Below are 66,424 nucleotides of genomic sequence, written 5' to 3'. Positions count from 1 at the left end.
CATTAAGTGGTACAAGTAGAATAAATCTGTTGTCCTGGGGTCTATAAAGCCGCTGTGCTTGGTGTGTTCTTGCTGTTGGCTACGAGGAGCTGGGTTTCTTTGGGGTGGTTCTCACCCACAGGGGGTGGGACTGCTGAGCACCCTTGGATCAGTTCTCTTCCACCACAGCTGCCCTGCTGCAAGTCCATGCAGAGCAGCTGGCACCTGCTCAGTGCCCAGCACATCCTGGAGTGCATGGAGGGGCAGAAAGTGATGGTGGAGGGTGCCTGAGGGCAGGGAGGAGCAGCTCCTGGGCCGTGCTCCCCCTCCTCTGATGTGTATGTGCTGCGTGCTCCGTGTGCCTCACAAATCTACAAACCTCCCCTGGCATGAAGGAAGACCCTGTGCTGCTGAAACCCGGCTCTTTCCTGGGTAAAATGTGGATCTTTCAGAGCAGAGAGTTGCCCTGAGCACAAGCACCATACCAGGAAATGTAAAACATTGCATTTAAGTTAAAATTCTCCTGTGAGGTGCCAGAGGACAGGTTTGGGTGTCCAACACAAAACCAGCACTGCAGGATCTCACCTGCTGAGCAGAGGGCCCGGGCTCTGGCTGTCCTGCACTCAAACCAGAGCGGGTTTGGGCTGTCACTGAGTGTCCCTGTGGGAACTTGCCCAGCTCCTGGGACTTACCCTTCCTCCTGCACAGCCCCATGTGACTGGTGAGTAAGTGCAAGGCTTCCTGTAGAAAGCACAGCCCTGGCTGTGCAAAACCCCGGTGACTCTTTCCTCTAGCATCTGGCCACCTCCTCCAGGCATCCAGCATGCAGGCACAGAGCAGGGAGGGCTGGATCTGGGATTTCTCTGCCAGAATGTCACATTCCAGGCAGCAGTGACCCTGCCAGCAGGTGCTGCTGGCCCTGAGCTCGGGTGGCATCCCTGTGTCCTCAGGGGCAGGGCATTCTGTGCGAGTTCCTACACAGAGCCCACCTCGTTCCCTGCTGGGAGAGGAGCAGCTCGTCTCGGTCACAGCTCCCCTCGCTGGGAAAATGTGTTTTTGCAGAGGAGAAGGTCAGCGTGACCGGTGTGCTAAATGAGAGCTCCCTGCCGGCAGGGAAGGAGCTGCTGTGTCTCTGGCTGGTGAATCTGTGCATGAGGGGTGGCTGCTGAGCCCCAGGCCATGGGCCCCCTCCTCTTACCCAGCACAGAGCTCTGCTGAGCTTTGCCCTGCACAAGGGCTGTCTGCAAGCACAGAATGCAGGGGCTGGGTTCAGCTTTGCTGATGGTTTTATTGCTCCAGGGTGGGAGGGTGTGGAGCTGTTGGCGCTTGGTTGTGAGTGCCACACACCAAACTCAGCTCTGTGCCAGCGACGTGATGCTGCCAATGTCACAGGCCCTGCAAACGAGAGGTGGGATGGGGGCTTGCAGTGATTCCTTTAGGTTTTGCGTCTCTCAGTGGGCTCTGCTGATGTGGGACAGCACAGAGCCACCCAGCAGCTGGGTCAGGGTGCCACTCACTCTGCTTCTTCTTTGGAGATTTGTTTCCCCACGTACAGCACTTCTGCAATCAGGGACACCATGGGGTCGCAGTCGAGGCTGGCAGCTGCAGTCACATGGCCATCCCTGGCATGGAAAGAGGAAGAGTGTGGATCTCCTCGGGGCACACAGCTCAGCAGCCCCGTGGCACAGGGAGCAGCTGTGCCCCACAGGGCCCAGGGCAGGGTGGCTGCTGCTGCAGGATGCACAGGCACTGGTGGCACACAGCCTGGCACTGCTGGGAGCTGGGCACTGAGCCTGGCAGCACTGGGGCACAGGCAGACATGTGTCCCAGGCTCTCTGCCCAGCTGGTGCCATCGTTTGAGCTCATTCTCTTCTCCTTCCCTGCCCTGCTTTAGTTTTTCTCTGGTTCAGCACCCAGCAGCTGCACAGGGGGGATGTGGAGCCTCTGTGGGATCCCCGCAGCTGTAAGAGAAAGGGCTGTGCCTGTCTCCAGGACATGGGCTGGCCGTGAGTTCACTCACCTGATGTAAAAGATGAGGAATTTCTGTTGCTCCAGGCTGCCCTTCACCACAGTGTCCGTGTATCCCTTCCCACAGCCTGGGGGAGAGAGCCTGCTCAGGAGCCCTGGCACAGCAGATTGCACCCAAACCACCTCAGAAACAGCGTGGTGGGGACAGAGGGGACAGTACTGGGGCTGGGACAGGGCTGGAGCAGACATGAGGACCCTGGACAGGCAGAACTGACTTTGAGCCTCTCCTTGGTTTGGAGAGAGATGTTCTTCCTCTGTGACCTCCAAACCCGCCGTGGATCAGCAAAGAACAAGAGCTGTGGGTGAACTCCAGGGCTCAAACTCACCATGGCAGCCACTCCAGAGCTTGAGCTGCTCCAGGTGACCTCTGCACCCACCCCCAGACCCAGCTGGTGGAAGGAATTCCTCTGTTCCCCTCTGTGCCCCTCCCTACCTGCATAGCGGATGCTCTTCCCAAGCAAGGTGCTCCAGAAGTAAGGAACAGTGTGCAGCTCCTCCCCTCTGCCCAGCATGTTCAGGGCAGCACAGCGACCTGGGAGCAACCAACACACTCAACATTGCTCTTAAAATAAAATAAAATAAAATAAAAAACTGCTCCCTGTGTGCCCTGCTGTCCCTCCTCTGTGCCATTCCCATCTCTGAGGGAGCTGGAAGGTGACAAGTCCTGTGGGGGGACAGAATGTAAGAGAATAGTCTCACCCTGAGGAATTGCAGCTGTACAAATCATCAAAAATAAGAAACAAGCCTGCCCTTAACAGGCCACAGCTGTGTCCAGTGAGGATGAGTGCTAAAAAAGAGTGGGTTAGCTGGGTGAGGAGAGAGATGGAGTTTGAGAAGAAGGAGGAGGAGGAGGAAGAGAAGGAGAAGAAGAAGAGGAGGAGGAGAAGAAGATGACAACAAGGGAGGAGAAGAAGAAGAAGAAGAAGGAAGAAGAGGAGGAGAAGAAGAAGATGATGATGATGATGACAACAATGGAGGAAGAGGAGGAGAAGAAGAAGATGATGACGGAGGAAGAGGAGGAGGAAGAGAAGAAGGAGGAGGAGGAATAGGAGGAATCAGTGCTGTGAGGAGTTGACCATGAGAAATCACCAAGAAAGCATGGAAATTTTGCAATAAGATGACAGCGATGTCCCTCACTCACCATGGGCCTCAGCCACCTGCTGGTGGTGGATGCTGGACCTGTCCCCACCCAGCAGTGCCACTGGGAAGGTCACCACGTCCCCTGCAGCAAAGACCTTGGGGATGTTGGTTTGCATGTGCTAATTGGGCAGAAGGCAATTAATTAGTGCACTGATGGGAGGGGAGGGATGGGGAGTGAGCTGGGTGCTCAGCTGGCACTCACCAGATCCACCAGGATGGCGCCTTTGGCATCTCTGGCAATGGAGGTGCCCTTCAGGAAGGCTGAGCTGGGGATTGAGCCTGCAGGGAGAGGAGCAGGGGTGAGATTCAGAGAAATTCTGCAGCGACAGGGAGGAAATTTGGGAATGGGGAGAGCATCCAGCGAGCCCAGGGCTCTCACCTATCCCCACCACCACCACATCTGCAGGGAGCTTCTCTCCGTTGGCAAGGACAGCCTCTGTGACCTGGGGAAGAAGGAAAGGTCCTTAATGAAGAGTTAAAACCTCTGTCCTGATTCCCACAGCCTCCCTGCTGCTTGGCTCTTTGCTGTCTTTTTTTCTCTCCCCCAGGTTGGGATCACCTTGTCCAGCTGATGTGTATTGCTGGGAATGTAAAAGAAAATCATGCTGTTGTCCCTGGGATAGGAACATTTTACTGGTGCCCTTTGAGCCCAGAGCTGTGCTCAGTGAAAAGGAATGGAGGGTCTAGACATGGGAGAGGAAAGCCTGATGTAGGCACTGGGTTATATCTCAGCTTGGGCTTTTTTTCCCCCTAAAATTAGCAGTTCAGGGATCACAAAGGCAGGACTGACCTTTCCATCCTTTCCTTTCAGCTCACACAGCTCTGTTTTCATGTGGAACTTCACCCCTTTATTTTGCAGCATCTGAAAAGGACTGGTTTGAGTATTCATTAGGAAATTCCAGGCTATAAAAACAGCTGTAGCCAGCCAAAAGCCAGGCAGGCAGCTCTGCTGCTGCTGCTCCAGCCTGCAGAGAGACTCCATTTGTGTCCCTGCCTGCTGCAGGCACACACAGCCTGGCTTTTCTCTGTCAGAGGTGGGTTTGGGGCGAGGAATTGATGAGGGGAAGGTTGGGAGCAGCCCTGTGTGGGTGAGCACAGAGGCTGGGCATGCAGGGTTGTGACTCAGCACAGGGGCGAGGTTTCCTGGGCTGATGTGGATCCTGGGGCTGCCTGGCTCTCTCTCCCTCCCCTGTGTGTTCTCCATGCCAGAAATCAGCCCCAGGCTCTGCTCACCTTCATGGCAACGCCTCCAACCTGAGGACCCAGGGCGTGCTGGAAGGGGAACTGCTCTCTCTCCACCACGGAGATGGTTCCAGCCCTGTCTGAGAGGAAGGCAGCCACCTCCATCCCTGCAGGGAAGAGGCATGCCCGAGGTAAGCCTGCTGCAAGCACCAACCTGCACCCCTGGAACCCTTCTCCCCTTCCAGACAGCAAATGTGATGTGCTGCCAGTGCTGAGCTGCTTTGCTGTGCATTTCTGAGGTGTTCAGCTCCCCCCTTTCTTTGTTCTCCTGGGTTTTGGGAGATGCAAAGAGCAGCTCCTGGTTTTGTCCATAAAACTCCCTTTCTGTGCCTTAGCCCCTTGCTTTCCCAATGCTTCTGGGGAATCCAGCTCCTCTGGAGGACAGTGACCTTTCCACAAGGCACATTTCCCTCTGTCCATGTGTAGCAATTGTTTATAGCTCTCCAAGTTTCTGGCTATCAGAGGAAAAGATGAGTGTGTGCTGTGTAACTCACACCCCCAGCAGCTCCAGGGAGGATCCCAGCTGGGTAGAAAAGGAACATCCCTCCCCTGAGGGCCTCCAGTTAATGTGCACATGAACCAGAAGGGGGTTTGGGGGCTCTCACTGAGGGTCTGACACCCACTCCAGCCTGGTACCTATGAATGAGGCTCCCACAATCACCAGATTCTTCCCGGTTGCCAGCTCCAGGATCTTGCTGGACTCCTCTGGGGTTTGGAGCGTGCAGATGTTCTGCAGGTCTGCACCTGGCACTTTGAGGAAACCAGAGCTGGAAGAGAGAGAACCCAGATGCATTCCATGGTGTGAATTAAACAAAGAATGAGAAGGGAGCACAAGCCCACGGCTGTGTCACTCCATTCTGCCCTCCCACCTCATCTCCTACCTCCACCTCTACATCCCTGCCCAAAATCCAGCACTTTGTGCACTCACTGGCTGCCTGTTGCAATGAGCAGCTGGTGGTACTTCTGAGAGGAGCCATCCATGAAACGAACCTTCTGCTTCTGGAAATCCACAGACACTGCCTGCAGGAGAGAGGGGGCACGGATCTCACAGGTTCCCCTGTCCTGCTTGTGTTTTTGGGCACTCAGGGGAGATATGAGGGGTGCTGGCGTTCTCTCTCCCATTTCCCACAGCTCCATCCATGGATGTTTCACCCTCCCCATGGGGATTGAGCCCAGCTGCTCTGGTACCTCTTTCTCTGTCCAGAACTCAATGCCCCGAGCCTGGAGGAATTCAGGTTTCCTCAGGTAGATATCCTCAGCTTTCAAGTCCATTTCCTGGAAACACAACAAAATTATGAAATGAAGCATTTCTTAGAGGCTGCAATTCTCCTGAAGTGTTCCTTGTGGAGTCAGTTTGGAAAAGAGGTGAATTTTACATCAGTGAATCACAGCTCCCCACACTGCCCCATCCCCATCACCTTGTGACCTCAGAAAAACCATCAAACTTTAAGGGAAGAGCTCAACAAAAGGAGATAAAAACATCAGCTCCTGTTGACTCTGCTCAGAGATTTTCTGGGAGGAAAAAGAAGTTTTCCTGGAAATAACACCCCTATTTGTGGGGGGATAGAATATAAGAAAATAAAGACTGTGTAGAAAGTAATCTCACCCCTAAGGAGCTGCAGCTGGGCCAATTATCAAAGATTAGGAACAGGCCTGACTTGAAGAGGTCACAGGTGTAAGCAATGAGAAGAAGACGCTATAAAAGAGTGGGGTGGGTGGTTGGGAAGGGAACTGGAGTCAGTTGGGTGCTTTGTGAAGAAGAAAGAGTCAGTGCTTGCAGGAGAAACACCAAGAAAGTGTGAAACTTTTGTGATAAGGAGACAACAGCGTGGACCCCCTGCGATAAGATGACAACACCTATTCCTTCTGGATGCCTCAGCACTCCTGATTTGCACGGTGCTGCCCTTGTCACATTGCTGAGCATCGTCACCTTGCTCAGCTTGGATTTGTCATAGGGAACGTGCTTCTCCTTGGTGGCCATGATGATCCTGCCAGTGAACCCCTCCTGGCGAAGAGTCTCTGCACACACCAGGGCAGCCACACCTGCAGGAGAGGCTCATCTCAGCCCTCTGACTGAGGAGGAAGAGGAGGAGGAGGTTGGTGCTCCCTGGAGAGGAGAGCGGCAGCTCCCAGCGTGTGTGGAGGGGGCAGAGCTCAGATCTCAGATGCCTCCACTGACCTCCCCCCAGCAGCAGCATCGTGTTCTTGTTGAGGAGGCACCTCCTGCTTGTGTCCTTCACCCTCTGGCTGCTTTCCAGATCCTGCAAAAAAAAAAAAAAAAAAAAAAAACATAAAAAAAGAAAAATGCTCAAGTCACACGCAGCCCAAGGCACTGCCTGTGCTCAGTGACTGCAGGTAAGGTCAGTACCTTCTTTTTTGCTGTAATGAACACCTTTCCATCTTCCACTGTCACCTAAAGGAGAGGTTTGTTAAGTGCTGCATCCATGAGGTGGTGGCAGGAGCTCTCCTGGGAGATCCTGGTCCAAGGTGCCATCTGCCTCTGCTCTGATCTTGGGTGTCACATGAGGAGCTGAGGAGCTCATGAGCTTTTCTCCTCATCCTAAGAGCACTGAGGAAGAGCTGTAAATCCTCTTTTTCTTTCCAAAAGCACTTGTGCTGGCTCTGAGGACTACTGGGATCTGTGGCATCCCCTTGGACTGAAAGGAGCTTTAGGGCAGGGAGTTGCCTAATCCCACAATCATCCCTTGTGTGGAAGCTCTCAGTGACAGAGCTGTGCTCAGGGGGGCTTGGGAAAGAGAATGAATGCGAGCCCACCCAGCTGGGAGGCCAAGAATTCACCTTAAAGCAGGGGATGCAGTCCAGAGCAGGGTATTCCTCAATGTCTCCAGTCCTGATGTTAAAGCAGGCCCCGTGCCAGGGGCAGCGCAGCCTCTCCCCTCTCAAAACCCCTGCAAGAGACCCCCCCCCGCCAAGCTGGGCAATGAGAACCAACCTCCCCAAGGTGGTTTTATTCCCCCCTGCCCCGAGCTGGGGTTACCTTTGCTCAGAGGGGCACCGTAGTGGGGACATTTGCTGCCCAGAGCGCGGAATTCCCTCCTGTTCCTCACCAGCAGCACTGGGTACCCGGCCACCGTCACCTCCAGGAGCCTGGGGCAGAGGAGCAGAGGTGGGCACAGAACCCCCCAGGTCCCCAGCGCCCCCCCAGGCACTCACTGTCCGTCCCCAACGTCGTCCTCCCTGCAGACCTCCTCAGTGATGGTGTCACTGCTCTCCATGCTGGGCTCAGGCAGGCGCTCAGAGGGTCCCAAATTTCTGATGGAGCACCAAAATTACCTCCAAACGCCCCTTTTGTAACTCTCTGTCCAAACCCAACACCCTTTTCTCCTCTGAATTAACCCATTTCTCATTTCCAGCCCCATTGAACTCAGCTGCAGCACAGGGTGAGTGAGCAGATGTGGTAATGGCTCTTGTAAACAAATATAATTATTTATGGGGAGCTGCTGCTGCTGCCACAGCCCGTGTCTCCCTCAAATTTGGTCTAAAGAGATGCTTCAGCCTCTCCAAAGCCTCTCCAACATTTGTGCAGAGATGTTACTCATGGGAATTGCCCTGAAAGCACTAATCCCATCCCAAAATGCTTCCTAGGCTAGAAAACAGCCAACCCCCTTGGTCCTTAGTGCTCTCCCTGCCTTAGCGGTCATTGAGAGGCTGATTAGGAATCTCCCTTTTTGTTTTACAGAGAAAAAAGGCAAGAAATGGAGCAGGGTAAGATCATTTAAGGCAGATTTTGATGCAGGATGGTGATTTGCTCCTGCAAACCCCACTACATCACTCCCCTCATGCCAGGTTTTTTGGGAGAAGCATCTCTGGGTACTCACCTGCTCCTGCCAGGGGGGTTCAGGCACCTGTCCCCGAGGTCAGAGAGCCACCACTGCTGCTGCCTGCGACTTTCTCCTGCGAGGTGACACCCTGGTGTCTCACAGAGCTGCCAGCCCACGGCTGGTGATGCTCTCCCCTCCTTGCACAACGCTCCCACCCATCAGGAGATGCAGCTCCTGGCAGAGGCTGCCTGCCAGGCAGCGTTATCTGATTTCTGCAACTGGCCCGGGCCTCATTAAAGGTATTTTGCTGGGGTTTAGAGTTGCAAAAGAATCGAGGGCACACAGGAATTATGGCACAGGTGTGGTGTGAAGATGGGGTGCGTCATGGGCAGCGTGACCAGAATCTCAAGGGGGTTCAGTGATATCCCAGGGTTCCTTCCCACTGCCCCTTTTCCTGGTGGAAAGTGCTCCAGCTCAACACAAGGTATTTTTGCAGCACTTTGGAATGATATTGCTACATTTTATTTTATGTATATTTTAACAGCACTTAAAATTATTTAATTTTATTTTTTTTTTGGTAGGGTTTTTCTCCGTTGATTTTAAGAAACATGAAGTTTCTAGTAGCTCTGCATGTGCCTTGCATCCCAGCTCTGCTCCTGGTTCAGCCACCGATTTCCAGGCACACAATTCCATCATCCCCTGGCCCGTGAAGGATGCCTTGGAGCAGGGTGCTGCTTGCTGGGCTATTTTTACAACAAAGTGGGAGTTGCAAAAAACTGGGAGTAACACCTACACTGTTTGTGTCTCCTCTTGTGTTCTTATCACTATTTCACAGTCAGTATGTTTCACAACTTAAAATATGCCTCAAAAAATTAAAGGGGGGGGGGAAAGTTACCAACAGCGCGCTTCCATCATCTCGCTTGCAGAACAGGAGATCTGCAGCAGGGGGGATAAAAATCCTCTGGTGGGTATCACCTGCAGAAGAAGGCATGTGCAGGATGCTGGGTAAGTGCAGGATGGATTATTTGGGAAGCAGTAAAATTCATGGGATCCTCCAAGCCATGAGCAGGGTACCAGGACCCCGCTGTGCCCGGCCCACGGGCTCTGCACACCCACGACGGCCACAGGAATGAGGGATTTTCTCACAGCAGCAATGAGCAGCTTCTGGGCTCTGCCCTCCTGGCCAGGAGCCGGAATGTGAAGCAATTTGGCTGCCAAATGTCCGTATTTAAACTCTGTGTAATTATTCCCCAGAAGCGCGTTCCCACGTGGAGGAGCAGCAGCCCTCGCCGGGCGTTCTCTGACTCAGCAGAAAAGGCTGGAAAAGCGTTTGCTCATGGATGGAAATGTGCAGAGAGCAGGCAAAGAGGTGTGCAGCCTCGGGGATGAGGCAGGTGGAGCTTGATCCTGTGCAGGGATGTTTGCACTGCAGGGCTGAGCAGCAGATTTGGCTGATGGATGCAGCCGAGCGCCCGGGAAAGGATTTTGGAAAGGGCAAACCAAAATGCTTTGACAGAGGCAAAGATGATAGAATGGATATTAGAAAGGTGATAGACAGAGGATACAAAGTGGAAAAGGGCTTTGGATGTCAGGGGGAAGCTGGGGGCTGGCTGTGGGGATGTGAGTGTGTGTCAGGAATACACAACGTGCCCTCGAGGGACTGGGATGGGATTGAAGGCAGATTTTCAGGAAGATGCTCTGTAAACACCTTTTGGCCTTTTTTAGGTTAACCAGAGGTGGTTACTCAGAGGGTTTTAGACCTTTTCTTGCAGCACAAGTCAGGATTAAACATAGGAAGGAAGAGAGGAAAGGGAAGTGGTGCCCTCAACCACAAAGAGAGCCCAGGTGGGCACCAGACATCTCTGAGCAGATCTGCCACCCACATTGTGCTGACTCACACGAGCTGCTGAGCTGACCTTGGGTTTTATTAGACACCTTCCCTTCTGCTGTGCCTCCCCAGTGCTGAAAACCCAAGTTTAGAGGCAAAGATTTAAGGGGTGTAACTTTCCTGCCTTCAAGTTCCCACCACCATCAGCTGGAGTAGCACATTTTCATGCCATGGCTGTGTGGATTCATCTTTTTCCCACCTTTTCCCCAGCTCAGGGCCCTTCCCTGCTCTGCCACTGATTTTAACAAGCGGAGTGAAACTGCTCAGCTGCAGGAAGAGGAAGCGAGGTGAAACCTGCAGCAGAGCTGGAGTGATTAATGGGGCACTGCTCTCAGAACAGCTTGGTTTGTGATATTAATAACGAGAGAATTCAGGAGGGAACCCAACCTGTTCCAAGCTGTGGAGCCAGCAGCAGCAGGAGATGCAGGGGGGAAGCTCCTGTGCTGGTGTTTGTAAAGCAGGAGGAATTGAGTGGGCTCAGAGGGTGTGTGGGGGTTTGGGATGTGCTTCCACCTTGGAGGATTCATTCTTAACCTGCCTGAAATGCAAAAAAAAAAAAAAAAACCCACGTAGTGGTAAATGCATCATGATGTAATCATGAAGCACATACATATTCATCAAAAATTACTTAAGCTTGAGACTGGTGAATTAAACAGGAGAAAAAATGTTTATCCCACAAGGGAAGAAGACGGGGAAAAGGAAAATTTAGTGAGAATGAATTTGCTTACAGGGTAAGAATAATTATATGTGATGTTTCACGTTTTCTTCCTGAGCATTCATGTCTGGTGATGGTGGGAGATGGGACACAGGCCTGGCAGACACCTGGCACCACTTCACAGTGAGCACTGGGGAAGGAAAGAAGGAACCTGAAACCTTACCAATAACAGCACATTGACAGTTCAGAAAGTCAAAACATTTGGAGCACAACAGCTGCAGAAAGCAGAGGGGAGCTGCCCATGCTGCTGAGCATGAAGGGGATTTGCCACCAATGGAATTCTGCCCATCCCATGGCATATCTGTGCAGCTGGAGTGAGGAGGGAGCACATCCTCTGTGCCACTGGTCCAGCACAGCCCTGGAGGAGCAGCTGAGCCTGCAGCATCCTTGGGGACACTGCTGTCAACACAGGTTTCTCCAACGAATCCCTTGTGCCAAGTCCTGAGGGGAAAAAAAATCCTTTCAGTGCAGGGAAAAAGGAAGGGCAGAAGAAGAGCATCCAGATCAAGCTGCCCTGGGGTCATTTATCAAAGCAGGCTGTGCCTGGGTGGTTTGGGAGCATTCCCACATGCCAGGCTGCAGCTGGTGTCTGGCACCAGAACCTGCTGGCTCTGGGAAGCTCCCAGGGGACATTCCAGGTATTCCAGGAATGGTCTCAGGAAGGTGGAGCAGCCTGGGCAGCAGAACACCTGCAGTGCTGGTCAAACCCTCCGGGGGGAAGGAAAATGCTTCCCTCAGGAGTGAGAGCTTGCAGACCTGGGCACGGTCACTGTGGTGCAAGCACAGGTGATTTCCTCTGCCAGGTGAGCTCAGGTCCTGAGGTCAGGGCTCAAGTGCTGACTTTTGGCATTTCTTGCCATAAACTCTGTGGCTGAGAGACTGAAATCCCTTTTTCCAGTGTCCACAGCAAGTTCTACCTGGAGAATATCCAGCTTCTCCACACCACGAAGGTGTACCTGGCTGGAAGGGGCGGATGCTGAAGTTTGAATTGATTTCATCTCTCTCCACAGCTGTCTCTGCAATGCATGGGCATGCTTTGCCATGCAGAACCTGCATTTTGCACAGCAGATCCTTTCAGGAGTGTGGAGTTCCAGACTTCCTGGATATACAAAGCATTCCTGCATCATCTGACCTCTTATGGCCTCAGCAGACGGAGTGGTGGCACAGTTTAGAGAGGCATGGAGACAACAGCTAATTAAAGTTTGGAAGCCAAACTGGATTTGTTTTGAGCTCTTGGACTCCTCAGATTACTTCAGGTGTGAGCCAGGTCTGGCATTAGGTGAGCAGATGGGTTTTGTGACTCCCTGGATGCAGAGAGGCAGATTAAGGGAGGGAAGCTTTGCAAAAACAGGAGCAAGACTTGTGCCTGGCTCCAGTGAATCCTCTGTGGAATCTGGGAGCAGAGTGGGCTCCTCCTGAAGTAAGCGATGGTGGAAGTGCAAAAACACACCCAAAACCCTACTCAGGAGTAGTTGGAGAGTATCTGGGGGGGGGACAGAGGTCAGCTGGCAGAATTCCTGTGGTGGATTATCACTAAATTTTCAGTTCAGTGCCAGCTTTTAATTGTGGAAAATGGGTTGTATCTCTCCGATACACTGCAGAGAAACTCCAGCCTGGGAAAGGGAAACAAAAACGATTGTCTAGCTATTTAATTAAATTCTGTACCCTCGATTTACACCCCGATTGCTGCTGGGGAGCCCCCATTGTGGGATTATGGGATGGACCTGGGCACGTCCTTGCTGGGATCTGCAAGGATTCCCCCTGCCCTGCTGGGAGCAGGCACCGGCACCAGCCTGAGCCGCATCCCCGCAGCAAAACGAGGTCGTTTGGGGACAGCCGGAAAACTTCTGGAAATCTGGGTGAAAAAGGCAGCGTCTCCAAATAAGGTGGGGATGGATGAGGAATCCCATCGGAGCGGGCTCCCGGCTCTCCAGCGGGCGTGCAGGGACCTCTGGTGGCAGCCGAGCCCGAGAGTTCCCGTCCCTGCTCTTCTTCCCTCCGGGTTCTTCTGGGACAAGCCTGGCCCCCGAGCCTGTGGCGTGTGGTTTGGATTTTTTGGCCCGATCTGGTGTCAGGGGACTTGTTTGTAGCTGGGTTTGGACGTCTGCAGCTCCAAAACCGCCCCCGGTTAATGCCATTGCTGCAGAGGAAGGAAAAAGGCTGGAATCGGGGTTGTAAGAAACTCAATGGGAAATAAATTAAATAAAATCTGGGCTAAAACGACCCAAAAAGTAGTTTATATGTAACTCTTGGTAGTGCTCTAGCAATTGGGATCAAAGTCCTTGAACCAGAGGCTCCATTAATCTCGGCTTAAATTCCTGCCATGCAGAAGTGGAAGGTAAAAGCTCTCCAGCCTCCAGAAACATTTTAACTATTCCTGTGCACGAACCCTGAATGTTCATCTTTAGGACAAACACAAATGGAGGAGCTCCTGAGGAAACAGGGCTGGGGCTGCAGGCGTTGCACAGCCTGGGATTTTCCCTGCAGGAAGGTGAAGGCAGGAGTTGTCACCAAGGAAAAGGGCAGGCAAGATTTTTTTGGTTTTTTTGAGGCTGAACCACCGCAGATGACTTCTCATTCGGAAACTGGCTCTGTGCAATTTTATCCTCAATTAATTGTTAAATGATTTTTCTCCTCAGTGCCCCGAGCAGCCCAGCATGTCTCCAAGGCATGTCTCTCTTTTCCTCAGCACATCTTCTGCTGAACAAAAATGTCTTTGTATTTGGTCTTCTCAGTAACAGATTAGCCTGTGTGATCCTTCCACTGCTAATACACGAGATTATTTAAAATCCCCTGAGCACTCAGGGCTGCCTATTACTTCAGGCACTGTCTCCCTGCCACGTAACTGTTATGAAAGTGCAGTGTCTTGCCTGGCTTTTAAGCAAATTTGTGCAGCATGAATAGATGCTTTTTTTACCAGTTGGGACTATCATAGAAACACAGAATTGTTTAGGTTGGAAAAGAACCTCACCCATCCCCTAATTTGATTTAATCACTCAGCCTCTCTTCCATCAGTGTGTATTTGATGTTTTTGTGTGTCCATCACCCCAAAGCCAGGACAGCAACTAAGAGCTGTCTCCACGCTCTTGTGTTTCAGCGAAGAGGAAGTGGAAGATTTCATCCAAAATTAATACCTCAAAGCAGAGGTGGAGTTTGACATTAATCGGTGTGTACACGGTGACTCAGCCCGGCGGCAGGAGGGGAAGCGAGGGCTGCTTCTGCTGGAGACATCAAAAAGCAACAAGGGAGCGATCAAATTACGGGAAGCTGGAAAAGCAGCGTAGTTGTAGGGTAGAACTAAAATTGTGGCTACGGGACTGTGAATTTCCACAACTTCCAGACAGCAGAGCTGGGGTATCCCAGACTTCGGGGAGCTTTTCTCGGGATCGGACATGGGATAGGGGAGTAAGGGATAACAGTGCTGTGGGCAGAGCGTTTTTAGGCAAAGCAATCAGTTCTTTTCCCGTGCTTGATGTGCGATCAGCTCCGGTGGTCTGGTGTGATCTGGGGGATCCTGAGCCGCGGTGAGCGGCGCTTGGAGAGCTCCTGCCCAAGGAAACAACGACGGGCATCACCTGCCGGGGACGCTTTGGGGTGAGGGACCCCCGGCCGCAGCACCTCAAGGGAGAAGCGTTCGGCCACCAGGCGGAGGAGGAACCTCCGGGGAACGAGGGAAGCGTCCCAGTTCCCGCACGGGGACCGGACACGCGTTCCCCGCTCCGTGCCGCGCTCAGCCGGCTCCGGGCTGGCGCCGCTTGTGCCGTGCGGTGCCGGGGCAGGCGGGAACATCCCCGGGGGCTCCGTTCCCGTTATCCCGCTCCCGGTGTCCCGCTCCCCGACGGGGCGGCCCCCGGCGCTTTCCGTGCGCTCGGGGGTGATGCGGGCAGGGCAGGGCGGTGCCGGCGGGCGGTGCCGGTGCCCAGGGCGGGCCCCGGGGCTGGGCGAGGCGGAGCCCGGCGGGCAGCGGGGCCGGTCCCATGGGAGCCCGGCGGGCCGGTGGATGCCCATGGCTTTCAGCCCGGGGCTGCTGGTGGTGGCCGGTTCCTTCGCCGCTTTCCGCCTGCTGAACCGGGGGCTGGAGCGGCTCGTGCCACCGCCGCCCTCGGCCCGGCGCAGCCGCTGGAAGTGGCGCAACATCTGGACATCGCTGGCGCACAGCGTGCTCAGCGGCGGCGGGGCGCTGGCCGGGTGAGCGGCACCGCGGGGACACCGGGAGGGAACGGGGACGTCGAGGGCTCCCCCGAGGGGAAACTGCGGCCAAGGGGGTGCGAAAGGAAATTGGGGTGTTTGGGACCCTGGGGAGTGTCAGGACCTGCAGAATGGGGATGCTGAGAGAGGGAGGAAGGTGCGAGGCACCAGGGGATGGGGAGACTCCAGGGAAAACAGGAGGAGAGGGGAGCAGGGCAACAGGAGGTCTCCAAGGAGGGTCGGCAGCACCAGGTGGGTAATGAAGACACCGGCAGGGGAATGGGGACCTGGAGGCACTGCCCGACACTCACAGCCTCTCTCCCCGCAGGTTTTACCTCCACCCCGAGATGTCCAACGACCTGGTGGGCACACACCCGCCCGGGGCGCACAGCCTGGTGGCCGTGTCTGTAGGTGAGGTGTGGCCATGGACTGTCCCCTGTTCCGTCCCCCCGGGGGTCTTCACGGGCTCGTCCGTGCCTGACACCAGCCCCCCGAGCCGTGTCGCGATGTCTCAGGCACCTCAAACAATCGCGCTATTCTTGGCAAAGCACAGTGGCTCCTTTCTGTCCCACGGCAGCCGCAGCCAGGAGCTAATGGGCACCGGGCTGCCCTGCACCGGCCCCGGGGGGAGCCGGGGCTCGGGGCACCCCAAAAGTGCCCGCATGGGGTTGGAGGAGTTGGTTGGTGCCTCCTCCTGGGAGCACGTCCTACAGAGTGATTGCCAGAGGGACCCAAAGCACCAATTTCCTCCTTTTGCTGTGTGTGACTCCCCACCCACACAGATGTAACCAGCGGGTCCCGGGGGGGCTGCCCAGCCCACCGGGGCGGGGGGGATTCGCTGGCACAGCCCTTCCTGACCCCCTTTTTGTTCATGCACTCCCCAACCCCAGGCTATTTCATTGAAGACTTTGTGGACATGTTGTGCAATCAGAAACTTCATCAGTCCTGGGAGCTGCTCTTTCATCACTCTGTGGTGAGTGCACCTGCACGGGTACCACCAGGGAGGCTGGGCATGGGGGCTCCTGCTGTTGTTTTGTGTTGTTTGCTGCCTGCTCCAAAGCGTGATTTTATTTCCTGGGAAGAGGGGCCCAGACAGCAGGGCCTGGAGCTCCTCTTGGTCCTGCAGGACTCTTAGAGGGTCTGCAGAAAGGCACCCAAAAATCGGGTGGTATGAGTGATGATGAGAGAGATGGGGAGACTGAATGCTGGTTAGAATCCAAATTCATTGCAGACTACATATGCTTATATACCATTCTAGGATGGCTAGTAAGTTTTTATTACAATGATTGGGTTAATCATCACATAAACAAACTTATACATTTTACAACATCTCTTGCTTGCAGAACTTGATGTAATTTTCTTTCCAGACTGATTTAATTTTCAGCTCTGTTTGTTCTTGCCAAGGCATCCTGATTATCAAACATCTTATGCTAATCACGTCCAAAGTCCATCACCTGTCTTGTGTGTCCCAATAGAGTAGGAAACAACATGTGTACAGAGTATGGGCTGATCCACAACAGTGTCACTGACAGCAGTGACCCCGGTGTCCCCTCTGGCACAGTGAGCAGCTCATCTCCTGTGGCTCTTGCCCTCTTGAGCAAGGGCTGCACATCCCCTCCATCCACTTCCCTCCCCGGGGTGACTTTCTGGTGTGGCTGGAGCAGCTGGGATGCAGGACCCCCACTCCAGTGCCCCCTGCATGTCTTGCTGTGCCCTGTGTGGGTTTCTCTCTGTCCAGGTTCTGGAGTGTTTTTCCCCATCCAAACAATTCTGTGCTGCTGAGGCTGTGGATGCTGCAGGGCAGGGGGGTGGCACAGCCTGGAGCTGGGCAGTGGAGATGCTGCAGGGTGCAGGGGAGGCTCAGGGCTGTGCAGGGCCTGGGGAGGGGGACAGGGACAGTGCTGGCACTCACCTGGGATGAGAGGGGCAGTCAGACCTGCTCTGTCAGTGAGCCCTGGGGCTCTGCTGGCTGCTGCTGGTGAGCCAAAAGTTCATCTCCACAATGGAGCTAATTCAAGCCAAGACAGTGACTTAACGAGCGGGGAGCAGATAATCTCATTACAGAGCCCATACAGAGAACAGCATTAATGGCATGAACCAAAGAAAGGACCGAGTGTGCTGGAGCGTGGGCAGGCAGAGCCTGTCCCCCTGCCTGGCAGGGAGGGTGCGGGGCAGGAATCCTGTCCCAAACAGCCCCAGAGTGCTTCAGGGGGCTCTCTGACACAGCAAAGCCACCTAATCCCTGTCCTGGGGACAATCCCTGAGCCAGCAGCAACCGTAGCCCTGAGCTACAGTCTCCCTTCCTGTCCATTCACTGGGTGTGGAAAAACCTGCTTGGCCACAACTGGCTGCATTCCCCAGGCCACAACAGCAGGGTTAGGTCAGGCTGCTTTGTCTCCTCAGCCAGCCTGGGGCTCAGCTGTTTCCTTCTCTTCCCACTGGAACAAAAAAACCCACTCAGGTTTCCTGCAATGATGAGGAGGGACACTCAGTGACAGCCCAAACCCGCTCTGGTTTGAGTGCAGGACAGCCAGAGCCCGGGCCCTCTGCTCAGCAGGTGAGATCCTGCAGTGCTGGTTTTGTGTTGGACACCCAAACACTGGCACCTCCCATGCGAATTTTAACTTAAATACAATGTTTTACATTTCCTGACCTCACAGCTTTGGTGCTTGTGCTCAGGGCGACTCTCTGCTCTGAAAGAGCCACATTTTACCCAGGAGAGAGCCACAATTTACCCAGGAAAAAGCTGCAGGGATAGCACTGCTGTGATGATCCTTCCCACCTCTGCTCCACGCTGTGCCCAAGGGGTTCCAGCTTGCAGCAGCTGAGAGCAACCACCCCCTGGGCTCAGCCCCTCTTCTCCGTCCTTGCCAGGTGATCATCTGCTTTGGAATCGCCGTGCTGCTCCACCAGTACGTGGGCTTCGCCCTCGTGGCTTTACTGGTGGAGATCAACTCCATCTTCCTGCACCTGCGGCAAATCCTGCTCATGGCCAACCTGGTGCACACGCCCTGCTACCGCCTCAACAGCCTGGTCAACCTGGGCACCTACGTGGTGTTCCGCATGGCCACGCTGGCCTGGATGAGCCGCTGGCTCTTCCTCAACCGCCACAACGTGCCCGCGGCCGCCTACGCCGTGGGCACGGCGGGCATGGCAATCATGACGCCCATGAACATCGTCCTCTTCTACCGCCTGCTGCGCAGCGACTTCCTCAAAGCCCGGCAGGAGAAAGAGGAGCAGCAGGAGAAGGAGGAAGGGCAGGACAAGGAGGAACGGCAGGACAAGGAGGAATAGCCCCTCCCCTGTGAGCCCATGGAGCGCTGAAGGTGAATGCGGCTGTTTCAGCACCTTGCAGGCAGGGGCTGCACTAACAGAGCATCCAGGCTTTGCTCGTGGCCCTGCACAGCAAGGAGGTGCTCATGGACCAGGCTCTGCTCCCCACTTTTGGATGATGTGGTTGGACAGCTGGGAGCTGCTCAGAAAGGCTCCCTGAGGCACCACTGAGATGAGAAGGGGGCAGGGCAATGCTGTTTCCTCACTGCTCTTCCAGACATCCCAACACCACAGGGTGTTTCCAGCCCCCAGCGTCAGCCACGGATCACTGAGCTCTCTGTGGCTTCTCTGTAGAACAGCACCAGCAAGACAGGCTCCAAGGTTTTGCCTTCAGGGTGATGGCCAGTGAAAACCAAGCCCTGCATTGATGAGCCCTCCCTGAGGAGATTGTCCCACCTGGCTGGGTGGTCACTGTGGGGTGCAGGTCAGGATCAGCCCCAACCTCTGCTGACAATGGAGCTTTTTCTGTGTTTTGTCCCCAGATAATTTAAGTGCCCACAAATGAGGGTGGGAGAGCACGAGTGGCTGGCAGGAGGATGCTGTGTAGTGGTCACTTCCCACAGATGTGGGGTTTTCAGGCAATTTTTAGGATTCAGGAGTGCCAGGTTGTGCTGCAGAGCCCGGGGTAACGCTCTCACCCGGCAGCAAAGGCTCCTACTAACACGAGCTTTTAATCAATGGCTGCAAAATGAAGTGGCTTGAGGGGAAAGGACTGAGAGGGGACAAAAGGACTCATCCCCCAGCCCACTCTGGGGCTGTCACTTAGCACAGTCCTTACCCCGTGTCTCCCTGCCATGGAGTGAAAATACACTGTACACTGGCACACTCTACCTCTCTTGTTGGGTTTTTTTCCCCCTACCTCTCTCCTTTCTGTGGAGGAAGATGAAGGTTTTTAAATGTTCTTCCACCCCACATTTCCTCACTGATTCACACTGGACTGCTCCCCAGCAGCCCAGCACTGTGTACATAACAGGATCATCCCATGTGGAGTTACGTGAACCAGTCTGGAGAAATCCACCGGCTCAGTCACGTTTCCTTTGTGTGGCAAATAAGCTTTAACACAAAATCTCTGCCTTGGTTTGAGGAGCAGGCACTGCTCACAGAGGGTGGCACGTGTTCTGAGATGGAGACACATTCCTGCTGGGCAGGGAAAACATGAGTGATCCATGGGCAGTGTGAGGCTGGAGACAATGTGTGCCCAAAGCTGCTTATATTTCTATTTGTGGAGAGCAGGGAAGCTTCCAGGTGCTGGGCACAACTCCTCCAGGTTTGGATGTGTCACCTCAAGCAGTGCTGAGGTGCCTGTGTGACCCTCACAGCTCCCAGCTGGAGCAGAACTCTCACCCAGGGCTTTCTCTTTGGTTTGACCCACATATTCCAAATTTTCCAGGAGCTGCTGCAGTGATCCTTGCCCTTAGCACAGCTGAAAACGCTGCCTCTGCCCACAGCCGGGGTGTTTCTCGAGGCCTGGATTGTGTTCCCACATTCCTGCTGTCACATGGATGCCCTGTACCCCGGGCACGTGGGGCTGGGCGCCAGGGGAGCCTGGTTTGGGCTCCTCTTAATCCGCCGTGGTTTTCCCACAGGGCTAAGGTGGGATAAGCAGCGGCTTTGCAGGTCACCGAGGTCGGACGTGGGGATGCCCTGTGCTTGTCCATCCCCATGGGAAGTGCCACAGCCTAGAAAGGCTTTGGGAAGGACTCACCTCTCTGTTCCCACCATATAGGGGACCATGGATCTGGGAGGGACATCTCCATCAGGGAACCACCCCTGCTCCAACCCCATCCAATTTCCTTCCAGAACAAACCCCTGTTCTCATGGAAAGCCCTAAGGCAAGAGCCTGCCCTGAGACCTGACAACACATTAAACGCACCCACAGTGAGCTGCCCTCACATTTCACAGCTGCTGGGCAAACACTGGAGGGCCCTGTGCTCCTGGAGAGGGGCAGCAAGGGGGCAGTGAGGTGGATGGCTTCTTGCTGGGGGATCAGGGGCCACAGTGTGGCCATGGGGGCAGGGCTGGGGGTGAGGCATCACTGGGGCACAGCATCCCCTGCCTGCCTGGGCCACGGGGGCTGGCTGAGCGCACTGAGGGAATGTCCAGGCCCCGTGTTCCACCGGGGACATCATCGGGATTCTCCGGGATACCCAAAATGTCTCCCTGAGGGCTCCCCCCGCCCCTACCACCCCTCGGGAAGGGGGGAAGGCACAACCCGTCCCGTGGCGCCCCCTACAGCAGCGAACAGTGGGCTACGCCAGGCGCTGTCCAATCAGAAGCGGCGCCGCGCTGTCACCGCCGCCCCTCTCCGCCAATGGGAAGCAGCGAAGGGCGGGACCAGGGAAAGCGGGGCAGTTCACCAGAAGTGTGCGCCAGACACAACTTCCTCCCCTCTTCCGCCTTCAGTTCCGCCCCCACCTCTCCTCGCTCTGATAGGGTAAGCCAACTGTCTGTCAGACTTCCTGAAAGCTGATTGGACATCCCGCGCTGCCAGTCACGCCTACATCCGGGTCTCGCAGGCGCGGTAGCGACGGCGCGGCGCCGCCATTGTGGTGGGGGAGCGCGGGGGTCGCGGCTGCCGGTGAGGGCCAAGGGGGAGCGGCGGGCCCGGGGTGGGCCCGGGGCGGGCGAGAGTGACGGGGGAGCGGCCGGCGGCGGCCTCGCTGTGATTCTGTACCTCACCCTGAGCCCCTCTCCACTCTCTCCGCAGCAGCGTCGCCATGGCCGCCGTGTTCCCGTACCGCGGCGGCTGCGCCCCGGTGCCCAACCCGCTGGCGCCGCTGCCCGACTACATGTCCGAGGAGAAGCTGCAGGAGAAAGGTGGGTACGGCCCCGGCCCCCCAGATCCTCCTCCGGGGGGGACAAGGCGTGACCGGGCGGCTCTGTGTCCCCGCAGCCCGCAAGTGGCAGCAGCTGCAGGCCAAGCGCTATGCGGAGAAGAGGAAATTCGGCTTCGTGGACGCGCAGAAGGAGGACATGCCCCCCGAGCACGTCCGCAAAATCATCCGCGACCACGGCGACATGACCAATAGGAAGTTCCGGCACGACAAGCGCGTCTACCTGGGGTAAGGGGTCCCCGGTGTGTGACAGGGGGAGCTCGGGGGATCCGCCGCTGCTGCTTTGGTGGTTGTTAGGGGGAGAGATTCTTCTCCAAAAGTCTCTTCGTGCCCGTTGTAGCTCGCTTAGGATGCCCTGAGGTGTCAGTGCAGAGGAGGATCAGTGAAAGGAGTTGTTGCTTTGAATTTATGAGAAGAAATATTAGCCTGGATAGTGTATCATTGAAGGAGAAGCCCTTTCTCCAAAGGGCTTGCAGTGTCAGTGTTGCTGTGAGGTGTCAGTGCAAAAGAGCATCAGCAAAGGGAAATGTTCGTTTGAATTTATGAGAAAAAACTTTACCCTGCATAAAACAGTGTCTTAGAAGAAGTTGGGGAGAGTATGAAATGTTTTTTGAAAGATGAAAAAGCATCCTGAGTGCTTCTTTGCTGTTTGGGTGTAGAGAGCTGTCTAGTACACATCATGGCCTGCTGCAGTAACTTACCATTACCCATAAAAACTCCAGAAACTCACTTTAAAACTTCCATTTCTGTTAGCAACATTGCTGAAAGCCACATCTTTTGCTAGCCCAAAGGTAGAGCGGGAAATTCACGGATTTGGTTTTTGAACGGGTTAGATGTGCAGCTCTCAGGGAAAACTGGGAGCTTGTGGGGCTCATGGCAGCTGCTTGGCTGTCCCTGAGAGCCACTCCAGCGTGGTTTCCCTCGCTTTGTGGCTGCAGTGCTCTGAAGTACATGCCCCATGCTGTGCTGAAGCTGCTGGAGAACATGCCCATGCCCTGGGAGCAGATCCGAGACGTTCCTGTCCTGTACCACATCACCGGCGCCATCTCCTTCGTCAACGAGATCCCCTGGGTCATCGAGCCTGTCTACATTGCCCAGTGGGGGTAGGTGCCTTCTCCTTCACCCAGCTGGTCCAAACCTTTCTGCACCCACCATAAAGCCCCCCTGATTTGAACTTCCCCCTGGTTTCCTGCAGCTCCATGTGGATCATGATGAGGCGGGAGAAGAGGGACAGGCGTCACTTCAAGAGGATGAGATTCCCCCCGTTTGATGATGAAGAACCCCCTCTGGATTATGCTGATAACATCCTGGATGTGGAGCCCCTGGAGGCCATTCAGCTGGAGCTGGATCCAGAGGAGGATGCCCCTGTGCTGGACTGGTTCTATGACCACCAGCCTCTGAAGGACAACAGGAAGTACGTGGCACTGGGAGAGGGGGAAAACAAACAGTGCAGAGCAGTGTGTAACCTTTGTGTGATGTTGGTGGGGAGAGAAAAACCTTCCCTCAGGGGTGGGAGGGAAAACCTGAGTGTTGGGAAGGTGCAAGTTGCTCAGAGAAGCTGTGGCTGCCCCATCCCTGGAAGTGATCAAAGCCAGGTTGGATGGGGCTCTGAGCAGCCTGGCATAGTGGAAGGTGGAAGGCTTGGAACAAGATGAGCTTTAAGGTTCCTTCCAAGCCAAACCATTCTGGGATTCTATGGTTCAACATCCAGCAAGGCCCCTCTATCCAGGAGGCCTGTGACCCACTCACCTGCTAAAAATTATGTTTCTGGCTGTGGTGTTTGTGATGAGGATGAGGTGAGAGGTGGGCATTTGACTCCATGGTCTCAGAAGGCTAATATAATATAATATAATATAATATAATATAATATAATATAATATAAATATATTTATCATTTGTTAATAATATTATAATTTTCTATTAATTTATAATTTCTATATTATTTTATATTAATTATATTATATTATGCTATATTGAAACTATACTAACGAAAGAGAAAGGATACATCAGAAGGCTAGACAAGAATGAATATTAAAAACTCATGACTGACTCAGAGAGTCCAACACAGCTGGGTGGTGATTGATCATTAAGTTAAAACAATTCAATGGAACCAATCAAACATGCACCTGTTGGTAAGACAATGTCCAGACCATATTACAAAGCAGCAAACACAGGAGCAGCAGTCAGATAATTATTGTTTTCATTTCTTTCTGAGGTTTCTCAGCTTCCCAGGAGAAAATCCTGGGCAAAGAGGATTTTTCAGAAAATGCCATGGTGACACTGACCATGCTGTAAAGCTGACAGCCTGCATTGTCTAGCTGGAATTTGAAATTTGCTCAAGGTGCAGAGATGTTCTGTGTGAGTTGGGACACAGAGGAGGAGAGGAACTGGAGCAGCATTTTCTGGGCAGGAGGAGTCCAGAGTGATCTTTAACAGTGCTGCAGCCTTTTCTTAAGTCTAGAGACACCCATGTGTCACCTGTCCATGATGAGTGATGGGTGGCAGGAGGTGTTTGGTGACTCTGGTGCTGTGGCTGTGCTGAGTGTCCCTGCTCTGCTCTCCCAGGTATGTGAACGGCTCCACGTACCAGCGCTGGCAGTTCACCCTGCCCATGATGTCCACCCTGTACCGCCTGGCCAACCAGCTGCTCACTGACCTGGTGGATGACAACTACTTCTACCTGTTTGACCTGAAAGCATTCTTCACCTCCAAGGCACTGAACATGGCCATTCCTGGAGGTCCCAAGTTTGAGCCCCTCGTCAGGGACATCAATCTTCAGTAAGTGTTGGGTTTAGGAGAGTGATGAGTGGTTATCTGGGAAATGGGGATGTTTTCAGTCACAAATGTTTGTCTCTCTCACCCTGAATGCCTGCATAACAGTTTCTTGTCTCATTTTAAGGGATGAAGACTGGAATGAATTTAATGACATCAATAAGATCATCATCAGGCAGCCCATCAGGACAGAGTACAAAATCGCTTTCCCGTACCTGTACAACAACCTGCCACACCATGTCCACCTCACCTGGTAAGAGCAGCAGCCTCCAGAGCCAGGAGAGGGGGGAAAGGCTGTCAAAGGCTCTAATGCTTATTTTTTGTTGCAGGTATCATACTCCAAACGTTGTTTTCATTAAAACAGAAGATCCTGACCTCCCAGCTTTTTACTTTGATCCTCTGATAAACCCCATTTCACACAGACATTCTGTCAAGGTGAGTCACTGGGTTAACTGTGATAAACCCTAGGTGTGGAAGTAGGGGGCTTTAGCATCTTGCTTCTGATAGCAGCACACAAACATAAATATTTCAGAAGAAAGCACCAGCCCTTTAACAAAAAAAAAAAAAAAAAGCCACAGTTGTCATTTTAGTTTTCTTCTGGAGTTGCACAAAGTTGTCTCCTTTGGTTTCTGCAGGATAAAGCCAAATGTGTAATTAATGATTTTAGAGTCTTCTGACAGATAATTTGTCTTTTTGGTTGCTCTTGGTGTATTCAGGAGCTGGTATCTCCCTGAAGTTATCCCATAACACCTAACTCAGGGTCTGGTAGCCACAGTTTGCCTTGTTGGGTGCTTTTTGCTTCTCTCATGCTCAGTGCAGCCACACTTTTTCCATGAGAGCAAAGAGATGGATTTTTAACTTGCTCAACTCAGAAACTGAGCTGAAACAACCAGCAATCACCTTGTGTGATGCTGTGTATTTCAGAGCCAGGAACCACTGCCTGATGACGATGAAGAGTTTGAGTTGCCAGAGTTTGTGGAGCCTTTCCTGAAGGATACCCCTCTCTACACTGATAATACAGCCAATGGCATTGCCTTGCTGTGGGCACCACGACCCTTCAACCTGAGGTCTGGCAGGACCCGCAGAGCTCTTGACATCCCACTGGTCAAGAACTGGTGAGTTCTGTCCTGGGGGAAGGGCTGATGCAGTGATCGTGACATTATTACCTGAAAATTAAATAAAGACATTATGCTGGCTGGTTTCTAGAGATTTTAGGAGAGTTTCTGGAGACTTTTGTCTAAGGAATGTGAGTTAGCTGAAGCTTTGGGGTGTGATTTATCCGCAGGTACCGTGAGCACTGCCCAGCAGGACAGCCAGTCAAGGTGAGAGTGTCCTACCAGAAGCTCCTGAAGTACTATGTCCTGAATGCACTCAAACACAGACCTCCCAAGGCCCAGAAGAAGAGGTGAGTGGGCTCTGTTCAGTGGGGACCTGCTGATCTCTGTAGGGATTGAGCTGATGGTGGTCTCTGCTCTCTCCAGGTACCTGTTCCGCTCCTTCAAGGCCACCAAGTTTTTCCAATCCACCAAGCTGGACTGGGTGGAGGTTGGCCTGCAGGTGTGTCGCCAGGGCTACAACATGCTGAACCTGCTGATCCACAGAAAGAACCTGAATTACCTTCACTTGGATTACAACTTCAACCTGAAGCCTGTGAAGACCCTCACCACAAAGGTACCAGTCTGTGTGCTGTTGTACACAAGAGCAGAGTTTATGTGAAGGTTGTTGTGTAGTGAGGAAAGAGAGGTCACAGTGCCTCAGCTGCTCAGTTGTGGACCAGATTTGAGTTGTTTCACTCTTCTGTGACATTTTTACATAAATTCTGAATATTTTGTCTTTTCCAGGAAAGAAAGAAATCCCGTTTTGGGAACGCTTTCCATCTGTGTCGGGAGGTGCTGCGGCTGACTAAGCTGGTGGTGGACAGCCACGTCCAGTACAGACTGGGGAATGTGGATGCATTTCAGGTAAGCTTTTTGGCTTTTTGGTTTTAAATGTGGTGAGAAGAAGGTGAGAGGAGAATTGGAATATTTTATATGGGATGCACAAAGTGGCTGAATATTGCAGTGTTATGGTGAAGAGAGGAAACATTGAAAATATGCAGTACTGTTTGAAATTCTGCTTTTATATTAGTTTATAAGAATTGATCATTGTCTGAGCCAGCATTAGGAACTTCGTATGGCCTGATACAATCTGTCCAATAAACCTGGCTGCTGGAGGGGGTGTCTGAGGTGTTGGTTGTTGCCCCTGACTGTGTTCCTTATCTCAGCTGGCAGATGGCCTGCAGTACATCTTTGCCCACGTGGGTCAGCTCACAGGGATGTACCGGTACAAATACAAACTGATGAGGCAGATTCGAATGTGCAAGGACCTGAAACATCTCATCTACTACAGGTTTAACACTGTGAGTTCCACCTTTCCACATGATACTGACCCCATTTAAACTGAGGAATTCTGGAATGTCAATAAATGACCTGCTCTTGTGTCTCTGTTCTTCCAGGGGCCTGTGGGCAAAGGTCCTGGCTGTGGTTTCTGGGCTCCAGGCTGGAGAGTGTGGCTTTTCTTCATGAGGGGCATCACCCCACTGCTGGAACGCTGGCTGGGGAATCTGCTGGCCAGGCAGTTTGAAGGTCAGCACCCTGTAAATGCTGCACGTGGGAGGAGTGTGTGGTAAAGATTAATACTGTTTGCTTGCCAGCCAGTTCCCTGTTCATACTGGTGGTTTTTATCCATGCTCCACTGACCAACTTAGAGCTCTTTCAAGATCTGTGCCCCCAGAACAGATTCTAAGTGGAAGTGGGATTTCCTGCTCCATAGCCCCTTAATCATTTACTCCAGACTCCTGGCAGTGTAATTTCTCCAGACATCCTGCACCTCCTCAGGAATGAGGAGAATCACTGCCTGGTGGTGTCAGAATTCTGAAGGATTTTGCTTTTTCCAGGCCGTCACTCCAAGGGTGTGGCAAAGACTGTCACGAAGCAGCGCGTGGAGTCTCACTTTGACCTGGAGCTCAGGGCAGCTGTGATGCACGACATCCTGGACATGATGCCAGAAGGGATCAAGCAGAACAAAGCCAGAACCATCCTGCAGCACCTGAGTGAGGCTTGGCGCTGCTGGAAGGCCAACATTCCCTGGAAGGTAAAGCTCTCACCTGGCCTTTGGGTTCAGTTCTAACATCACCCAAGTGGAACTGCTCTTGGAAGGCTCCCACTCCTGCTTCACTCAAATTCCTGTCCCTCCCCAGGTGCCAGGGCTGCCAACTCCTATTGAGAACATGATCCTGAGGTATGTGAAGGCCAAAGCTGACTGGTGGACAAACACAGCTCACTACAACCGGGAGCGGATCCGCCGGGGCGCCACCGTTGACAAAACCGTCTGTAAGAAGAACCTGGGCAGGCTGACCAGACTCTACCTGAAAGCTGAGCAGGAACGGCAGCATAATTACCTGAAGGTACTTCTGTCCTCCCTGAAATTGCCCAAATTAATGCTGTTCTCATAGGGAAGCTTTCACTGATGAATTCTGGTGGTGTGGTTCTGCAGGATGGGCCTTACATCACTGCAGAAGAGGCCGTTGCTGTGTACACAACCACAGTGCACTGGCTGGAGAGCAGGAGGTTCTCCCCCATTCCTTTCCCACCCCTGTCCTACAAGCATGACACCAAGTTGCTGATCTTAGCCCTGGAGAGGCTGAAGGAAGCTTACAGGTAAGCAGTGGGAAATTTTCTTGATCTTTAGGGGCACTGGGAAAAATTTCTGTTTTGTTATCCATTATTCCTGTGATGAAGTATGGTATAAAATTTCCCCTGGTGGACTGGTAAAGCTGTTGGTCTTGGTACTGCCAATTTATCTGGGAGTTCCTATTGACTCTGTCACTTGGGCAAAACCACTGCTATGTTTGCAAGTTTGGGGATGTGGATTGTGAGGATTTACAGTTTGAACATTATCATTCATCAGTTTAATGCTGTGGCCCTTAGGCTGTTTGTGTGCAGGTGCTGAGCTGTTCTCCCTTGTTTTCAGTGTGAAATCACGCCTGAATCAGTCACAGAGAGAGGAGCTGGGCTTGATTGAGCAGGCTTATGATAATCCCCACGAAGCTCTGTCCAGAATCAAGCGTCATCTGCTGACTCAGAGAGCCTTCAAGGAGGTGAGTAAAAGCCTGGTGAAAGCCCAGCCAGGTTATGCTGCATTCAGAAGCTGAATTGCACAAAAACTTTGTATTTTCTCTCAACTACCAGCCTCAGTTTTTCCCCCTCTTTTTTTTTTTTTTAGGTGGGAATTGAGTTCATGGATCTCTACAGCCACTTGGTCCCTGTTTATGATGTTGAGCCCCTGGAGAAGATCACAGATGCTTATCTGGATCAGTACTTGTGGTATGAGGCTGATAAGCGAAGGCTCTTCCCTCCTTGGATCAAACCTGCTGACACTGAGCCACCCCCACTGCTGGTGTACAAGTGGTGCCAAGGTCAGTGGGCTCTTGGATTCCATGCAAAAATGATTTTTCCTGTGGTTCCTTTGTGTCCTATGAGTCTCCTTAGAAGCTGAATTTTGGTTTTGTAATTTGCAGTCAATAATTACAATCAGAGATGTATTTTGTAGGTTAATACATGTGTGTATACTGGAGGAGGACAACTTGCACAGCAGCATTTATGGTTGATTACATAGTTTTCCTCCCACTTTTGGATAGACTGGAAGATCCAGAGTCTAAAAAATCAGGCATTGCAGGATTTATGTTGAGTTCCTGTATCCAGTGGCTGCTTCTGTGCTCTGATGTGTCAGATAACCCAAGATTTTGTTCCCTCAGGCATCAATAACCTGCAGGATGTTTGGGAAACGAGTGAAGGGGAGTGCAACGTGATGCTGGAGTCTCGCTTTGAGAAGATGTATGAGAAGATTGACCTGACCTTGCTCAACAGGCTGCTGCGTCTCATCGTTGATCACAACATTGCTGACTACATGACAGCCAAGAACAACGTGGTGATCAACTACAAGGTGATGGTTCTTGTCAGGAAAGGGGGTTTTGTGCTAAAAGGGACCCATGAGGGAGGAAGGTTTGGAAAAGAAGGAGCACAAGACTTGCCAAGGAAAGGTGATGAGGGAGTAAAGAAAACCTTCAGGGTCGTGCTGAGGAACGGCTGCTCAGGAGAAAGGGTTCTGATGTGTTGGGATGTGTTTTCTCACAACTCCCCTTCATCTCCTCAGGACATGAATCACACAAACTCCTATGGGATTATCCGTGGGCTGCAGTTTGCTTCCTTCATTGTCCAGTACTATGGGCTCGTGATGGACCTGCTGGTGCTGGGCCTGCACAGGGCCAGTGAGATGGCAGGGCCTCCCCAGATGCCAAATGACTTCCTCAGCTTCCAGGACATTGCCACAGAGGTGGCCCATCCCATTCGCCTCTTCTGCAGATACATTGACAGGATTCACATCTTCTTCAGGTGAGATCTCTGGGCCCTGCTTTCCTCAGGTCAGCACAAAGGCAAGGAGGGTTTAATATGTTCCTGCTGCTGGCTTTTGTTTCTTTTGCTTTGAAGGTCAGGAATATTTTAATTTACAGATTTCTGTGGATAACTGGATGTCCACATGCCTCCTCTTGCTTTCTCAGTTTGCTTTTCTGCAGTTTCACTGGACTGATAGAAATACAACAATGTCAAGAAACACAAATGAATAGAAATAGAAATATGCCAGTTGTTAGAGATTTGGTAAATTAGAGACTGGTAAAATAAACCTTTTCTATCTCTTCATGGGAAGGTAACCCAAACCCTGAGTTGCTCTGTTGCTAATGAAATTTGCTAATGAAATTTCCCCCTTCCTTGGGAGGACACAAAAATGGGATAGTTAGCTTCACACAGTCTGACAAACAGCTTTTCCTCATTTAATCCTTATCTTTCTGACCAGGCTGGTGTTGCTAAGTCAACCATGTAATTCCAGATCCTTTTTTGTGCATTTCCAGGTTTACAGCTGATGAGGCAAGGGACCTGATCCAGAGGTACCTGACAGAGCACCCTGACCCCAACAACGAGAACATCGTGGGCTACAACAACAAGAAGTGCTGGCCCCGGGACGCTCGCATGCGCCTCATGAAGCACGACGTGAACCTGTGAGTGCTGCAGCTGGGGAAAAGTGCTGGGGAAAAGGGGAAAATTAGTGATAAATAACTGCTGGAGACTGGGGAAGAAGTGCTGGGAAAATCAGTGATAAATAACTGTTGGAGACTGGGGAAGAAGTGCTAGGAAAAAGGGGAAAATCAGTGATAAATAATGCTGGGAAAAAGGGGAAAAAACTGTTGGAGACTAGGGAAGACGTAGGAAAAAGGGGAAAATCGGTGGTAAATAACTGTTAGACTGGGGAAGAAGTGCTGGGGAAAAAGGAGAAAATCAGTGATAAATGACTGTTGGAGATTGGGGAAGAAGTGCTAGGAAAATCAGTGATAAACAACTGTTGGAGACTGGGGAAAAAGTGGTAGGAAAAAGGGGGAAATCAGTGATAACTGTTGGGAAGAAGTGCTAGGAAAATCAGTGATAGATAACTGTTGGAGACTGGGGAAGAAGTGCTAGGAAAAAGGGGAAAATCAGTGATAAATAATGCTGGGAAAAGGGGGAAAATCGGGGATAAATAACTGTTGGAGACTGATAGATGCACAGGATGAGATGTGAGAAGTGAGGGGTCTGCACTGAAAAATTCGGGAGGCTCTGAGACTTTGCCCAGTTGTTATTTGGGTATAAATTGTGATGTGTCCCTGTGCCCATGGTGTTGTGCAGTGGCCGTGCTGTGTTCTGGGACATCAAGAACCGTCTGCCCCGCTCGGTGACCACGGTGCAGTGGGAGAACAGCTTTGTGTCCGTGTACAGCAAGGACAACCCCAACCTGCTGTTCAACATGTGCGGCTTCGAGTGCCGCATCCTGCCCAAGTGCCGCACCAGCTACGAGGAGTTCACCCACAAGGATGGGGTCTGGAACCTGCAGAACGAGGTGGGCTGGGAGGGCAATCCCTGGGTGGGGTTTCCATGGGTTGGAGAGGGGTCCCAGGAGGGGATTGATGGCTCTGTGCTCTCCAGGTGACCAAGGAGCGCACGGCTCAGTGCTTCCTGCGTGTGGATGATGAGTCCATGCAGAGGTTTCACAACAGAGTGAGGCAGATCCTCATGGCCTCTGGCTCCACAACCTTCACTAAGGTAAGGGAGGAGGGAGATCTATGATAGCTTTCTACAGATTCTTGGAAATGATCCAGGAGCTGATCCTTTCCTTTCCTTTCTAGATTGTCAATAAATGGAACACAGCTCTGATTGGCTTGATGACTTATTTCCGGGAAGCTGTTGTAAATACCCAGGAGTTGCTTGATCTGCTGGTGAAGTGTGAGAATAAAATCCAGACTCGGATCAAGATTGGCCTGAACTCCAAAATGCCCAGCCGTTTTCCTCCTGTGGTGTTCTACACCCCTAAGGAGCTGGGAGGGCTGGGCATGCTCTCCATGGGCCACGTTCTCATCCCTCAGTCTGACCTGAGGTGAGTTGTGCTGTTCTAACTCCTGCATGACTTGAGTGTTCTCTCAGATGCTCTTTCCACTAAAAATATTCCAAGAGTGCTGAACCATGCCATGGTACAGAGCTGTGTTGCCTTTACAGTAGCTCATGGCAGTGATGAGGGAAGTCCCAGTTCCTCCTACCTCATTCTTGTCTCTTTGCTCCAGGTGGTCCAAGCAGACAGATGTTGGCATCACTCACTTCCGCTCAGGAATGAGTCATGAGGAGGATCAGCTCATCCCCAACCTGTACCGCTACATCCAGCCATGGGAGAGTGAATTCATTGACTCTCAGAGGGTGTGGGCAGAGTATGCCCTGAAACGGCAGGAGGCCATAGCCCAGAACAGGTGTGTGTCCACGTGAGGGAGGCAGGCAGCAGTGGGAAGTTTTGTGCTGTCTGGGGGTTTTGGAGACCTTGCTGGCCCTGTGGTACCTGCAATGCTGCTCTCTTACCTCTGGCATTTTAGTATCCCCTGCCAGAGCCCTGAGCTCTGTGTCATTTCTGTGATCTCATCAGCTGAACTACTCATTAGTGCATTGCTGTAAATTGAGAGGTGACAAAGTGTGGGGATTTTGTTCCTTCAGGCGTCTGACCCTGGAGGATCTGGAGGACTCATGGGACAGGGGAATTCCTCGGATTAACACCCTTTTCCAGAAGGACAGGCACACTCTGGCTTATGATAAAGGATGGAGAGTCAGGACTGACTTCAAACAGTATCAGGTACTGACAGGGAATTTCTCTTCACCTGTCCAAACAAAGTCCTTGTACCTTGCATTATTGCAGGTGCACTTCTGTCTCTCTGCTGCAGAAAGAATTTACAGCCTTGTGTTGGGACTGGTAGAGGCTATTTGGAGCCAAGTGCTCCAGAATTTGTAGCTTATCCCCTTTGGAATCATTTAGATAGATTGCAGTGTATTGGAGGAAACCACAATAAACACAACAACATATTACAGAATCAGTTCTGGAGAGAGAAGAATAATTATCCCAAAATAAACGTTCCAAAATATTAAGTTTTCGTAACAGTGGAATAATTTGTTATTTAAAGCCTTTAATGACAGCTCTGTAGAAGGCCAGTCCCTGAAAGATAAAAATATCACCTGGGGTTCCACCCAGAGTGAATTGCAGAGTAGCACTGACAGAACTCGTGTTGCAGATGAGCTGTGTCCTCCAGCACTGAGGGCATGAAGCTTTTTACCTGCTCCCTGACCATCACCATGGTGTTGGCTTCTGCAGGTAGTGCAGCCAGGTGAGTGATCTGCTCTCTGTTTCTGCAGGTGCTGAAGCAGAACCCGTTCTGGTGGACACACCAGCGCCACGATGGCAAACTCTGGAACCTGAACAATTACCGCACGGACATGATCCAGGCTCTGGGCGGGGTGGAAGGCATCCTGGAGCACACACTCTTCAAGGGCACCTACTTCCCCACGTGGGAGGGTCTCTTCTGGTAAGAGGAGCTTTGCTGTGGGCTCTGGGCTCAGGCTGTGCTGGTTCTCTTGAGTTTCTGCTGGTTTTCAGTGGTCACTTCAGAACCTTCTGTAGTTCAGTTGTGAGGGACCTGGAAGGGGGCTACAGCTGAACTTCTTGCAAATCCATGGAAATTTCTTGGCATGAAACAAAACTCCCAGCTCATGGCTGATCCCTGTGTCTGTTACAAGTGACACATGGCAGCAGAGATGGGGGACATCTCATTCAGTTGAATCTAATGCAGTTGATGATCTGTCCTTTATAGGGAGAAGGCCAGTGGCTTTGAGGAGTCCATGAAGTGGAAGAAGCTGACAAATGCCCAGAGATCGGGTTTGAACCAAATTCCAAACAGAAGATTCACTCTCTGGTGGTCTCCTACCATCAACAGAGCCAATGTAAGTACCTGGTGTTTGTCCCTCTAGGAGCAGACAGTTCTTTTCCACTGAAATTAGAGCAGTTAATTGATCCAATTAATTATCAGAACGTCTCTTAGAGAGGTACTAAACCTCCTTAACAGGTTTAAGTGCTCCATTTTTAAAATTTCCTCAGTTGTGCTGTTGTGTGTTCTCACAGCTGCTTTTCCCTTGCAGGTGTATGTGGGGTTCCAGGTGCAGCTGGATTTGACAGGGATTTTCATGCATGGCAAAATCCCCACACTGAAGATTTCCCTCATCCAGATTTTCCGAGCTCACTTGTGGCAGAAGATCCATGAGAGCATTGTCATGGATTTGTGTCAGGTGAGCAGTGTTACCTTGGTTTGTTTCTGTGCCCTTCTGGAGCAGGACCAGTCTTCCCCCAGGAATTTGGCAGAGAAAGGGAAGAAGTGGAAAATGAGATTTTCCTGACTGCCTTGGTGTTGAGGATAGATTCCTTATCTGGGTTGCTTGAACACATCTCATCTTTAATTGCCTTTTTCCCAGGTGTTTGATCAAGAGCTGGATGCTCTGGAGATTGAGACAGTGCAGAAGGAGACAATCCATCCCAGGAAGTCCTACAAGATGAACTCCTCATGTGCAGATATCCTTCTCTTTGCTTCCTACAAGTGGAATGTGTCACGTCCATCCTTGCTGGCAGATTCCAAGTGAGTTTTTTCCCTCTCCTCAGTCTCCCTGCAGTGCAGAGCTGCTGTCATCCAGAGCCTCTGTGTCTCTTGGGCATTTGGGGACACTGGAGGTTGTGCCCAGCAGTGCACAGGGCTTGTTTGGGTAGGTGGTTGCAGCACCTCCTGGCACCGCCTTTGCTCCCATCCTCTCCTCTGGGTGAACTTTCCCCTGAGCTGTTGAAGGTTCCTCTGCAAACCCCACAAAGCTGAGCTGGCCCAGGGCCAGAATCTGGAGTGAATCCTCACCAGACAATCCCTGGACTCACTGCTGCTTTGTTTAAACCTTTCACCAGCCTCTGCATTCGCTGCTGTGTGGGAGAACAGCAGGGTCCCTTTCCAGGGTGGATATGAGCTGGCTGCAGTGTCCATGCTAGATGACAATTACTGCAGGAGAATTCTGTGCCAGATGAGCTTGTTGTGGGCTGTTTTCTCCTCAGGGATGTGATGGACAGCACCACCACCCAGAAGTACTGGATTGACATCCAGCTGCGCTGGGGCGACTACGACTCGCACGACATCGAGCGCTACGCCAGGGCCAAGTTCCTGGACTACACCACAGACAACATGAGCATCTACCCCTCTCCCACTGGGGTGCTCATTGCCATTGATCTGGCCTACAACTTGCACAGGTCAGAGCTGCACCTTCTTCTGTGGTTTCATTTCTAGAGTTGGGATTGGTGGTTTGTGGGAATTGTCTCAGTGCATCTCCAGACTGGGTTGTATTCCAGGCAGGAGGAGGAGAGGAAGAGGCTGGAGATGGGTAGTGAGTGGCATAAGGCATCTCAGGTTTCCCAGTTTTTCTCAGTAGTAGTGGTTCAGTTCCCTCAGTTCATTAATAATTTGTTTCTTAGGATATTTCTGTCAGACTGTTGTTGGAGCTGAAGGACAGGCCTTGTTTCAAAGCCCTACAAGTGGGGACAGCTATTTCTCACTGGAAACAAGGGGCAGAGTCACAAATCTGTTCTCCAGTGTGTTTGTTGGAGATGGTGCAGCTTTTCTGGGACTGCAGCATGTGTGTGCTTTGGCTCCCACTGAGGGGATGTAGGTAAAAGCCATAGGTGCCCACCTCCCAGGGCATTATAGAAGTCACACTGCAGCACAAAGTTGTATTTTCAGCAGGTAGAAAGGGGTCTAGCTGCTGCATGGAAAGACTTGAGTGGGGCTGTCACCTCTTCAGGTCTAATGGTAACAAACTTCTGTTTGTTTCCTCCTTCAGTGCTTATGGGAACTGGTTCCCTGGGAGCAAACCCCTGATCCAGCAGGCCATGGCCAAAATCATGAAAGCAAACCCTGCCCTGTATGTGCTGAGGGAGCGGATCCGCAAAGGGCTGCAGCTCTACTCCTCAGAGCCCACTGAGCCCTACCTGTCCTCCCAGAACTATGGGGAGCTCTTCTCCAACCAGATCATCTGGTTTGTGGATGACACCAATGTGTACAGAGTCACCATCCACAAGGTGAGGCCTGAGGGATGCTCAGGGAAAGGACTGAATGGGGTGGAGGTTTCCATGCTTGATGGAAATCTGGGAGGCAACACATGGAGCCAGATTTTTGCAGAGTGCACAGGGCAGCTCTTACATTTCCCTCACAGCTCAAAGCACACAGAGAGTTGGCTCTTGTGTAAAGGTGTGGGTGGGCTCAGTTTATCTCCCTGCACTTCTCACTCTCACTTTTTCCCTCAGACTTTTGAAGGGAATTTGACCACAAAACCCATCAACGGAGCCATTTTCATCTTCAATCCCAGAACTGGGCAGCTCTTCCTGAAGATCATCCACACCTCTGTGTGGGCAGGACAGAAACGTCTGGGACAGGTAGGGCTTGGATGTGAGCTGGGGGTGGGCTCAGACTGCTTGGGGAACTCCCTTGAGCAGAAAACATCACAAAGATCTTCATCTTCCTGCCTCTTAATGGGTTTGGAGCTCCAAAGTCCAAGTGGTAAGGCAGGCAGGAGCATGGGGTATAAAAGTGGAGGAACACAGGCATTGCTGCTGGAAGGATTTTGAGATTCTGAGGTGTAGAGACCCCACATCATCAAGCAGAGCTTGAGGAACAGTGCTCTGCTCCGTGTTACACTTGGCTGTACATCCAGTGCAGTGAGACAGCTCAGGTGGCAAATCCAGGGAGGTGGAGTAGCCAGCTGGTTTTTTCTGAGCCACTCAGGAGTAACTGAGCTCCAGGAATGGGAACTGCCCTCTGTGATCAGTAAGGAGGAAATGCTGGGCCTTGTCACTGATCTGGAACAAGCCATAAATTCCAGTTGTATTTTTAGAATTTGGTTTGCGTCCCTTTGGTTCCCAGAGACATGGAGAGGCTGCTGGAGAGCAGGGGGATATTTCTCTAACCCTGCTGTCTTTCTGCAGCTGGCCAAGTGGAAGACTGCTGAGGAAGTGGCTGCCTTGATCCGATCCCTGCCCGTGGAGGAGCAGCCAAAGCAGATCATAGTGACACGGAAGGGCATGCTGGACCCACTTGAGGTAAGGCTGCAGCTCCCTGAGGATGTGTAAAATCTGTGGGAGATAACAGGACACTTCTGTGTCATGTTCTGCAGTAGCTGTGAGCTAATTCCTCCTGATAAACTCCAGGTGCACTTGCTGGATTTCCCCAATATTGTGATCAAAGGCTCGGAGTTGCAGCTGCCCTTCCAGGCCTGTCTGAAAGTGGAGAAGTTTGGTGATCTCATCCTGAAGGCCACTGAACCCCAGATGGTTCTCTTCAATCTCTATGATGACTGGCTGAAAACCATCTCTTCCTACACAGTAAGCACACATGTGTCTCCTGCATTTTGCTTTGCTGCTGATAAATGAGGCAGGAACCAAGGGCTCAGATATCCCTGATGATTTGTTTGGGAGCACTTGGCTCTGAATCTGCCTGGATTTTCCTTTACATGGATTTCCCTGGCAATTCCCATATGCTCAAACAGAGGAATGCTGTTCTAGGGCCTTGTACATTTAATTTTCTTCTTCCTAACTCCATCTTCTTTCCATCTCCCAGGCATTCTCCCGTCTGATCCTGATTCTCCGGGCGCTGCACGTGAACAACGATCGAGCCAAAGTTATCCTGAAGCCAGACAAGACAACCATCACTGAGCCTCACCACATCTGGCCAACCCTGACAGATGAGGAGTGGATCAAGGTGGAGGTGCAGCTGAAGGATCTCATCCTTGCTGACTATGGCAAGAAGAACAAGTAAGCCATAATCCTGGCAGCCTTTCCTTCTGCCATAAAGGCTGTGGGCAGGGGTCTTTGTCAGTGCACTCTCAGCTTTGTCGGGGATCTGGTTAATTTTAATAACTTTCTGGTAATGCAGATAAAAATGTCTGCACCAAATCACTGATCTAAACATTATGTGATCATGGCCCCTCTTTTGTTCAAAAAGTTTGGTTTAATTTTTTTATAGTGCCCAGAGTGGGTGTTCTGAGCTTGTGCCTGCAGGTGAGAAGGCTCCAGAATGTGTTTTGAAATGCCTGACTTGGGTGAATTTTCTCTCCCAGCGTGAACGTTGCATCCCTGACCCAGTCAGAGATCCGAGACATCATCCTGGGCATGGAGATCTCTGCCCCATCTCAGCAGAGACAGCAGATTGCAGAAATTGAGAAGCAAACCAAGGAGCAGTCGCAGCTGACGGCCACGCAGACCCGCACGGTGAACAAACACGGGGATGAAATCATCACCTCCACCACCAGCAACTACGAAACCCAAACCTTCTCCTCCAAGACTGAGTGGAGGGTCAGGTAGGAAGGCAGGCAGGGGTGCTGGGAAGGGTTGGAATGCTCAGGGAGGTTCTGTGCCCCCTCTGATCACTGTCTCCTCCTCACAGAGCAATCTCTGCTGCCAACCTCCACCTGCGGACAAACCACATCTATGTCTCATCAGATGACATCAAGGAGACAGGTTACACCTACATTCTTCCCAAAAATGTGTTGAAGAAGTTCATCTGCATCTCAGACCTGAGGGCCCAGGTGAGTGTGCAGGGAGTTTGTTACAGCTGTGCCCCACTCAAGCACACCAGGGGAGAAAGGGCTGGGAACCTGCTGTGCTTTGTCCACGTGGATCCCTCTGATGCTCTCCTCAGGAATTAAGGAGTTCCCACTCACAGATATCTCTTCTGGCTTTCTAAGGCAGGTGTGTGTGTTTCAGATTGCAGGTTACCTGTATGGAGTGAGCCCTCCAGACAACCCCCAGGTGAAGGAGATCCGGTGCATTGTGATGGTGCCCCAGTGGGGGACACACCAGACCGTGCACCTCCCAGGGCAGCTGCCACAGCACGAGTATCTCAAGGTGGGTAGAGGTTCAGCTTCCGGGGTGGGTGGAAGGTCATTAAAAAGGACCTGAAGTGGTGGAACAGCTTTCCTTGGTCTTTTGTAGTTGTAGGACTGAAAGGGCTCAGTCTGACGCCAAACTTGATTAAGATCAAGTGAGAGGGAAGCCTGTGATCTGTGTCCTTTTTGCCAGGCTTCAAGTGGTCTCATTTTAAATGGTTTTGAATTTTCTCTAAACCACTCTTTTTACAGGAAATGGAACCTCTGGGGTGGATTCACACCCAACCAAACGAGTCCCCTCAGCTCTCACCACAGGATGTCACCACCCACGCCAAGGTCATGGCTGACAACCCCTCCTGGGATGGGGAGAAGACCATCATCATCACCTGCAGGTGAGGGGCAGGGAGGCTTCTGGTGCAGAGCTGGAGAACTCAAAATCGGCACAAAGGGAGTGTTGGCTCATTCCTGCTACCCCTCCTCTGCCCCAGGTGAGTCTGACTTGCCTCGTTTCTTCTCCTTTTCAGTTTCACCCCTGGCTCCTGCACGCTCACAGCCTACAAGCTGACCCCGAGCGGGTACGAGTGGGGCCGGCAGAACACGGACAAGGGCAACAACCCCAAGGGGTACCTGCCCTCCCACTACGAGAGGGTGCAGATGCTGCTGTCTGACCGCTTCCTCGGCTTCTTCATGGTCCCAGCACAGGGCTCCTGGAACTACAACTTCATGGGTGAGCTGGCCTGGGGAGGGGAGGGAAAGGAGGCAGTGTGAGGACCTTGGGGAGGGAGGAATAGCTCCTTATCCCCTCCAAGGCTTTTTCAGAGTGGCTGGCAAGGATACCAGCACTGTGCCCTGAACTTTACACAGTACCAGTTCAATTGGGTTTTTTTTGGTGGCTTGAGAGGAAAAATAGATCCCATGTCTGTCAGGATTGTAGTGCATGGTCTATCGCTACTGAATAATTAATCCCTGTCAGGCAGGAGAGATAATGGAAAATGCAAAAGAGAAGCTGTTCCCAGTAGGGAGGTGCTGGTATCATGAACACCACGGGCAGCTGGAGAAAGGGTCAGGAAATGAGAGTGACAGAACACTCGACTAGCACAAAAGGATTATAAATCTCTTGAGGGGAGGAACCCAAAGAGGGATGATTTTTGTGGGTTTAGAACTTTCTCCTGGCAGGGAAATAGTCATAGAAGGGTGGAGGGCTGTGTTAGGCTCCTGAAGGGTGGAGGAGGCAGAAGGGGTGCTCATGTGGGTGACACTCCCTCTTCTCCAGGTGTCCGCCACGACCCCAACATGAAGTACGAGCTGCAGCTCGCCAACCCCAAGGAGTTTTACCACGAGGTCCATCGCCCCTCTCACTTCCTCAACTTCGCGCTGCTGCAGGAGGGGGAGGTTTACTCTGCCGACCGCGAGGATCTCTACGCCTGATCCTGCCCGCGCCCCTTTAGTACTGTTGATATTCAACAGCGTGTTCGTGTTCCCCCCCCTTCCCCTCCACTGTGCCCCGCTCGCCCCCCTCACCCCTCGCGTTGTTGTTTTTCCCCACTTTTCCTCTCAATAAATTTTGTACGAACGGGAGCATTGCTGAGGGAGCGCGGAGATCCCGCCTCGGGGGCGGCCCCGGACGGGGCGGGCCGGGCCGGGCCGGGCGGAGCCGCGCGGGCGCGGGGCGATGGCGGAGCCGCTGTGGCGAACGCCGCCGGCCCGGCTGGCCCCGCCGCACGTCTACCGCATGGCGGGGGCGCTGGGCGCCGAGCTGCGCCGCCTCTCCGCTCGCTTCGGGCCCGACGCCGTGGCCGGGCTGGTGCCGCCCGTGGTGCGGCTGCTGGAGCTGCTCGAGGCGCTGGTGGCCCCGCCGGCCGCTGAGGGGGAGGCGCCGGCGGCAGCGCCGGCCGGGCCGCAGGAGGCGGAGGTGAGCTGGGAGCCGGTGGCGCCGAGCCACGCGTGTCCCCGCTGGAGTGGCCCTGGGGACGCCGCTGAGCCGGCTGGTGGCTTTTCCCGGGGAATGGGGCTGGCACGGGTGTCCCGCGTCTTGCGGGACGGCTGTTCCCGTTCCCTGTGGGGACGGCTCCGACCTCGTTGATCCCGTTCTCCGTGGTGATGGCTCTGACCCCGCTGTTCCCTTTTCCCAGGGGATGGTTGTCCGTGCTGTCCCCATCCCCTGGGACGGCTCTCTTCTCGCTATCCCTGTCCTCTGGTATGGGTCTGACCCAGCTGTTCCCCTTTCCGGGATGGTGGCACTGTCCCCACTGTCCCTTATCTCCTGGGCAGCCTCTGACCTGGCTGTCACCGTCCACTGCTCAGGGCTGTCCTGGCCGTCACTGCCCGCGGGGGTGGCTCTGACCCGGTGTCCCCGTCCCCAGGAGCCGGAGCAGAGGCTGTGGGAGGCCGAGCGCCGGGAGCGAGCCCTGCACGGCCGCCTGGCCTGCCTGGAGGAGCAGAACCGGCAGCTCCTGGGGCAGCTTGCCGAGAGCCAGTCCCAGGAAGGTGGGTGTCCCCGTGGGGCTGGGGTCCCCTATGCCACACGGTGTCCCTGTGGAGCGGCAGGCTGGGTGCAGGGCTGAACTTGTTCTTCTAGAGTCTGGAATGCTGCTCTCCTTTCCCTCACCTTGGATACCTGTCCTAGCAGGGAGCACAGGCATTACCTTGTTCTGCAAATCGGAGATCCCAAACCTCCAAAGCACCTCGAAAGCCCCCAGAAGGGTGATGGAGGCAGGCACAGGATTTGGGCTGCTGTGGCAACACAAGGATGTTCCGGGATCAGTCTAAAACTCTCAGTTCCCTTCTTTCCACTGTGAGATTACCAGGAACAAGTCAGACTTAGCAGAAGCATTGAGGAACTTGATAGCATTGTGGGCTTGGGGGAGTCCCTGGGGGACTCTGACTCCTGTCCTGTGTGTGCTCCCAGACAGCACGGCACGGAAGGAGCGGGAGGTGATGCTGCGGCTCAAGGAGGTGGTGGACAGGCAGAGGGATGAGCTCCGTGCCCAGGCCCACGAGATCGTCTGCAAGAGCCGGGACACGGAGGCGGTGAGGGCGGGGAGCTCAGGGGTGTGGTGTGCCAGGGCCCGGGCAGCTGCTTTCATGTCACATCCCCCTCCCCGGGGCTGTCACAGCTGCTGAGCCTGCTGGGCAGGTGGCACTGCTGTCCCTGCGTGGGGACACTGCCTCACCTCTGGCTGCCCTGGGCCCTCCAGCTGCAGGAACAGCTCCAGCGCTTCATGGCCATGAACGAGGAGCTGCGGCACAAGGTGGCCGTGGTGCAGGCCCAGCTCAAGAGTGCTCTGGAGCAGAAGTCAGACCTGGAGGCTGCCATGCTGCAGAGCCAGAGGGAAACGAGCAGGAGGAGCAGGACAGCCCTGGAGAGCCGGCAGCCAGAGCCTGGCGTGGTGAGTCTGAGCTGTGACCCCAAACCACAGCCTGGTGTGGTGAATCCAAACTGTGACCCGAAACCAGAGCCTGGCGTGGTGAGTCTGAGCTGTGACCCCAAACCACAGCCTGGTGTGGTGAGTCTGAGCTGTGGCCTCGCTGCTGCTGGCCGTCACCAACACTGACCTCACATTCCCAGCCTTGTGTGGAGCTTTTGGCACACCCAGACATGGCTATTCAAGGAAACCCCACAGATTAAAAGTGAATAGTGTGGTGGTGTCTGCAATGCCACCAACACCTTCTCTGTAGAAGTGTTATGGGTGGAGCAAGATGAGGTGACAGGAGTTAAAAGTAGATGGGACAGAGGATGAGGGAGGTTTGCCATGTGTGGTTGCTGGCTGAGATGAGGACATTTTTGAGGCTTTTCCATTTTTGCCTGCATGTGCACCCAGCCTTTGGGTGGGGGTTTTGAGGTCTCTGCTTGCCTGCTGACTCTCTTTCCGTGCCCTCCAGGAGGGAGCCCTGTCACCCTCAGAGGAGCCACAGCACCAGGATGGGGACAGGATCCCTGCTCACTGCTGCTTCTCCAAGGAAGAGCTGCAGCAGATCCTGCAAGAGAGGAATGAGCTCAAGACCAACCTGTTCTTGGTGCAGGAGGAGCTGGCCTATTACCAGAGGTGAGTCCTGTCCCTGCAGCCACCCCTGGCCCAGCAGAGGCTGCTCCCACCACAGCCAGAGCAGAATCTTCCCCAGGTTCTTGCTTAACCAGCTGGCTGCTTTTTACCAGGGAGCTGCTGAACGAGGAGAGAATTCCCAGCTTCTTCCTGGATGCAATGAAGTCAAATATCAAAAAACAGAGGAAAAAAATCAGAGCCAAAATGCTGGGAACGACGGAGGAGTCGGGGAGCAGGTGAGTCCAGCTGGGTGCTGGGATCCTCCCATGCAGGGCGGGGGCTGGCTGCCCTGCTCCAGCATTTCCATGTCTTGATGCCCTGGATTGGAGCCTCCCCAAGCCCAGAGCTGCCTCCTCCCTCCAGAGATCAAAGGTTTGATGTCTGCAGTTGATGTGTTGCTCTGGCATAGCTGTGCCACCGGGGCTCATGTGTCCCTGTCACCAGTCAGGCATGGCCTGGCCAAATGCCACTTGTCCCTGCGTGCATGTGACAAAAGGGAGGTGAGGTGGTGGCACTGGGAGCACTGGACAAACACCAGAGTGGCTCCAGCACTCGCTGCTGTGGCTCAGTGCAGGTTTGCCCCCATTTCTTTGTGCAGTGATGAAGAGGAGGGCTCCTGGCTCCCAGGTCATGGCACAGACTGTGTGGATGCTCAGCCTCCAGAATCCAAAATTAGGAGCTTGTAAGTTTGCTCCTGTGCTGGTAGGAATGGGAAGCTCTGCCAGTGGAGAGAGGTTTGGGGTTTGGCTGGGACCTGGCAGCTGTGGAGCTTGGATGTGATGGGAACAGAGTCAGCAGGGCTGGCAGGGGTGCTGTCAGAGCAGGGGGTGCTGTTTTAGGGGGATCTGCCTTGTCCTGGGTGCCACATCACCACAGAGGGAGATTGGGATTCTGCATCCTCCCTGGGGAAGTTCTTCTCCCCCATAGCCCTTCTCTGCTCTCTCTGCAGTTTTGGGCTGTGGTACCAGGGCAGCAGCAAAGACCCCCCCTCATCCAGCTGCTCTGGAACCTGGGAAATCATTGACTCACTGGACACACAGCTGGAGCCAGAGGGAGAGAGCAAGGCAGGGTCCAGCTGCCCTGACAGAGCCACAGCAGCAATCTGACCCCACGGCAACGGGAGCAGGATCTGTCCTCGCAGCAGAACTTCCTGGATCCTCTTCTTCCAGTGGATTCCAGAGCAGCACAGCAGCCCTGGCACTTCCCTGTGCCACGGTGGTGGCAAAGCCACCAGGGCAGGTTCCTGCAGACCCACTGGGACACTTGGATGTGGGCTGCCAGCCTGGCTGGGACAGCTCAGCACCTCTGGGCACCTCTGCCCACCAGCCACCCTTTCACTGTGCCCACAGCTTAGCTAAGAGGGGCCCTCACAGCTGGGCCCCCTCCCCACTGCTCCCTGCTTGCAGCTCAGCATGGTGGGGGGCTGCACCCTCTTCCTTCTCCACACCCCAAAAGGGATCTTCCATCCCCTGGTGGCTCTCTGCAAACCCCTCTGCTCACAGCCCACAGCTGCCCCATCCTGCTCTGTGGGTGTTTTACCTCACCCCTTTCTTTAGTAGCTCCCCAATCCCTGCAATGTGAAGGTGCAGTTGGGGTGCCCTGGGGTCCCCACAGGGCTGGGGGGGGCTGAGCACACTGCACTGGGTGTCCAGGTGCTCCTGTGGCTGGAGCCAACAGGATCAGCACCTCCAGGGCCACTCCTGCACTTCTCAGGCTTGGGGTGAATCAGTTTTGTACTGACACCTCTTCCTGGCACCTCTGGGACCTGGCAGACTGGAACAATCCTTGTATTCATGGGGGCATCAGTCCCCTCAGATCAGGTACTTTCTACCTTTAATTTGGAAATAAATCAGTCTTGTTTTTCCTCTGAGGTTCTGCCTGCAGCCTCTGCTCTCTGCTTGGGGAGGGCTGGGTGACGCTCCCAGATTTCCCTTACCCTTCTCCTGATGGCTGTGCCCCCTGAGCCCCTTCTGGTGGGGAGGGGGCTCCAGGGGTGTGATCCCACAGTGCTGGGCATGGAGGAGTTAATTCCTGCATGGCCAAGGGGTGCTTCCAGCCCGGAGCCCCCCCGGCTGAGCTGGCCTTGGGTAGGAAAAAGGTGTTTCCTGTGCATCTGCTGACACAAAGCTCCTGGGGACGTGGTGAGGTGGGACAGTGGCCAGCAGCCCTTCAAAGGCCAGGCTGTTGCCATGGGGGACAAGGGGACCCCTCCTCTAAGTCCCTGCGAGGGTTTGGCAGTGCCATGGGGTGGCTCATGGGGCGTGAGGCAGGGGGTGGCACTGGATGTTTGTTTGGGTTGGGGGGGACATTGGCTAAAGCAGTTTTGGGGACAATAGAGGATGTCACAAGGGGAGTGGGGTGGCACAGGTGAGATGTTCAGGCAGGTACCAGCGCCTGTGTGGCTGTGTGGAGCCCCTGGATTCCCCTTTCCATGGCAGGGTGGCAGCCAGGGCCAGAAATAGCCCGGGCAGCATTCCCTGCTCTCCCTCCCCGCCGCACCCCTGCGCCTGGATCAGGCGCCTCCTCCCGCGTTTCCTCAGGAAGAAACCCAAGGCTGGAGGGAGGAAGAGGCCGCCCCGCGGGTGGGACGGGACAGACGGGACAGAGGGACACCAGCGTGGGGCTGGGGAGCCACCAGGACGGGGGCCCTGTGCCCTGCTGGGATGGAGAGCGCCCGGCCCATCCTCTGCCTGCAGCTGTGGCTGTGGGTGCAGAGCTCTGCCCAGGAGCTCGACCCTGAGGGCAGGAACGTCTGCAGGTGAGTGCCACGGGGGTCCCCACCTGTGCCACGGGGGTCCCCACCTGTGCCATCTCCTGGGGACTCTCAGCAGCCCCAGAGGGTCGCTGTCCATCCCTCCTCCCATGGACAGGGATGTGCAGCCTGGCACGGGGTGGGTGCAGGCTGTGGAGGTGCTGGGGAGTGTGGCTGGGGCATGTCTGGGCATTTGGGGCATCAGATCCCTTCTCCAGGGTTTATTTCTTATTCACCCTCGGAGTGCAGGGCAACAGGGCAATATGGGACCCATGGCAAAACTCATCGTGGGGAAATGCCGCTGTAGCAAACCTCAAGGAGCTTTGGGACTGATGTCCCCGGAATTTATTGCCACTCCCATTGTCTCCCATCGTTAGTGATGCCTCTCATGACCTTCACTTCGGTGCCTCATTTGTGCACTACTGGTGAAGCTTTGAGCCTCTCCCAGGGCAAGGGACACCCGGCCCGGCTCCGTGGGGACATTCCCAGCGCTCCGGGGAGCCCAGCCATCCCATCCCAGCCGCCCACTCAGGCTGCAGCCTCCTAAATTTCCTTCTATTTTTCTGGTTTCCGTCCGGAGCATTGCCCTGGGGGCCACGCCGCCTTCTCAGCACTGGGGCAATGATCGCTGTGCCTCGGCCGGGGCCATGGAGCCGCCCTGGCCCCCCGGGCCTGGCTGACACCCCCGGTCTCTCCCGCAGGTTCGCGGCCGGCCCGGAGTGCTGTCCCGGCTGGAGGCAGGAGGGGAGGGCGTGCACGGTCGGTGAGTGATGGATGGGGTGAATCCCAAAGGGCGGCCCCCACGCTCATCCGGGCGGATCCTCTGAGTGTTGGGGAAACCCTCAGCTCTCCCTGAGAGAGGTTCTGCTCCGAGCCGAGCCCCAGGTGCTGATGGTGCTGCATCACCAGCAGGGTGATGGGATGGAGCGGGAAGCGGGATGGTGCTGTCCCTGGGAATGCAGTCCCTGCAGGAGCTGGGTGGGTGGCAGGTGGGGTGCGAGCCCCGGTCAGAGAGAGCTGAGTGCCTTTCCTGCCACAACAGCCGTGTGCGAGGGGGAGGACGCCTGCAGAGAGGGCGAGGTGTGCGTGAAACCCGGGCTGTGCCGCTGCCAACCCGGCTTCTTCGGAGCAGACTGCAGCTCCCGTGAGTGCCCTCCCTGCGCCCAGCCCCTGCCATCCCCCTGTAAATCCAGCTGGATGCTCGGGGGGCTGCCGGGCTTCTTTCTCCCCATGCTGCCCGTGTCCTTTCCCCTGGCAGGCTGCCCCGAGCAGTACTGGGGCCACGACTGCAAGCGGAGCTGCCCGTGCCACCCCAACGGGCGCTGCGACCCCGCCAGCGGCCGCTGCACCTGCGACCCCAACCACTGGGGAGGGCTGTGCCAGTTCCCGTGCCAGTGCGGCCCCCACGGCCGCTGCGACCCCCTGAGCGGCGCCTGCCACTGCGAGCCGGGCTGGTGGGCGCCCAACTGCAAGAAGCAATGCCCGTGCAACCCCTCCACGTCGCAGTGCGACCCCCTGAGCGGGCTGTGCCGCTGCCAGCCGGGCTGGTGGGGCCGGAGGTGCAGCTTCAAGTGCTCCTGCAATGTCTCACCCTGCGCGCAGGAGACGGGAAAGTGCGAGTGCCTGCCTGGCTTCTGGGGACCGGCGTGCCAGCGGCGCTGCGACTGCGGGCACGGCTCCTGCAGCGCCGCCAGCGGCCACTGCACCTGCGAGCCCGGCTACCAGGGCAGGAGCTGCCGGGAGCCCTGCCCGGCGGGGAAATACGGCTCTCAGTGCGTGCACAGGTGAGATGGGGGAGCTGCGGGATCCAGCAGGCGGCAGAAAGGTCTTGGGAGAAGGCATTGCTGCTGTGTCTGTTCCTTTGGGTGGGCAGGGAGACCTGTCCTGGGTTTGAGCATCCCAGGGTGGATGCAGCATCAGCGTTGCCCCGAAAGAAACACCTTGCTAATGTCAGCAGAAGGTGTCACCCTAAAATCTGGTTGTCCTTAATCTCACTCCCCGTGGTGATAAAGCAGCACCTCCCAACTCAGAATATTCTGTGATTCTGCTGCCCTCCTCTCCTCTTGCTACCACAGAGCATTAGGCACCACTGTGTGTTTCCCCTCAGTCCAAAATGATGCTCAATGTTTCTGTGGGGTGAAAGCTGCTTTTTGTGGGGTGAAAGCTGCTTTTTAGGGGTACAAAGGTTGGGCGTTGTGACCCCAGTGCCTCTCTGCCCACACAGCTGTGGGAGCTGCAAGCGCAGCCAGCCCTGCTCACCCGTGGATGGTTTCTGCCTGGCCTGCCAGCCCGGCTGGAACGGGACCCTCTGCAAGGATCCCTGTGCTCCTGGATTCCATGGGGATGGCTGCCTGCAGCCGTGTCCCCGCTGCCTGCACGGGGAGCCCTGTGACCCCCAGACCGGGTCCTGCCTGCGCTGTGACCCCGGCTGGACAGGACCCAGGTATGCCCAGGGTGAGGCCCCTGGTCCCTGGGGGTGTCCCTGCTCTGGGATGCAGTCACTGATGCTTTGCTCTGTTTTGGCAGCTGCAACAGCTCCTGCCCTGTGGGCACCTTTGGTGACGGCTGCCAGTTCCTCTGCCCTGAGTGTGTTTCAGGGAGCTGTGACCCTGTGACAGGAGTTTGCATCTGCCAGGCAGGCTACTGGGGAGACAGGTAACACCAGGAAAATGCTGGGATAACTCTGGGAGTGGGGCTGGGCTGGAGCCTTGCTCTCTCTGGGGGCATTTCCCTCCTTTCCTCTCTCTTCCAGCTGCAACAACACCTGTCCTGAGGGCTATTTTGGAGTGAATTGTTCCTCACCCTGCCAGTGCTCCTGGGGGACCTGTGACCCTGTGCAGGGTGACTGTGTGCTGAGTAAGATTAACCTCACATTTCTGGGCAAGGGATGGTCACATCCTTACTGGGGAAGGTGCTGGGATGCATGTTGGTGCCTCCTGGCCCCACTGGGAGTTGTCAGCTCCTGCTCTCTCCATGCAGGGCTGTTCTGTAAGTCACAGCCACAGGACATGCCATACTCAGCCCATCTCCTCACACAGGTTTGAAGGACCACGGAGCCCTTGCAGCTGCCATCCTTGTCCCTCTCCTGCTGCTGCTGCTCTGTGTTGCCTGCTGCTGCTGTGGTGCCGGCTCAGCAGATGCCAGAGACAGGTATTTTTTCACATTTTTCAGCCTTTGACACAAACCCCCATGTCCTGTGTCCCCTGATGTCCCTCTCTGCTCTGCAGGGCAGCTGTGCCAGATGATGGTGTGCTGGCCAGGATGAAGCACCACGTGCAGGGGGTGTTGGCCAACCTCAGTGCTCTCATGCCCTGCTTTAACCTGGGCACCTCAAAACTTCCCAAAGTCACAGGTGAGCAAGGCAGAGCTGCCCACAGCACTTCCAGAAGAGCTGCACTCTCTCTCTGGGGGGAAGCCTGAAACCCCTCTCCTCTGAGCACCCTGGGGTGCTCGAGTTCACCTGGGTGTCTATTCTTCCTCAGTTTCCCACCACGACATGGAAATCCCCTACAACCCCAGCTTCATCGAGCCCCCATCATCTGCGTGGGTTTCAGACAGCTCCTTCTCCTCCTTCGACACCGACAACGAGGGACCCGAGTACTCCGTCCCTCCCAGAGAAGGTGACGCCCATGGCTGCTCCTCCTCCTCCTCTCTGCTCACCTCTGGGGTCAATCCTGGCCGTCCCAGGGAGCTGTGCTTGGCTCAGACATTGTTTATTTCCTTGTCCTTGTTTTCCTGTCTGCAGGGCTGTGTTTGGCTGCCTGCGATGGGACGTGCCCAGTGGGGCAACCCCATTTCACAACCTCCTCCTTGGGAAACGTTCCCAGGGACAATCCTATTGCATCAGCTCCTGTCCCAGTGTCCCCGATTATGTCCCCGGGCAGGCTGGCAGCTGTAACACGTGTCACTTTGTCCCACAGGCATCCCGCTGCTGGGCGGGGCTGAGCTGCAGGACGGAGCATCCCCCGCTGCCGAGGCGCTCCCGGACCCGTCCGCCTTCGACTCCGAGGATGTCTCGCAGCCCTTCGCCATCCCCCGCACGTCCAGCATCGCCAAGGCCAAGCGTCCCTCTGTGTCCTTCGCCGAGGGGACAAAATTCGGGGCTGCCGAGACGCCCAGCCCCAGCAGGAAGCCCAAGGCTCCGTGGGGCCCATCCAGGCTGACCCCACCGCCGGGGGATGCGGCGGCCGAGCCGCCCAGCGAGAGCCCGGCCAGCGATTGCTACGAGAACGCCGAGCCCCTCAGCAAGGGGGACGAAAGCCACCGGCCATCGCCCCGGGCCACGCCGGGGGGACGCCGCAGGGTGGTGTCCAGCACCAGGCATGTGGCACAGAGAGTGGAGGCGCTGGAAGCGGCTGCGAGATGCGGCAGCTGGGAGGCCAAGGGGAAGGAACCCAATGTCACCACCATCTACATGATGGTGGGAACGGCAGGGCACGACCCCAAGGCGGAGGGGACTGGCGAGGGACCGGTCCAGGCTGTGCTGAAGCGTCTGGGCAGCTTGCAGAAGGGCAAGTGGGCTGCGAAGGAGGAGCCCAAGGTGAGGAGGAGCATGGAGGCCATCCAGAAACCCCCTCGCCGGGCTCTGGCGCAGCGCAGGGACTCGGAGAACAGCTGCAAGCAGAGGGAGAGTGTGCCGGGGGCTCCTGCCGAGCCAGCCCCGGGCAAGCAGCAGCAGCATCCCGCTGCCAAGAGACTGTCCCTCCTCCTCGCATCCCTCTCGTCAAAAAGCACCGGTGCCCAGGACGGGGCCAGCGAAACGGCAGAGAAGGGGGAAAGCCCGGAGTTAGCTGGCAGCCTGGAAAGGAAGGGACAGGCTGCCGCGGAGGAAGAGCCGAAATACGAGAACGTGGCCAGCAGCGGTGCTGATTCGCCCTCTGGCCCCGGCAAGGAGCTGCCGGGCAGCGCTCCGGGCTCCTGAGCCGGCACCGCCCGGGCTGGGGCCGCGGGAGCACCGGGAGCTCCTCCAACCCCGGCCTGGGCAGCCGAGCGTGCTCCGAGCTGGGAACTGGAGGAGCATCGAGCCTTCCTGGTGACCCCCTCTGCTCTGGAGCAGTGAACTGGAGGAGCATCGAGCCTTCCTGGTGACCCCCTCTGCTCTGGAGCTGGGAACTGGAGGAGCATCGAGCCTTCCTGGTGACCCCCTCTGCTCTGGAGCTGGGAACTGGAGGAGCATCGAGCCTTCCTGGTGACCCCCTCAGCTCCAGAGCAGTGAACTGGAGGAGCATCGAGCCTTCCTGGTGACCCCCTCAGCTCCAGAGCTGGGAACTGGAGAAGCATCGAGCCTTCCTGGTGACCCCCTCTGCTCTGGGGCCACAGCGGGGCAGCCGGTGGGGTTGTGGTGCTCAAGGACTGTTTTCTGCTCCTCGCTGCCCTACCAGCCCCACTTGTGTCTGCACAGCCCCGGGGGACAGCGATGCTCTGGGTGCTGTGGTGGCACCCTCAAGTCCGTGTCACCACTGGGCTGCTGAGTGCTCAGCTGGGAAATGCGTGCACAAAATCCACTCTCACCCCATGGGTTTTCACCTTTCCCTGCCCCAAATCCCCTGAGCCTCTTGCTGGAAAGGTGCTTCTCACTGAAGGGGAGTGTTTTGTGGAGCTGGGCTGAGGAGAGATGATGGGCTGTCACAAGCAGCTTCAGAGAAAATTAATTTTAGCTGCTTATCTCAAAGGGTATCTGGGTCTGCAGGGGTTTATCTGTGTGGCTCTGGCTTCTGTGGCAGGGCCTGACTGCCTTTGCTTCCATGTGGAAAAGCTCGTGGCAGGACACAGGGGGTAGTGACAGCCTTTTAAACTCCACACAGTTCCAATCTGCAGTTGTGCAAACGTGGCAGCTGGGCAGTGACCATCAACCTGTGCACCTGGTGCCGTGCTGATAAGGATGGAAGTTGCCTGGAAAATGGGATTTCCACGGGTGCCCTAAGCTCCTGCCACCTCCCACACCTCATTCCTGCTGTGAAGGCAGCTGAGATGCTAAAGAGGATTTGCAGAGTGCTCTGGTTTTAGATGTATCTAAGTAGTAGAAGGTTTTTGTGTATTTTTTTCTCTGTTATTTCACTTGGTGTGAAAGCCTTGGAATGAAGATTAAATGCCCTTCAGGAGATGGGTTTCCCAGCCGCCCTTTGAATCAAAGATATAACCAGGAATATTCCCAAGAGTGTGGAAACTGTCAGCAGCCTCAGGCTTTCCGTTTGGGAAATTTTTTTTAGATTTTCTATCTCTGTTGAAATCTGAATTCTCACTCACTGAGCTGAGCTCTGTGCAGAGCCCAAGACTGGAGTGCTGGAGGAATGTGAGTGGGCTGTGAGTGTCCAGAGCCCCTCTGCTGCAGCCTGCACCTCACACACCATGTGCAGAGCTCCACATGAATCCTTCTGGTCTGGCACTGCTCAGCTGGGCTTCAGGGTTTGGGGTGTTTCAGAAAACACAGTGGGTTTTGCTTTTTCCCTTTTGCTTCCCATGGGTGCTTCTCCACAGCACAAGGCACCAAATCCCCACAATCTGATGTGGCTGAAGCTTCCAGTTTTGCAACCAGCACAAAGCACCCTTTCCTGCAGTGGAATCATCTGCTGCTGGGATTATAACACCAAATATTCTGGCATCCAAATAAAACTGCTCATCCTGGCAGGACTGGAGCAGCAGCCTGTTCTGCACGGGCTTGCTTTTGTTTTGACACCATTTTATGACAGCAGCAGGGACAGTCCCACATTTGATTTATAAGCAGCCATTTTTTTTTCCCCTAATGGGATGGATATTTTGAGCCTGTGAGCTGAGCAGTGCTGTGCCAGAAGTGAACACCACGTGAGCCAGTTCACTCTGGGTGCAGCATGTAAATAGCTGACAACAACCTGACAGCCTCAAACCAGCGCCTGGCTTGAGAAAACGTTGCTGCTGGGAGAACCTTCCTTGTCCATGGAGCCAGGATGTTTCCCCTGCTTGAAGATGAAGCATCTTGGCCGTGTCTGGGCAGTGAAAGGGAAATTAGCTGCAGATTTCCAGCGTGTGGCTGCCCACGCACGCTCCTGCAGCGTGGCTGCACTGGTGCTGCTTGCTGGGGATGCTTCTGTCGGGTTAGCTCTGGGTGTGGGAGGTCTGCAAGGCAGAGCTGGCTGGGGAATCTCTTCCCGTGCTGGATTTCTGACTTTGCAGAGCTGCTGCAGCATTTGGAAGGCAGGCAGTGGAAAGGGATCCATGTGTAGGTGCTGTCTGTAAGCAGAGAGGTGTCTGTGTGCTCTGCTGGGGCAGGAGCAGAGGCTGGAGCTGTTCCTGGGGTCTGTCCCATGGTGCTCTCTCCTTGTCATCCTGTCAGCCTTGTAATCTCCTTTCCCAAACTGCCCAAGCCTTTGAGGAGCACCACATCATTTAGCCCAGTGGCTGTGCCAGAGCAGGAGCTGCCACCTCCCCCCCAGCAAAACTCATTCCTGGCCAGTTTCTAAAAACACATCTCTGTGTCAGTGCTGTTAGTCGGCTTCACTTTATTTTTTTTCTCCCCATGCTGTTTACTCAATCCCTGGGGTATTTATAGCTGGCCACGGATCACCTGATAGCTTTTCTCCTTCTAGGATAGGAAAACCGAGCCCTCCCTGCTCTTGCTGAGGCAGAGGGTTCCCGTAACCCCAAACAGCCTCGGAACCCTCCTCACGCTCCTCCCCGTCACGGTTTGTGTTTCTTGGACACAGCAGCCAGGTCTGGGTGCTGAGGTCTCCTGGGTCTCGTGCTGCCTCAGCCTTCTTCTACCTCCATTAAACACCTGGCACCGATCCAAGCTGCCTTGTTTTCTTCGGGCTTTTTGTTTGTTTGTTTGCATTGGCTTAAATCCACTCTCCAGCTGTTGAAACGTTTGATCCCTCTCCCACAGCCAAGGCCGGGGAGTTTCCTCTTCCCACCCGCCACAGGGATGGAGTGGTGGGGACACGTCCGTCTGTCTGGGGCCCTCTGCTTCCTCTGGAGTGTTTACCTGCCACAAACGCTGTTTTCATCTGCTTTGGATGAGAAAATATCCCCTGTAAAGATTCTAGGGATTTATGGACACGTCCTCTGAGCCAGGACCTCCCTATTGAGGGAAGGATTTATGGAAGGTCTAGAAATACCTCAGAGGAATGCTCTGAAAAATAATTTAACAGAAAAAAAGAAGGCAGAGTTGTGGTGAAGTCAGATGTGAAGCTGGCTTGTAGTGATATTATTTTATTTCATGAAACTGGGCTGTATCCCTAACAGTGTGATCAACAGGTTTAGTGAGGGGATTTCCCCCCTTTACTTTGCTCACCTTAAAGTATTGTGTCCGGTGTGAGGATTCCGACATAAAAAGGACAGGATGTGTTGGAGCAAGGCTAGAGGAAGCCACAATGATGATCAGAGGCTGGAGCAGCTCTGCTATGGACAGACTGAGGGAGCTGGGGGTGTTCAGCCTGGAGAAGAGTACAGGGAAACCTTACAGCACTTCCAGTACCTAAAGGGGATCCAAGAGAGCTGGAGAGGGACTTTGGACAAGGGATGGAGTGACAGGGCAAGGAGGAATGGCTGACAGGGGGCAGGCTTAGATGGGATATTGAGAAGACATTCTTGGCTGTGAGGCTCTGGCACAGGTTGCCCACAGAAGCTGTGGCTGCCCCCACCCCTGGAACTGCCCAAGGCCAGGTTGGATGGGGCTTGGACCAGCCTGATTCGGTGGCAGGTGTCCCTGCCCATGCCAGGGAGTGGAATGAGACGATATTTTAGGTTCCTTCTAACCCAAACCTTTCTGTGACTCTTTGAATGAGCTGTGTCGTTGGCTGAGGTGTCTCAAGGGCTCATTGCCCCTGTCCCGCTGTGTCATGAGAGTGGTCAGCCCAGAGCTGCGTTGGCTGCTGTTCCCAAAATACTCTTTTAATGGGGTGGAGCAGCTTCTCAGGTCTCTCTCTTTGAGCAGCCCAGGCAGACTTCGCAGGACCGATCCGGTGCCCGTGCCCGCAGCAATGCCGCGGGTGCCGTTCCCCACACGGCTCCCCATGCCCGGCGGGGCTCTTCTCCCTCACAGCAGCCGCTCCGCGGTGCGGCTCCCGCGGCTGCCGCCCGGGGCCGGCGGAGACCGGCGGAGAGCGGCAGCAAAGCCCGCGGGGCGGTCTCGCTGTCCCCGCGCCGGGCCGGGCGGGGGAGCCGCTTCACCTCCCGCCGCCGAGCCCGGGGTTGTCGCTTTTCGCTTTGCCCTGGAAGGCGGCGAGCCCGACCACAGTTCGGGTGTGTGCGTGTCTGTGTGTGCTGTGAGGGTCTGTGTGTGTGTGAGGGTGGGTGTGTGTGGGGGTCTGTGTGTGTGTGTTTGTCTCTGTGTGTGCGAGGGTCTGTGTGAGAGTGTGTGTGTGGGTCTGTCTGTGAAGGTACTGGGGGTACCTGCACACCGAGAGGGGTCCCGGGGGATATCGAGACGTACTACAGGAGCACCGGGGGAATCCCGGCGAGTACCGGAGAAGAAAAATATCGGGGGATACACCTGGGGGTGAGAGGTAGTTGGGGGATACCGGGGAGTAGATATCGGGGGTTACCGGGGGGAAGAAATGAGGAGGTTACAGAGAGAAGATGTCGAGGGGTACCGTGGGATCCCGGGGTAAAATACCGGGGGGTCCCAGGAGGAGATATCGGGGATCCCATGGGGGGATCCCGTGGGGGGATCTCGGGACTATCCCGGGGGTCCCGGGCTAAGATCCCGGGTGGATCCCGTGGGGATGTGGGGGCGGTCCCGTGAGGGGGTCTCGGGGGGGGCCCTGAGGAGGCGGGGGGGGGGGGGGGGGGTGCGCGAACCGGCACGTGCCCCAGCGGCAGCGGCGCGCGCAGCCATTGGCTGAGGCGGCGGCCAATCAGCGGGCGCGCCTGTTTTGCCTCGGAGGCCGGATAAAAAGCCCGGGTGGGACCGCAGCGGAGCGGAGCGGGCGCGGCACCGGCGGTGAGCGGACCGGGGGCGGCGGGGGCACCGCACCGGGGGCTGCCGGGGGTTTGCATGGGAGAGAGGGGGCACTGCGGAGGGTGGGGGGCATCGGGGCATTCACGCGTGGGAGTGGCAGGCGGCGGAGGGAGAGCGGATGGAGAGGGGAGCGTGGGTGGGGGGCTGGATGGCGAGGAGGGAGGGGATGCTGCGGGGCTCTTGGGGGGTTGCTGCGGGGCAGTTTGGGGGTGTGAGATGCTGAAGGGCTCTTTGGGGGTGCTGCGGGGCTCCCTGGGGGTGTGGGATGCTGCGGGGGTGATGTGGGGGTGGGCTGTGCTGGGGGGCACTGGGGTACCGCTGGCAGCGGGGACAGCGGGCTGCGGCTCTTGTCGCAGAGAGGATGGCGAGGCTGGGGAGGGGGCTGTGCAGGGATGAGGAAGAGGAGGAGGAGGTGATGGAGGAAATGCGTTGTGGGCTGTGCTGGGGCAGCGGGCCTGCGCTGTGGGTGAGGGGGGCTCTGAACCGGCTTCTGTGGCTGGGAGGGAGCTCTGACCCCCAGGCATCGCTGCTGGGTCAGACCTGCCAAAGCACCCGGTGCTGGGGTGTCCCCAATAAGGGCAGCTGCCCTGGCTGGCTGTGTGGCCAGCTGCTTTCCCCACAGTGCAGCCTGGGGTGTGCCTGGGCTGGGAAAAGCCTCAGCTTGGCTCAGAAGGGCCACCTGCCTTGTGTCACTCGGGGCTCCCCAGGGTCAGGTTGTCCCCTTGGCCAGGTGTGTTCCCCAATTTGCTCGCTCCCGTGGGCTCCAGGGACTGGCACAAGTGGAGCTGGACACAGTTAATGCAGCTCCAGCATCTGGGGCAGCCTGGAGATGCCACTGAGCTGCGGTGTCTCACAGCTGGCTGGTCTGGCAGGCAGCAAAAAGTGCTCCTTGGTGATATATTGGGGGTATAAATTGCATTTATAGACCCCTCACACACCTTCCAGAGCTTTTGCACGGGGCAGAGCAGACGTGGTGGGTCTCTGAAGTCACTTCTGGGATGTGGGGCTGTGTCCCCATCCCAGCCTGGTGGCAGTGGGGACATCAGGGTCCTGTCCTGGCGTTTATTCCCCGTGGGCTGTTTGCTGCATTTTCGTTCCTGGTGCTCGGGCAGTGGAACAGAGTCCTTGAGCAGAGCCCTGTGTCACTGAGCGAGCACCCAGGGGCTCTCCAAGGGCACCTGTGCCTCCCCCACCCCTGCAGGTCCCTTGGCAGGCCGGCGCCTGCACAAACCAGTTCTGCACCGGAGTCCCTGCCATCCAGCAGGCAGCTCTGCCTGGGTGCTCAGTGAGGACATCCCTTAAACCGCGGGGGTTTTTCATGTTCTCCGAGCAGCGTGGGCTCACTGGGCGTTGCTCCCTGCAGGTTCTGAGGCTCTGAAGGAGGAGGCCACCCCCCCAGGCAGCCATGGCCCCCACGCTGGCCACGGCGCACCGGCGGCGCTGGTGGATGGCGTTCACGGCCATCATCGAGAACCTGCTCTTCTCTGCCGTCCTGCTGGGCTGGGGGTCCCTGCTCATCATGCTGAAGGCTGAAGGGTTTTATTCCTACCTGTGCTACGGGCTAGGTAAGCGTTTTTTTGGGCTCGTGTTGGGGTAAGGTGCTGCTGGTGTGGTTCCCTGGTGCAGGGGGGTGTGGAGGTGGTTGGAGAATGGCTGAGCTCCATGTTGATCCCAGGGGAGAAAGAAAGGGATTTGTGCTCCTTCCGAAAGGCAGTGGCATCCTGGTGATGGTGCAGTGTGCCTGGAGGTGCTGTTGTTTTGTATGGTGGTTGGGAAAAGGAGCTTTAAAGATGGGGTAGAGCTTTTCTGGATGGCCTTTTCTACTTGGCCATGAGCTCTTCCTCTGCAAGGGCTCTGGAGGATGGTGATTTTTGGGGAGGCTGTCCTGGGTTTTTAAGAGGAACTTTGTCTTTAGTGGTGAGAAAACAAGGAGCATGGGTGGCAATAATATCAGGGCAGTCCAGTGCTGCTGTTGAGGAGAATTTGCAGAATTGAATACATCTGATCATTCCTCTCCTCCTTCAAGCACCCAGGATGTGCTCAAACCAGGCTGAGTTTCTGTGAGGGCTTGAGATTCACCCTCTGCCCCAGCCAGAAGTGACTGTCCGTGCTGTAGACACAGCCTGGAAGGGGAGGGATAAATTTGTGGTGTGGGAATGGTAATCTGGGAAAGCAGCCTGGAGGTGAACATCTGTCCCCAGCCTGGGCATGGAGGGAATTGTGCACCCCACAGAGTGTTTGGGTGGTCAGTGGGGTTAAAAGGAACTCGAGGTAAAGGTGTGGTGTGGATTTGTGGTGGCTGAGGGTTTGCATGTGCTCAGAGGAGGGGAGGGCAGAGTGAACAGAGGCAGTTTGGGCTCTCTGATGGATACTGAGACTGGATCAGCCCACCTGGGGCTGGTGGAGGAAGCAGTTGGTGAAAAGAGTTGGAAATCAGTGCATGGAGCCTCAGCTGAGTTGATGGCTGAGAACAGTGGGGGAAAACCGAGGTGTGGGGAAGCAAAGTCCAGACAAAGGTACCTGCGAATGATGTGATGATTTTGCTCATTCATCACCTGATGGTTTTGCTCATTCATCAGCTGCTTATCTCCCCTGCTTTGTGTACCAGGGCCTGGGTTGGTGCACCTGGCAAAAACGCACATGTTTGAGCCTTTTATCAGCTGCAGTTTGGCAGCTCCATCCCCATCCTGTGCTCCGCTCTCAGGGCGGTGCTCCCTGTCACTCTGTGTCCCCAGGAGCACTCCTGTGTGTGCGGGACACTCCCAGTGCCAGGACACCCTGCAGGACTTCTGTCCAAGGCTGCTGTGTTCCCTCCACACCAGGGAGACTTTGTCACAGCCGAGAGATCACGTTAAACCCATCAGGTGGAGACTTTCTGCCACGCAGATAAAGCACACAGGAGCTGATAAGCAAATGCTGACTGTCTCTGCGAGCAGGCGTTTGCTTGTCTGCTTCCTGAGATGTGCTCTGCGGACAAGAACTTCACTGGGGGCCCACCTCCTGCTCTTTGCCTTGGCTGCTTTCAGTTTGTCCCAGATCACTGAAGTTCACCTCGGTTTGTCCCCCAACCTGTGGCTTTTTTTGGCCCTCCCCTTGGGCGTGCCCATGCCCACAGACCACAGGGAAGATGCAAATGTTTGGACTGCTGTGAAATTGCTGCCCTGGGGGCAACTGCTCCCTCCCAGTGGCCAACCTGTGCCCCGAGGCAAGAAAGCTTAATCCCTGAGAAGAAATGTGTGCAGTCAAATGTTCTCATTGTCCTCAAATATCTGGCCATCACTTCTGAACTCCGGTGATGGCTTGGGATGAGCTGTGGGGGCATTAATCTGTGCTGATTCACTTTCATTTCCCTGGGTTTGTCCTCTCTGTAAGAGTTTTGTGGGGAAGACTCCTGGCTCCAAGTGTGTGGAGGCTCTCAATGACCAGCCCCAAACTGAGTTTTGCCTTTGCTGGCATTAGGGTGACCCAGTGGTTGCCTTTTTCAGTGTAACCTATTGAATCCTGCAGCCAACTTGGCTGGAAGGCTGCTGCACACAAATCATGACGAGTAGCCTTTGGGCACTTGTTGTTCCTAATGCTGCTGTGGGCATGTAAGTATTGCAAAGGAAAAAAAAAATTAGAATTTTCCTAATGAGCCAAAGGTTCTTGGCAGGGCTTTCAGTTTGTCAGCATAAGCTCTTGTACTTTGTGATGCTTTCCAATGAAAGGCAAAACTAGACCTTGTGCCTTCTGCAGGCTCTTCTCTGAAGGTATCAGCAGCTGCCCAGAAAGTGCTGCAGTTCATGAAGGACTCTGCCTCCCTGTTGAATCCCTTGCTTGCCTTTGGCTCCTCCTGTTGGATTTTACTCACCCATTGTACAAACGTGGGGTCCAATGGACCCTTAACTCAGTAACATGAGGGTGGAGATGGACACCTGGGGAGAAAAAATCCAAAAAATAAAATATTTTTAGAGCAGCTGTGCAACAGGCCTGAGTGGGGGGTTGTACCCGCTGGGCCACCTCCTGAGGTATGCTTGAAATTCGCTGACAAGGAGTCTGGTAGTAGCACTTTGTTCCCATTTTGATTTTACTACACTACTACTTGGCCTTTAACCAACTGAAGCAGCATCTTTTTACTCCTGCAAGTGCTGACTCCTCAGTCTTTATCACCGTTCTGGGCCTTATCAGCTCTGGGGGAATTTGATCAGTCCAGGGCCTTGCCTTGCTATGATGTTTCTGGGATTGGGAAGCTGAACGCTTGGGTCTGAAACATGCTTGAAGAAAGAGAAATGTCCTGAACTTGATAATCTTGCTCACAAAGAGCAGAGATAAGGGGCACAGAGGGCTTTCCTCTATGACAGGGCTGCAGAGTACCAAAGGGATGATAAGCTAATTCACTTACAGCGAGTTAACGAGCCCTGACGTGGTCAGAGGGGGAAGGTGCTGCCTTACAGCTCTTTTCCCTTATTTATCTGAGCTCTGGGTGGGGAACTTGCAGTCTGAAGGTCCCTCACAATCTGGGCAGATATGACAGCTAGGATTTGTGGAAGGGCTGCACGTGTGGGGCTGTAAACAGGAAAAGAGTAAAGGTGGTAAATATTCAGTTTGTACAGGAAACACAGTGTGCTGATCAGCAGCTGTCGTGGGAAGGTGCTGGCTGAGAGCAGCTGCAAAATGAAACCACAGCTGGGCAGAGAAGGGGAGTTTGACTGGGACTGTGCCTTGGTCATATGAAGCTTTCCAGGCACCCAGAGAGGGGGTCCTGGAAGTGCAAGTGGAAGGGCAGGGAAACCCGAATAAATTGCTTTTGCAGTGGTACAAAGCAAGAACATCTCCTCCCAGTTCCCAGAAGTATGACACCATCCTAAAAAGAGAAAACATGTTCTTATGTGGGCAGACTGCAGAATCAGTTGTTTGCACATGTCTTTCAGTGTGCTATTTTTTTAAACCAATGCTCCCTGTTCTTTGCCCTTGATTTCTGCCTTTTTTTTTTTCCCTCCATTTTTTTTTCTTCTATAAAAAAAGAGGAGAAAGATGAGGGTGTGCAGGCTGTGACAGAGCTATTGTCAGGGTGGCTGGGGGTGTCTTGCCTTTTTGACTCAGTCTGCATCTGAAATAAGATGAAAGGAAAGCTGCTCTCTGCTATCTGAGATGGCAGTCACTGCTGGAAAAGCAAGACTCGTTCCTCTGGTGCTGTGTGTGTGCCTGGGATTTGAAGAGGTCAGTGAAGAGCAGTTAATGATTGACCTGCTGCTTGGAGAAAGGATGGCTTTGAATGTTCCAGCCTGAACAAATCCCAGCAATGATCTTGACACAAATGATTACCCAGGCAGCCTTCTCCTTACCTAAGCTGTCATTCTTTAAATAGTAACTTGAACTACTAATTGGGCAGCAGAAATCCTGCTGCTTGTGTGGGGAGTGCTGTAAAAATAGGCAGCAATGTTCTTGTAATTGCTGGTAAAGACTTGTAGCTTCTGCTGCCTTGTCAGTGAGGCTGCAGTGAGTGAGCACAGCCCTTGTGCTGCTGCCCTGCCCGGGTGTGACACCTCGAGTGCTGCATGCAGGAGGATTTGGGGAGGGCAGCACCTTGGGCACAGAGCCAGTCCTTGCCCAGAGCAGTTTTCCAGATGGAGCCAGGCACGTAGGAGATTTTCCCGGGAGTGTGGCACGCACCGATCTGGAACGGGATCTGAGCTGGGATTGAGGGGAAGCTGCTGCTTGCTGCAGCCAGGTGCATGAGGTAGGTGAGTAGTTAGGCAGGTTCTCTGCCCATTGAGCCCCTCCTAGCTGCATGTCCTGTGCTGCCACTCTGTGTCCTGTGCCAACGAACTGCTGGCACCCAAATCCCTGCTCGTGGATGAGCCGGCTCTTGGCTGGACCTTGTGCCTGCAGCACACACCTGCAGCCCTTCCAAAATGTTCTATTTATGGAGGTGGCTCAAAGGATCAGGGGATGTCAGGGTGCCAAGGGCTGCTGGAATCATTTCCATTACGCCTCAGTGGATCTTCTCTTGTTGCTCAGGGGCTGCTTCTATTTTCACAAACAATTTGTATTTCCACATAGCGCTGTTGCTTGGCCCCTCCTTGGAGCTGGCACCCAGCAGCTGTAAACAAGGTGGTTGGTACAGGCAGGGAGTGAAGTTTGGTGTTCCATTCCCAGCTTTCCAGTGTTTAGAAAGGGACAAATTTCTTTGCTGTTTCTGAGCCGTGTCCTCACCTCATGCACACTCGTCATGGTGTGTGCTGTGTGAGCTCCTTGGGGACATGCAGCAGTGAACACATCCAAACATGAACAGGAATTTGTATTCTCCAGCTTTAAAGGCTGAGATTCCTGCTTGGAGATCTGTGTGGGGAGGGTTACTGAGGCTTTAGCACGTGCAGAAGTTATAAGGTCACTGCACTGTTTGTGTCCCTCCACCCTCCTTCCACTCCTCAGCTGAGCTATCTCTGGAGAGTGCTGACACAGGCAAACTGCTACTACTTTGTCAATTCCCCCCACCCTCCTCCTTGTTTTCCCGAGTTTCACCTCTCACCCACATCTGTTTCCTATGAATTTATCTTTGTGGAGAGACCAAAAGCCTTGATGCTGTGGGTGAAAACTGCAGAGAGGCTCCCAAAGTCTGTCCAGGACTGATTCCGAAGGATGTGGCTCGGGTGCCTCAGTGCACTGCCCTCCGTGCAGAGGAGATGCTGCTGGTGGCACGTGTGACATTTTGGGGATATTTGTTGCTTACTCTGGCTATCCATGCCTAATCCATAGCACAAGAGAAGGGGCAGATTAGGTTATCAGTGAGGAGCACATGGCAGTGGAAAGGAACACAGACAGCTTGAAGCAATCTTAGCAAAGATGCTGATGGGAGCAATGTCAATGGGGAGAAATGCCCCAGCCTTCCCTGCAGTGCTGGGAGGGGACAGAGGCAGCTCCAAGGCCTCAGATATCAGTGCCTGAATTCCTGCTGATACCTGAAGGCAGGAAGGTGGGGTGAGGTTTGTTTGCAGTGGACACAAAGCTGGGAGGGCGGTTCAGGGCAGCTGGGAGAGCCAGGCTGAAACCAGAGGAGCTGGGATTGAGTAGAAGGGAGGGAGGTGCAAGGTGGGGCTGTGCCACCTCCAGAGCTAACACAGAGCAGCCATGGGGATCTCCCCCACCAGCCTCAGCAAGCAGTGGATGAGAAGCCACTGGCACATGAGGGATTCCTGCTAATTAACTAAACCAACCTGGCCTCGCTGGGAATCTCCAGCCTCACTTCATGCTGGTGGTTATGTCTGTGACTTCTCTCTGTTCCTCCTTTAGTACTGAACTTTGTCAGATCAATTATTAAATAAGAAGGAGAGTGTTTGATATCACCGGCTTGCAGCAGCAAGAGAGCAAGTGCTTTGTCATAGCAGCAAAGGTTCCAGATAAGTGTTGGGAGGAGGAGAGCTGGAGTGCACTGGAGCTGTGAGTTAATGGCAGTCTGAAGGCACACACAGCTCACTCGAGGAGTTGTAAGCAGCCTTGGGATAGGCATGTAACAGGAGAAGAGCTGACACGAGGCAGTAAAAGGGAACTTCTTTCCTTTCTTTTTTGTTTTTTGGGTTTTTTTTTGAACTGTCTTGTTTCTGTCTTGGTTACACAACGTGGGCTCTGTTCAGCGTGGGAGTTTGCATGCAGAATTCCTCATGTAAGGGCAAGAACAGAAGAACAGAAAGCTGGGGATATAATTGATCTGTGTGACCTAAACTCATTTTGAAAGACTAGAAAATGCTAATTACAGGGTAGGACTTAAAGATGCATCCATGCTCTAAAAAAACAGAGAAGGCAGGTGAGCTGCCAGCCCCCCTGGGAATAGGGTAGTTAAATCCAGGAAGGATTTTTCAGAGCCAGGGCAGTCAAAGCAGGGTGGCTGCTGCAAAGCCATTCTTCATCCTGATGCCTGCAGTGAGGGTAGGAAGCTTTTCATTTGAGCAGGCTGCTGCTCAGTGCCAGGCCTTGTCAGCCTGGTGTCTGGAACCAAAATAACTGATTTGGCTGTAGCTGTCGTTAGTTTTGTTAGGGAGAAGATCTCTGAGAACATGACAGCTGTAGATTAGCAGGACCTTATTTTTGTATCCCTTTGGGTTTAGCAGGGTTTAGTGTCCTGTAATTGCCAGGCCATTGCTGCGTAGTTGTTTTAATAAATTAATGAATCTCCATCCCTGGGTTTTTACCCTACTGCTACATGGGATACGTGTCTCATAGCTGCTTTTTCCTGCTCAAAACAGAGTTCATCAGGTTTCCCTCACCCTTCTGCTGCTCTGCTTCTCCATTTCTCACTGATTAGAATAAAAACTGCACTGTGGAGGGCATATACCCAGCAGGGCTTTTCCCTTCCCTCCTTTGCAGCATTTTAAATCTCATCCTAACACCCTGTCCTCTCTCACCCCGTGCAGAGACCACCACCAACACCTCTGAGCTCGACAACAGCACAGCATCAGAGCACAAATGGCCTTCCTGCAACGCCCAGGATGAGATGCTGAACTTGGCCTTCACCATTGGCTCCTTCCTGCTCAGTGCCATCACTCTTCCCCTGGGAATTGTCATGGACAAGTACGGCCCCCGCAAGCTGCGGCTGCTGGGCAGGTGGGTGTGCAGGGCTTGAGGGGCTGGGGGCTCACTCCCACCCTGGCTGGGTGCTCTGGGCTCCCTGCAGCCTTGGGAAGTGGCTGAGGGATGGGATTTGCAGGCAGCAGAGCAGCTCTGGGGTGATTTCAGCCAGCACAGTGCATTGCTCCATAAGGGAAGGGCCTGGGACTCGGTGTCCACAGCTGAGCTCTGCAGTGCTGCTCTGTGATCCCTGGCCAGATGGAGCCTGGAGGAAGAGCAGAGTCATTTGTGAGTCAGGGAGGGTAGCTTTCTCCTTGGGCTGGGAGCTATGTCCTGAGAGGCACAAAACCAAGATGTTGCATCATTGTTTGCAGGCTGGGGAGTTAACTCAGGGATAAACGTGTCCTGTTGCCTTTCCCAGGGCCCTTCTCTTCCATGTGGTGTGTGTTGCTTTCTGTCTCAAACAGTGACATTGTCAACTGCTTCTGTCATGGCATGTAGGGATTAGTGACTTTTGGGATCACTGGACCCCAGCACTGTTTTAACTGTCACAATTTTAATGCAGTGAACTTGGTTAGAAACCAAACTGGCCTGTGGGCAGAGTGGGAAAAACAGGGCAGGTGTCTGAGTCAGACCCTACCAGAGAGGAGTTGAGTGCTGGGGCTCAGGACAAAAGCTGCTGCTGTTGCCTTTGGTCACCCTGAGGCGAGGGCTGGAAAAACTGTGCTGGAAAACCAGTGGGAATTTGGGTCCAGACAGAGCTGTGTCAGTGCTGGGTGGAAATGTTCCTGCCCCAGCCCTTGTGCAAGGCTTGCCTGTAATACTTGTTTGCCAGTAAGATTTGGGTATTTCCCTGGATTTTTTTTTTTGCCAGCTTCCCTCCCTCTTACAGAAAGTGCCCTGCGAGGTGCTGAGGAGGTGGAAGCAGCTGTAATTGACTGTGGGCAGGGCTGTTTGTGAGAAACTGATGGCTCTGGTTCCCTTGCAGTGCCTGCTTTGCCGTGTCCTGTGTGCTGATTGCGTACGGTGCCAGTAACCCAGACTGTAAGTTGGCATCTTTCTGCTGAGCTGGGAGCGTTGCAGGGCTCTGGTTTGGGGTTTTTGGGGAAGCAAAGTTCAACTGTCACCCCCCCAGTGCTGTACTGGGGTCACAAGCCAAGCAGTCAGCCAGGCTGAGGGAGCCAAGTGGCTCTGGGAAGGGCTGGTGTTTCACAACACCGAGTGGAGAGTGCAGCAAGGGCCAAACGTCTGAGATACCCAGGTCTCTTAGTTTTGTCTTTGGGCAGGGCCGGGTCCTGTAAAGGAGCAATTCCAAATGAGTTCCTGGCTTTTTCAGGATTGGGAAATAGGTAATAGCACCTAAAGTTAATTGGCTTTTTTAGCAGAGGTAGATGGAGCTGGCTGCTCAAGAGCAGATAGTGAGTGACCCTTTGGATTGTTTGTTCAAGTAAATCTTCCTTTTGAGACCCAGCAGACAAGCTGCATCAGCAAGTCTGTGCCTTAGAGAGAAGGAAGCCCTCCATCCCCTCTGAGCTGCCTTGGAGGAGAGCCCTGTCCCTGCCTGTCTGTGTGGCTGGGGAGATGCCTGGCGACATGTCCTGAGGGTGTTGATCCACGGAGGTCCCCACATGTCAGGACCAAAGCCTTTAGGGCTCTGCCTCCTTTCCCTCTGCACCCCCGTGGGAGCTGAGGGCAGGTTTTTTATTGTTGCAGCTCTGTCTGTGCTGATATTCATTGCCCTGGCTCTGAATGGCTTTGGTGGGATGTGCATGACCTTCACATCGCTCACGGTAAGTGAAGAGTTACTACCTGACTGCTCTGTCCCTCACTGTGCCTGTGAGCTGGGCTGGCAGGCAGCAGCAGAGAGGATCTTCTGCCTGTGGCTTGAATAGCACGTGTTTGTGTTTGGTACAAAGGGTCACTCACCCTTGGGAGTGAGTCCTTGGTTGTTATTCTAAAGCTTGTTTTCCCCATTCTTTTTTTTTTTTTCCACCTGCCCTTTGTATCTCAGGTGAAGGTGGGGAGAAAAAAGGAAGTGTTTTTGTCTAGGGCTCATAATGTGCCTGTACATGCAGTGCTCAGCTGCTTGGCACAGGCTGGAGGTGTGTTTGCACTGGATTTAGCACTGACATAGTGCAGCAAGAATCAGCAGGGCACAAACCCTTGCAGTTGGGTATGACCAGCTTTCTGCAAGCACAGTGTGCATCTCGCCCCCATGGCTCTTCTTGATCACAAAAGGTTTTGCTTTTCAGAAGGGTGAGAGTCTCTCACAGGCTTCTTTAGAAATGCTGTGCTGTTGGGTGTGCACAGCCCACTTGGATATATTCAGGATTGTATGGAAAGCTTTGGTCAACAACTGTCAGCTGGATCTCTGTGTTTTGGGGTTCTTTCTGCCTGGAGGCAGAAGCAGTATCATTCTCCAAATAACTGCTTTATTTTCTGCCTCATTACCCTGATTGTTGTTAGTGTGGCTCAAGCAGGGCTGGGTGGAAAGTCGCCCAGAAAACAAGCCTGGGAAGCACTGCTTTTTTTTTAATTTTTTTTTCCCCCTGAGCTGTAGTTAAAAACTTTCAGATTTGGACTGCACTACCTTGAACTTGCTGTTAAAGTAAAACTTCCTGTTAAAGTTGCCTCAAATTTAACAGGGCTTAGACACTGGCTGAGGTCCTGAGACATAAGCTTGGCAGAGGCTGGCTTTAGAGAGCACTCTGTGTACCATGGTTTTGCTGCTGCTGTTGCTTTCATATACCCAAAGCTTTCAGAACTCTGTGCAGATGTTGCTCTCTCCTTCATATGTGGTGTTCTTCACTGGAAGCCTTGTCTGTGACCCCAAGGAACTGTGGGGCAAATGTCATCCTGCTTCAAATAAAAGCAAGGAATAGAGGAGCACCTCAGTAGTGCTGTGGGAGAG

At 54.2% G+C, this 66,424-nt stretch overlaps 6 protein-coding genes across 6 annotated transcripts in view; 5 read left to right on the top strand and 1 right to left on the bottom strand.

Moving 5' to 3' along the window:
- Window positions 1–1,272: 1,272 nt before the first annotated feature.
- Window positions 1,273–7,625, bottom strand: LOC131566651 (apoptosis-inducing factor 3-like). Its single transcript, XM_058818001.1, has 18 exons — window positions 7,564–7,625; window positions 7,388–7,497; window positions 7,189–7,298; window positions 6,758–6,802; window positions 6,569–6,650; window positions 6,320–6,432; window positions 5,578–5,664; window positions 5,318–5,409; window positions 5,026–5,156; window positions 4,381–4,496; window positions 3,938–4,009; window positions 3,527–3,590; window positions 3,350–3,426; window positions 3,149–3,266; window positions 2,441–2,539; window positions 2,000–2,075; window positions 1,497–1,601; window positions 1,273–1,374 (listed from the first exon to the last, which is right to left on the bottom strand). Exons 1-18 carry the CDS (start codon window positions 7,623–7,625, stop codon window positions 1,332–1,334), a joined length of 1,602 nt encoding a protein of 533 aa, XP_058673984.1. The 3' UTR covers window positions 1,273–1,331.
- Window positions 7,626–12,492: 4,867 nt separating this feature from the next.
- Window positions 12,493–19,027, top strand: TLCD2 (TLC domain containing 2). Its single transcript, XM_058818038.1, is given in 7 exon segments — window positions 12,493–12,595; window positions 13,872–14,060; window positions 14,420–14,656; window positions 14,659–14,962; window positions 15,291–15,373; window positions 15,853–15,935; window positions 17,837–19,027. Coding segments are annotated over 7 exon segments (1,419 nt in total). The 3' UTR covers window positions 18,257–19,027.
- Window positions 19,028–20,825: 1,798 nt separating this feature from the next.
- On the top strand, window positions 20,826–39,811 carry PRPF8 (pre-mRNA processing factor 8). The gene is made up of 43 exons (XM_058817997.1): window positions 20,826–20,873; window positions 21,003–21,112; window positions 21,189–21,357; window positions 22,068–22,232; window positions 22,325–22,543; window positions 23,695–23,907; window positions 24,029–24,154; window positions 24,231–24,336; window positions 24,826–25,016; window positions 25,187–25,306; window positions 25,383–25,572; window positions 25,743–25,862; window positions 26,165–26,299; window positions 26,396–26,525; window positions 26,837–27,033; window positions 27,140–27,346; window positions 27,436–27,599; window positions 27,913–28,039; window positions 28,165–28,357; window positions 28,697–28,884; window positions 29,095–29,333; window positions 29,849–29,995; window positions 30,657–30,867; window positions 30,954–31,070; window positions 31,154–31,401; window positions 31,586–31,765; window positions 32,004–32,139; window positions 32,694–32,863; window positions 33,149–33,278; window positions 33,474–33,620; window positions 33,804–33,964; window positions 34,423–34,614; window positions 35,202–35,439; window positions 35,665–35,793; window positions 36,343–36,456; window positions 36,565–36,738; window positions 36,974–37,167; window positions 37,473–37,712; window positions 37,799–37,940; window positions 38,119–38,259; window positions 38,493–38,632; window positions 38,765–38,967; window positions 39,514–39,811. The coding sequence occupies exons 2-43, from the start codon at window positions 21,013–21,015 to the stop codon at window positions 39,666–39,668; spliced, it is 7,008 nt and encodes a 2,335-aa protein (XP_058673980.1). The 5' UTR covers window positions 20,826–20,873; window positions 21,003–21,012; the 3' UTR covers window positions 39,669–39,811.
- A 101-nt stretch (window positions 39,812–39,912) lies between these two features.
- RILP (Rab interacting lysosomal protein) lies at window positions 39,913–44,056 on the top strand. Its single transcript, XM_058818004.1, has 8 exons — window positions 39,913–40,152; window positions 40,604–40,727; window positions 41,149–41,270; window positions 41,438–41,629; window positions 42,123–42,286; window positions 42,397–42,519; window positions 42,882–42,965; window positions 43,233–44,056. Exons 1-8 carry the CDS (start codon window positions 39,913–39,915, stop codon window positions 43,387–43,389), a joined length of 1,206 nt encoding a protein of 401 aa, XP_058673987.1. The 3' UTR covers window positions 43,390–44,056.
- An 890-nt stretch (window positions 44,057–44,946) lies between these two features.
- SCARF1 (scavenger receptor class F member 1) lies at window positions 44,947–52,709 on the top strand. Its single transcript, XM_058817998.1, has 11 exons — window positions 44,947–45,041; window positions 45,737–45,798; window positions 46,078–46,179; window positions 46,294–46,819; window positions 47,260–47,478; window positions 47,562–47,690; window positions 47,788–47,891; window positions 48,074–48,185; window positions 48,263–48,387; window positions 48,518–48,655; window positions 48,956–52,709. Exons 1-11 carry the CDS (start codon window positions 44,947–44,949, stop codon window positions 49,954–49,956), a joined length of 2,613 nt encoding a protein of 870 aa, XP_058673981.1. The 3' UTR covers window positions 49,957–52,709.
- A 3,638-nt stretch (window positions 52,710–56,347) lies between these two features.
- The window catches only part of SLC43A2 (solute carrier family 43 member 2), a 25,886-nt gene continuing 15,809 nt past the window's right edge, over window positions 56,348–66,424 (top strand). The window contains exons 1-4 of the mRNA XM_058818000.1: window positions 56,348–56,534; window positions 63,360–63,549; window positions 64,502–64,557; window positions 65,227–65,303. Coding sequence (XP_058673983.1) covers window positions 56,375–56,534; window positions 63,360–63,549; window positions 64,502–64,557; window positions 65,227–65,303 — 483 coding nt within the window. The 5' untranslated portion in view covers window positions 56,348–56,374. The remainder of the gene's footprint in view (window positions 56,535–63,359; window positions 63,550–64,501; window positions 64,558–65,226; window positions 65,304–66,424) is intronic.

Source organism: Ammospiza caudacuta, chromosome 20 (genome assembly GCF_027887145.1).
Source record: "Ammospiza caudacuta isolate bAmmCau1 chromosome 20, bAmmCau1.pri, whole genome shotgun sequence".
NCBI lineage: Eukaryota > Metazoa > Chordata > Aves > Passeriformes > Passerellidae > Ammospiza > Ammospiza caudacuta.
Note: the sequence above shows the minus strand (reverse complement) of the source record. Positions and strands in the feature narration are given on the sequence as shown.

What these genes read in the sequence shown, in the direction of transcription:
- SCARF1 (XM_058817998.1), top strand. Translation starts at nt 44,947, where the DNA reads ATGGAGAGCGCCCGGCCCATCCTCTGCCTGCAGCTGTGGCTGTGGGTG. An exon ending in GGGGAGGGCGTGCACGGTCG is followed by an intron (nt 45,799 to 46,077) that starts GTGAGTGATGGA and finishes CTGCCACAACAG; the next exon opens with CCGTGTGCGAGGGGGAGGAC. An exon ending in GCAGGGTGACTGTGTGCTGA is followed by an intron (nt 47,892 to 48,073) that starts GTAAGATTAACC and finishes CTCCTCACACAG; the next exon opens with GTTTGAAGGACCACGGAGCC.
- RILP (XM_058818004.1), top strand. Translation starts at nt 39,913, where the DNA reads ATGGCGGAGCCGCTGTGGCGAACGCCGCCGGCCCGGCTGGCCCCGCCG. An exon ending in CCGGGCCGCAGGAGGCGGAG is followed by an intron (nt 40,153 to 40,603) that starts GTGAGCTGGGAG and finishes CCCCGTCCCCAG; the next exon opens with GAGCCGGAGCAGAGGCTGTG. An exon ending in CGAGAGCCAGTCCCAGGAAG is followed by an intron (nt 40,728 to 41,148) that starts GTGGGTGTCCCC and finishes GTGTGCTCCCAG; the next exon opens with ACAGCACGGCACGGAAGGAG.
- LOC131566651 (XM_058818001.1), bottom strand. Translation starts at nt 7,625, where the DNA reads ATGGAGAGCAGTGACACCATCACTGAGGAGGTCTGCAGGGAGGACGAC. An exon ending in GACGACGTTGGGGACGGACA is followed by an intron (nt 7,498 to 7,563) that starts GTGAGTGCCTGG and finishes CCTCTGCCCCAG; the next exon opens with GCTCCTGGAGGTGACGGTGG. An exon ending in TGAAAGGAAAGGATGGAAAG is followed by an intron (nt 3,591 to 3,937) that starts GTCAGTCCTGCC and finishes CTTCTTCCCCAG; the next exon opens with GTCACAGAGGCTGTCCTTGC.
- PRPF8 (XM_058817997.1), top strand. Translation starts at nt 21,013, where the DNA reads ATGGCCGCCGTGTTCCCGTACCGCGGCGGCTGCGCCCCGGTGCCCAAC. An exon ending in CCTCTGAAGGACAACAGGAA is followed by an intron (nt 22,544 to 23,694) that starts GTACGTGGCACT and finishes CTGCTCTCCCAG; the next exon opens with GTATGTGAACGGCTCCACGT. An exon ending in AAGACTGAGTGGAGGGTCAG is followed by an intron (nt 37,713 to 37,798) that starts GTAGGAAGGCAG and finishes TCCTCCTCACAG; the next exon opens with AGCAATCTCTGCTGCCAACC.